The 54,272-nt window shown below is 48.3% G+C and overlaps 2 protein-coding genes across 3 annotated transcripts; both read left to right on the forward strand.

The window, feature by feature from the left end:
• Positions 1 to 559: 559 nt before the first annotated feature.
• On the forward strand, positions 560 to 6,694 carry zgc:63972 (protein CutA homolog). Of its 2 annotated transcripts, XM_037485063.2 has the most exons (6): positions 560 to 864; positions 2,043 to 2,191; positions 3,103 to 3,162; positions 3,841 to 3,886; positions 3,967 to 4,016; positions 5,728 to 6,694. In XM_037485063.2, exons 1-6 carry the CDS (start codon positions 760 to 762, stop codon positions 5,828 to 5,830), a joined length of 513 nt encoding a protein of 170 aa, XP_037340960.2. In that variant the 5' UTR covers positions 560 to 759; the 3' UTR covers positions 5,831 to 6,694. The 2 variants fall into 2 exon arrangements, with proteins under 2 accessions (XP_037340960.2, XP_037340961.2); XM_037485064.2 differs by lacking the exon at positions 3,103 to 3,162.
• An 11,601-nt stretch (positions 6,695 to 18,295) lies between these two features.
• Positions 18,296 to 28,901, forward strand: si:dkeyp-72a4.1 (uncharacterized protein LOC100148058 homolog). Its single transcript, XM_062558742.1, has 3 exons — positions 18,296 to 18,596; positions 25,809 to 25,933; positions 28,385 to 28,901. Exons 1-3 carry the CDS (start codon positions 18,557 to 18,559, stop codon positions 28,544 to 28,546), a joined length of 327 nt encoding a protein of 108 aa, XP_062414726.1. The 5' UTR covers positions 18,296 to 18,556; the 3' UTR covers positions 28,547 to 28,901.
• The last annotated feature ends 25,371 nt before the right edge of the window (positions 28,902 to 54,272 follow it).

Below are 54,272 nucleotides of genomic sequence, written 5' to 3' on the forward strand. Positions count from 1 at the left end.
ACCTTTTTCAGTGAACAGGAGAACATTGAGCCTCTTCTCTCTGGCTCGGCGCCTCTGTGCCGTTTATCTGCACATGGAATAATGACACACATCTGTCTTGTTGAAGCCTCTTGCTCTCCAGCTTGGGAGAGGGATCGCAGTCAGGAGAGTTTGCAGCAAGTTGCAACGTTATCTTTCGCAGAAAATGATACCCTTTTGAAGCTTTACCATCTGGGTACAGTTTGCGGTTTAGTCAATGATTGTGTCATTTGTTGCTTTCCCGCTTAATTAATTAGTGATATATTTGAGTTAGTTAGTTGCATTGATCGTTTGTAAGTTGTAATCATTGTCAGAGTAAACCACACCAAATGGAGGCTCAGCTGGAGAGAATATTGCAATGTTTAACTTCATTATTTTTTACTTCCTCGTATTGTGTTCCTCTTGTTTGGTGACGTCACGGCTCTGAAATGAGCGTTCCGAGCCTGCAGCGTTTACTCAGTAAAGGCACGAACCAAAGCCGATTATGACCCGAGGGGGGGGGGGTTTAAGGCTGGGCCAGGTGACCCGGCGATCTCATTGGTCACCGGCCTGTCGGGAAACGTCCAGCAACCAATCGAAGCGCGCCGGGGATTTATCTGTGCTCGTCCGACTCTGAAGACACTGTCCACACAAACAAACCAAAAAGTGCAAACACCTGCTGAGGGAGACGCGTCACTGACCATCACTCGATCGTCCCCGGAGTGCCGCCGCCGCCGCCGCGCGTGCACCGGGACCCCGGCGATGACGCGCGCGGCCGCTCACGCGTCGCAGTGGCCGTTCCAGCGGTGCCACATAGCGGCGGCGTCCGTCCCCGCCTGGCGCTCCGTGCTGCTCGCGTCATGCTTGGTAAGAAGAGGGATCGCACCGTGCAAAGTGTCATCCACAAGTGCGTTGAACTGGCTGAATTGGTATAGATTGGATTGATTCCTACGAGGGGCTCGTTTAGGAGTTAAATAATGAGACACTGGGACTTTGTTGAAGCGACATTTCTTGGCGGAAAAAACGGAAAGGCCTACTGCTGACACACCATGCTGCTGAAACAACTTTATAGCATATTAGGGATTTAAAAACCTGCACCGCCTTCCGGTGTCACTGAGAGCGTGTGGAAGAGTGTCTCAATAGTTAAGTCCTAAACGGCCCCTCATACTGAGAAGCCTTCCGTATGACATTTTATTCATACACACCAGTGAGATTACTCACACATGCATGCACACCTATAACTTACAAAACGTATACATACTAGTATTTGAAACATTTCTACAAATATATGTGAAACACTTGAATATGTATTTCAACTTTTTATATCTTTGTAATCAAATGCATGGATTCAGTCATGAATGTATAAGTGTTCAATAATGTCTACAACCTTTTCATCAGTGCATGCATGAGTGTTTTAAATAGATACTTCACTTGTATGCATGTAAGCATTTCATACTGTGTGAATGTAAGTATATATGCGCATGCACAGCTTAATGGAGCATGTATGGGTAAGTGTGTCAGTAGTGTGTGTGTGTGTGTGTGTGTGTGTGTGTGTGTGAGAGCATTTCAATGGTGAACGTAAGAGTGTTTCATTAGTACGTGTAAGAGTGTCTCACTAGTTGAGTCCTAAACGGCCAGATTTGCAAACAGGGGCCGTTCAGTTGTGTTGGATGAACGTCCAGCCGTCTCCGGCTGCGATGCTGTGTGCGGAGAAGTAGGACGGATTATGGATTGCTCACTGTATCCGAATGCCAGGGCCTCGACTCATTTATCTGTGAGAGACAGCGCCAAATAATAAGAGGATAAATACTGAACCCAATCCAATCCAAACATGGCAATCCTTTCAGAGCCCAGCGCATAATTAAAATGAGATTATACATTTGCCTCATCCAAAAGATTTTTAAAAAAAAGCATAATGTCCAAAAATTCATGACATAATCAATCAAACGTGCTCCTTATTGGTGCCTGTCGCCATGGCAGCACATTGAGATGTGGTTGTTGCACCCACGACCCCCCCCCCCCCCCCCCCCCACCCCCTCCCACAGGTCATGGTCCTGTCCGTGTCCATGTACCCCGGGCTGTGGTCCATCGGGGTCCGCCTGTGCTCAGTCTTCACGGGCAGCTACGTGCACGGCCACCACTCGGTTGTTCTCATCAACAGTCCCAACGCGCAGGCGGCCAAGGACATCGGCAGGTACAGAAGGGCCTCCACCTTTGACGCGTTCATATGCACACACGTAGACATGTCGGGAGCTCTAAAGCTCACGAATGACCGTTTCCTCTTGTGTCTTGTGTTTGTTTGATCCGTTGGAATAAGCCCCATGACATGTGTCGTTTTCACACTTCAGTTAAAAAAAAAACGAGATCCGGCATGTTAATGAGAGAGAAATCTTTGGACGAAGCCAAGCCACCTGTTGCCGCTGCCTCAATTCTCTAAGCTATGCTAAGCTAAGCTAAGCTAACCCCGAAAAGCTGGCTCAAGCTTTGACACGAGAGTGACATCAACCTTCTGGATCCCGCCTGCAAAACGCAACAGCAAAAATTGAAAAATGAAATGAACTCTTCCCCCCCCTCCCCCCCCCCCCCCCCCCCCCGGCAGAGACTTGGAAATGAGTTAAAGTGTTTTTCAAACAATGAGGACTCTTCTATCTGGAGGAGCGACGTGGCGCTGTCAACCCCCAAAGTGGTGCGGCGCCGCGTTCCCACTCTCATCCCCTTTTGTTGGCATTTCAGCAGCATGTAAATGAGCTCCATTTACCGCATGTCAAGACGGGAGGTGGAGGTGCACGGTGCAGGTGCCAGATATGTAAATCCCCTCCTTCAGAGACACCGTCTGGGTGAGGGGGGAGGGCGGGTGGGGGGGGGGGGGGGGGGGGGCGGCTGGGGGCGCGACCGACTCTGTAATAAACTGTAATACCGGCCGCATGCAGCAGTTTGACATTCTTTTCTAAAAGTCCTTCTGTGTGGGCGTTTTGTAAGAGCAACCCGTTCAAATTTTCCATCCAGTCTTTCCATGACCCACCCCCCCCCCCCCTCCGCCCCCCCTCCACACCTCCCCATTCCGCGTCCATCCACGCTCTCCACCATTCTGTCTTTTTCTTGCAGGGCGATCATGGCGAGGCGGCTGGCAGCCAGCGTTAACATCCTCTCCAAGACCTCGACAATGTAAATCAGACCGCCCCCCCCCACACACACACACACACACACACACACACACACTCCCTCACAGTACCGGGCTGGGACACAACGGCTCGCTCAGTCGTTGTGTACCTCGCATTCACATGCAGACACATATGGTCCTCTTTTTTTCCTCTATAGCAAATAGCTGGTTGCCTAGGTAACCACGAGGTGGCTGCGCCGCATCTCGATGCCTCCACCGGTTTCCCCCCCCACCCCCGCTCACCGGACACTGAGCGCGGCAGTTAGCCTTTTCGAAGGCGGTCATACGCGTACACGCGTGGATGAGCTTTCCTGCTAATGCATAAACCGCAACATTGGCGAGAAAATGGAAGAACTCCGAGGAACTGAGTAGAAAAGGAGTTTCCGTTGAATGCAGGTGTATTTTTAGTCTTGGACATTTATTTTGACATTTCAAATATTTAAATTTGGGCTCGTAGTTCGCCGTAATGTTTAAAAGCAGGGAGGCAGTTGTGCGTCTGACGCTGTAAAAGCCTCCCTGGTGCAGTTTGACAGGATTACTCAGAATCACAGCAGCAGTAATAAAGGCTTTAGAAAGAACAGTCACTTATGAAAGCCATTTGGACTTAATTGGTACTTTTCAGTCCATCGTGTACAGCTGCGTTGTGCCGTCCTCACGTCTCCGGGTTCTTTCTGGTCCTTTAGGTACTATTGGAAAGGAGACATCCAGGAGGCCAGTGAAGTGCTGATGGTGAGCTTACTTGAGCACGTTCTTTCGCGTGTCGACAGGAACGCCGAGCTGTGAGAATTGAGGTGTGGCTGTTGTTTCAGCTGGTGAAAACAAAGACCTCCCGGATTCAGCACGTCACGGATTGCGTGAGGTGAGAGGTCGCTGTTATTTCCGATTTCATGCAGTTCTGTTTTACACCTGTGCGTGTGCACGCGTTAACGACGCATCAACGCGTTCACACTGCGCAACTTTTCAAACTGCGAGAGCCTGATCAGTGGCGTTTTGAGGTTTTGCTAAAAGTGTTGAAGCCCTGAGACACACCCCCACCCCCCGCCCCCCCGTCTTTATAGAACTACAGCAGACACCCGGCGTACTTCCTCCGACTCACAAACCACCAAACATTTAAGGCCTGACACCTCTAAAGGACACCAGACCTTTCCCAAGACTCACCGAGAGACAGAAGCAGCTTCTACCGAGAGGCCACCGGGCCTGAAGCCGCTCCGAAATCTTTAGAAAACGCCCTCGTGCAGTGGGGAGATGAGGAAGTCTCATTTCAAGGAAAGGGGAACAATGAATCCAGGAGTTTCCCAACACCACGGTCCGTCCTATCACTCGACACGCAAGGAGAGAAAAAAAAAAAAAAGAAGCAATTCACAGTTTGAACGGTTCGCCTCGGCCCCTCGACGCGTAGACAAGCAGCTCGTGGATCAGTCCTCTATATTAAATTGGCAAAGACGGCTCTTCAGTTTTATGAGTGCGACTAGAAGAAAGGAATCTGTGTTTTATTAGACTTCTTAAACGTCTGCAGGCCAGCCGCCGCCGTATTAAACTTCAATGGTTGACTTTGCTGTCCGTCATCCGTCCTCGCCTCGGGCCGCGAGAATATCGATGATGGGGAAGTTTAACATTCACCACGGCAACCCCCCCCCCCCCCCCCCCCCCCGCAGCCCACACACGATGAGGACTCCATTCCTCCTCATTTTCTTTCACAAACGTGCTCGAGCAGTTAATCACAAAAGTGTATTTCACTCTGAACGGGGATGTCTGTAAAGAGATACCCAACATTTGTCATTTAGAAAAAGAGAATCCAAAGTGAATGCTCCTCCTGCATGATGGCCTCCACAGCGATAATTATGCGGGGGAGGGGGGAGGGGGGGGGCCTTATTTGATGTTGACAACCCTTCCTGTATCGGGAGCCCCGTGACTTCTAAATTATGCAAAGAATGCCTCCTTCTTCGCCCGCAAAACAAAACAAATGAGACGAGCTGTCACTGCGTCCCCCATCAGGTGGCGTTGACCTCGCGCGCCCTGAAAACAAACTCGATTAACACGGAAAAGCAATTCGATCCCATCCAGCCCATCTACACTTCTGACATTGTGCAACATTTGAGATTCTCCTCCACCTGCTGCTGCTGCTGCTGCTGCTGTGTTGTCATTCTGCATCCAGACCCTTCCATTATAGCTATGGGATCAGTTCAGATCTGCACAGAACTCTTATTTATTAAGATATTTAGCTTTGAATCTTGCAATTTTTATATGCATATCAAACCTAAATTTCTTTTTTTGCTGACTTTTCTACATACGTATGCGTAAGTGTATGTGTGCGTCCATCTGTACAAGGTACACCGCGGGGACCCCTGCATCATTCGAAAGGCTGCTTTTCAACTGCTTCATGGAGCAGGAAAAAAAAATGCCCACACGTTTCCTTGTGAGCGTTTTGAGTATTCATGCACCTTGGACACTTTGGATTGCCCCGTTGTTGAAAGGTGCAAAAACAAATACGTTTCTTGTCCAGGACTCTTGTAGTGTTCATCTCTGTGAAAAGAAATCTTCATCTCATCCGACACTTCTGACACTTTAAGGTCCCTCCACCCTTACGCAAACCCAGAGGTCCTCAGCTTCCTGGTGGAGGACGGCAGTCCGCCGTACATGAAGTGGATGGATGAAGCCGTTCCGGAGGACTGATGACCAGTCGGAGACCAGGCCGGTCTCTGCGTGGGCGTCGGCCCAACGAGGAGGCGGAGCCATGCGGGCGGCGCTGATTAGCAGGGCTTCTACGTTTGATTTCAGTCCTTCGAAGGAGCTTTTGAACCACAGTTAGAATTTACTCGATGGACTGGCAGGTGACAGTCTGCATTTTATGACCGGATGCTTCTAACAAAGTCTCTCTTTCGACTCGTCAGTTTTAAGGCAAAGTATATTTATCTGTAGCTGACATGTGTAAACTGACACATGCACAATTCATTTAAATAGAAGACGATGGAGCCATGATGTTACAATCCAACGTGATCCTGTTTAAGAGATAATGGCTTTAGTAAGTGAGTTGAATTAGTGTTTAAATATAACCATCACAAACCTTTACAAAGGAATAAAAAAGGGTTTGGTCCAATACAAGCATTCAAATTAATAAACATAGCACAAAGATGCTGTGACTCACCACTCTGTCAGGCATTTACTGCTTGCACCTTAATGCTACATTCACATTGCTCCATCTCTTTTATAGATAACCCTCTATCCTCTATTTAATCCTGTAATAGCAAGAATCTTCACGTATTTGCATTTGATTGAACAAGCCCTCTCGCTCTGCTTTACTTTCATTTAAGATGGTATCACTTATGTATGCAACACTAAGATGAAAATAGGTTCTGCTTTTTGATGGCATGACTATACAACCCTGATGAATATCGGAATAAAGTAATTGGTACAACAGTCATGTCACTACTGAGGATGAATTAAAAAAATGGATGCGACTGGCTGCACTTGAAGAAGTGATGCTGATCTCAGCACGTCTGCCCTTGAATAAAACATCCCTGATCTCCACAGGACGGGTCTCGCCAAATAAATCTTAAAGAACAAAGCTATTTGTTTATCGGCTTTTGGCTTGAGGGCATCTCCGGTCTTATTATCTGGATTTTCTCTTTCACGAATAAACGTGAGAGTTACAGTACAAGACCGGAGGTTTCCTTCATTGCATTTCAAAAATACTGTAATATACTTTGCCACCGTGCCTTATTTGTGGTGATAGGTCAGCATGCTCTCGGCCTGCAGAAGGCGTTTTCGGCATGAGGCCCCCAACGAAGGAAATGCAGACCCTGTTGAGTCGGGTGTTGTGTCGGTGAAGCCAATATTATCCTCCCTATCGGCACCGGAGATCAGGCCATTTGTTACTTCAATGTGTGATGTAACCATCGTGTGTGTGTGTGTGTGTGTGTGTGTGTGTGTGTGTGTGTGTGTGTGTGTGTGTGTGTGTGTGTGTGTGTGTGTGTGTGTGTGTGTGTGTGTGTGTGTGTGTTTGTGTGTGTGTGTGTGTGTGTGTGTGTGTGCGTGTGTCTGTACATGTCATACTTACGCACAGACGCCTTTGTGAGTACTGAGGGCCGGCTGTGTGACACCAATATTGCAAAAAGTGATTGATGCCATTTGGTTAAATGTCCACTAGATGGGAGTGTTTCATTACACATGAAAACATGACATCGTCAGCAGCCATTGAGATGTGGATCTTACGGTGATAATGCAGGTAGCTTTTTGACAGAAACCATTATAAAAACACAATTCGCTCATTTTCCCGCCACATTTAAATATTTGGCCCCACTAAGATAATAATTTTTGTTATTTATTATATCAAAAATACATTTAACAAATAAGCAATATTTAGTGTCTAGTCGTAGAGGAACCTATTGTATTTCAAGGAATTATTATTATTTCTTATTATTCTCACAAACCGCGGGCCTTTTTGGGGCCTTTATCATATTCAAAAAGTTATTAAATTTGTCTTACGTTTGGGTATAAAGAAATGTCTCTATAGCACCCTCTAGAAATTTAAAAAAGACCACACTAGGTCCTGAATGTCCTGGTTATATGTTGACAGAAAAGGCCTAAGGCCATGAAAATGTTAAAGATAAAGTTTGCAAAGCGGCAACCCTGGCGTTGCTCCACATGATTAACAACCACTGACTTGCGAAGTGTTAGTTTTAACACTGAAGCTATGCATCAGATTTAATCCTCATATCCAATTTAGAATCCTTATCCAACCAGGGTTCACATTAGCATTGAGGGGACAGCATTTAATGTTGCTGTCCATTCACTCCACACTAGCAGCAGCTGCAGCGTTCACCCCTACAGTACATTCTCAAACACATGCTGCTTGAATGGTCTTTTTTAAATAAGGAATAAAAACACGACAGTTATCATTAAGGTGCAAATGTTTGCAAAGAAAGGTCAGATTCCTCCCATCCTCACCGACCTTGTCAGTAACTTCATAAAACTCATTTAAATGATTATACGCCGCCTCTTTGCTACACGCTGCTGTCGCCTCCATGCATTTCTTCTTTTTTTTTATGACGCATGCGCGGTGCGACACTGGTGGCTGGTGTTGCCAGATCGGGTGTTTTTTCCGCTACTTATAAAGGCGCGTTTACGGTGTGTTTTCTATAGAAATCTGGCACCCCATTAAACGACTTGAAAGAACGTGCCGTTCATAGACACCAGAATGAACGAGTTCACAGTAACGTTCATCGGGCATTAATACAGTACGTTCAGTTCACGTTCGCCCCAAATATGAACGCGTTCATGAACTATCGTTCATGAACTATCGTTCAATGAACGCGTTCAGGCACAACACTGAGTGTCCCAACGTGCAAGGAGTAGCGAGGACCCGGCAGCTTTAATTGTATTTGTGTTTTTGAAATGTGAATTATATACCCGGTAATATTTGTAAATTAAGATATCTGCGCAAAATATATGCTTTTCCTGCACATCCTTTCCGCTTGTCTGCATGTCTCAGCTGGGCTTGGGCCCCAATGCGGGTCTATGAAGAAGTTAGCCAATCACTGATCAAGTTAATGAGTGACATTATAATTTTACCGTCCTAATACATTGAGATTTGGGCTTACCCTTCACCGCCCTACGCCGGGGCTCTCGTCAGGGAGTGTCTCCGACGCGCCGTTTAACAACACAACAAGAGCGACCACCGGCAGTGTCCTTCCAAGAAGACCCGACTCGAACACGGTACGAGAAAAGTATTCTAATTCGAACCGCTAACCTTTCGGCTCCCAGCGCACCACGCTACTCCATGCGCCACCACATGATATTTATTGTAGATATTTATAATAGTTACAATATGGTAGTTATATGAATGTTGTTTTATATGTATATAGTTATGTTATAAAGACATACACTGCAAATTGTATTCTATTTGAAATTGTTTAACGTCTTTTTTATCCTTTTAATGACTGTTTTTCTTTTATGTTTCAATATATCAATGTTCTTGTTTGTAAATCTCTGCTTTATGTATTATGGATGTTTTTAATGGTTTTATGTGAAGTACTTAAAATTGCCTTGTTTAAAACTGCTATACAAATACAATTGCCTTGCCTTGCATTATGCAGTGGGCTTATGAAGATATATACCACTTAGTATTATGTTTCATCCCAACATATTGGTATCATTATTAAGGGCAATGTCCAATGAGCACTGGTTGCTGTGAGCACTGGTTGCTGTGCCTGTATTATCAAATTCTCCATGGGCTGCAGGATGATTAAGAATAAGCTGTAAAAAGCAGATGCTGATAACAAGCTCCCACTGAGAAATTCAATAAAAAGAGGAAAGCACACATGCAAGGCAAGGCGGCAATGCTAGTCTTTATGAACTTTGGTGCATGAATGACAAATTGCTGTATGACAATTTACTGTATATTAATTTGTGTTGTGTGTCAATATCTCTTCATTTTTCCATGAATTCTTTTGACCTAATATATTGGGTCTTTTAAAAAAAAATTCAACCTAATATATTGTGACGGGGGCGAAGAAACACACGGCACAAGGGTCACGGTGAGTGCCCCGAAGGGCGGATTTTATTTGAGTGCGTGAGGGATTTTTTCCCTGGTGCTCGCTCCTCTCTCAGTCGCCTTCCCGGGGCGCGGTGCTGCGTGCGTCCGCGGCGTCCGTGGAGTCCAAGGGAACGGAGGGATCGCGGTCACCCACTGCTCTCTGGGGGAAAATAACATAAGACTTGTTACTCGGGTCCTGCGGGACATCTTCCTCCCCCCCGGTGTGTGCCACTGAGGCTTATCAAGCCCGCGCCTGATGGCACGCAGGTGTGGCCGCTCAGCCCGTGATGAGCAGGTGCAGGTGTGTCTGCTCTGTTTCCAGGGCGACGATGACAACGGCTCAGGACCTTGTGTCACATTCCCCCCCCCTAAGCGTCGTCCTATCTTGTGGAGAACCGGGGAGATTGGGGCAGGGTGGGGGGTGGAGCCTGACCGGTCCGCAAACGCTGACCATAACCTTGATAGGCCATCTGCGTTGGCGTTTTCCTTCCCCGCTCGGTGTTGTACCGTGAAGCGGAAATCCTGAAGGGCGAGGAACCACCGCGTCACCCTGGCGTTGGTATCCTTGACCCGGGCCATCCACTGTAGAGGGGCGTGGTCCGTGATCAGGGTGAAGTGGTGGCCGAGGAGGTAGTAGCGGAGCTCCAGGACTGCCCACTTGGCTGCCAACGCCTCTCTTTCGACGGTCGCGTACCGTTGCTCGGCAGGGGTCAGCTTCCGGCTGATATAGACCACCGGGTGTTCCTCGCCGTTGAGGACCTGGGAGAGGACTGCTCCCAACCCGGTATCTGATGCATCCGTCTGTACCAGGAAGGGGCTGTTGAAGTCGGGGGCTCGGAGCACCGGGGCCGACGTGAGGGCTGTTTTTATCCGCCGGAACGAGTTTTCTGTCTCCGGGTTCCACGGAACCTTCTCCGGTTGCCCCTTCCTGGTCAGGTCTGTCAGGGGAGAGGCTAAGGAGGAGAAGTTAGGGATAAAACAGCGGTAGTATCCCGCCAACCCCAAAAAGGCCCGTACCTGTGTCTTTGTAGTGGGCTGCGTTGCCGAGAGGATAGCCGACACCTTCTTCTCCTGGGGCCGGATAAGGCCCCGGCCAACCTGATACCCCAGGTACTTGGCTTCGGCGAGGGCCAGGTGACACTTACGGGGGTTGGCGGTCAGCCCAGCCCGGCGTAGCTCCGACAGAACCTTCCGCAGACGCTCTAGGTGGTCCTCCCAGGTCTCTGAGTGAACAACCACATCGTCCAGATAAGCCGCCGCATAACTTTGGTGAGGCCGCAGGAGGACGTCCATGAGGCGTTGGAAGGTGGCGGGGGCCCCGTGCAGGCCAAAGGGAAGGACCCGGTACTGCCAGTGTCCGCTCGGGGTGGAGAACGCGGTCTTCGGCTTGGCCTGCTCGGTTAATGGGACCTGCCAGTACCCCTTGGTGAGGTCCAGGGTTGAGATGAACCGGGCCCTTCCTAGGCGATCCAACAGCTCATCGACCCGCGGCATCGGGTAGCTGTCGAACTCAGAGACCTCATTTAGGCGGCGAAAGTCGTTGCAAAAACGGAAGGTGCCATCGGGCTTTGGTACCAGGACGATCGGGCTGGACCACGGGCTGCGTGAAGGCTCAATGGTCCCCAACCTCAGCATCTCCTGTACCTCTTCCTCGATAGCGTGTCGTCGAGCCTCCGGGACGCGATAGGGCCGCTGCCGGATGATGACTCCGGGAGCTGTGCGGATATCGTGCTTGAGGACTTGGGTCCGCCCTGGCTGGGAAAAGAACACATCGGTGAACTGACTCACCAGGTGTTGCAGCTCCAATTTTTGGGCCGCCGATAGCTGGGGGTCCATGTCGACAGCCACGGGGGGTAGGTGGGCGAGGGCCGCCAGCTGGGGTCCGGTCCCAACCCAGCGCTTCAGGAGGTTTATGTGGTAGATTTGGTCCTCCTTCCGTCTCCCCGGCTGCCGGACTCGGTAGGTAACCGGGCCCATCTTTTCGGTGACTGTGTAGGGGCCCTGCCAGTTGGCCAGGAACTTGCAGGCGGCGGTGGGGACTAGCACCATGACGTGGTCGCCAGGCTGGAACTCCCGTGGCTGGGCCGCCCGGTTGTAGTGCCGTTGCTGGGATTGTTGGGCCTTGGCCAGGTGTTCCCGGACGAGGGGCATGACCCTGTCGATCCGCTCCCGCATCTCCCGGACATGCTCCACCGTGGTTCGGTGGGGCGCAGGCTGCTGCTCCCAAGCTTCTCTGGCGACGTCGAGTAGACCGCGGGGCTGTCGGCCGAAGAGGAGCTCGAATGGGGTGAAGCCGGTGGAAGCCTGGGGTACTTCTCGGATCCCAAACAGGATGTACGGCAGCATCTTGTCCCAGTCCCGCCTGTCCTCTGCCGCCACTCGACGCAGCATCTGCTTTAGCGTCTGGTTAAACCGCTCAACCAGGCCATCCGTCTGCGGGTGGTACACGGTGGTGCGGAGCCGCTTAATCTGGAGGAGCTTGCAGAGGTCAGCCATCACCCGGGACATAAATGGGGTGCCTTGGTCAGTCAGGATCTGGGAGGGTAGACCGACCCGACTACTCAGCAGGAACAGCTCCTGGGCAATGGCTTTGGCGGTGGCTTTACGGAGGGGGATGGCCTCCGGGTAGCGGGTGGCGTAGTCTAGGATGACCAGGACGTGTTCGTGTCCCCGGGCAGACTTCGGCAGCGGCCCCACCAGGTCCATCCCGATTCGCTCGAAGGGCACCTCGATGATGGGCAGTGGAATCAGTGGGCTCGGGGCCGGGGTGCGTGGCGACGTCAGTTGGCAAGTGGGACAGGCTTGACAGAAGCGCTTGACCTCAGCATCCAGACCCGGCCAGTGGAACCGGTCGCGTATGCGTTGGGCGGTGTTCTGGGCCCCCAGGTGGCCGGCCATGGGGTGCGCATGCGCTAGTTCGATCACTGCCTCCGTCTTTGTCCGGGGGACCACCAGCAGGGTTTTTTCTTCCCCCCTTCGTTGTGCGACACAGAAAAGCAGGCCGTTCTTTATCACGAAGTGGGGCGTGGGGTGAGGTGCCGGTTGGAGTTCCTTCCCATCGGCAACCCTCACCTGGGACCAGCAGTGCTTTAGGCGATCATCCTCATGCTGCTCCCTGGCGAACCCCCCAGCCCCAGACACCTGCTGGAAGAGGTCAAAGTACAGATTAGGGTTATGGTGGGATGACTCACCCTCCCTGGGGCTATCCGAGGCCAGCAGCGCGGGGAGTCGTCTGGGCCTTCTCGGCGTGGGGCGCGGTGGGCGGTTCCGGGCGGGGCTAGCCGGCTGGCTGGTGGTGGCTAGGAGGCGGTCGAAGCCCGGCCAATCTCTCCCTAGCAGGACCGGCACCGGTAGATGCCTGACAATCCCCACTTCCACCGGCCATGCCCCGGGCAGCGCCGCGATGGTGATGCGCCGCGATGGCACCTCCCTGGTATCGCCGTGGATGCAGGTGATGGGCAGGCGGGCTTTGGGTTCGGGTCGAGGAGGAAGGACGGTGGGCCGGACGAGGGTGACTGCGCTGCCCGAGTCCAGGAGGGCGAGGAATGGTCGACCACATATCCTCACTTCCGCCTGCGGGGCCTGTTTCGGAGCCTCCGCGTGCCCGGCACAGTTAGTCAGCCAAGCCCGTCCAGGGGTCGGTGGCGCTTCGGTCGGCATAGATTCGTCCTGCGGGCCAGAAACCGCCGGCTTGCTTACTGGTCGCTGGACGCGTTCTGGCATGCGTTGCTCCCGGGTTTCCCGGCGGGGAAAGAACAGCTCTCTCTCCCCAACCTCCCGGCGTTGGGTGGCCTCCGCCAGCTCGATAGCCTCTACCAACTCGTCGACGTTGGTGGGGTGCCGCATGCCGGCTGCCTGGCGGAGCGGGCGAGGAAGTGCCCGTAACAGGCGATCGACCACCACCCGCTCCGCTACCTGGTGTGCGGTGGGGCCCCCGGCCAGTAGCCAGTGCTGGACCAGGCGTGAGAGGTCCGTGACTTGAGCACGGGCCGGCCGCCGTGTGTTATATGCCCAGTCGTGGAAGAGTTGAGCGGCGCTAAGGGGCGATAACCCCAGTCGCCCCAGGATTTCCTTCTTCAGCTCCTCATATGAGCCGCCCCGCTCCGGGGGAAGCATGAAGTACGCTCGTTGTGCTTCTCCGGTCAGCAACGGCGTCACGATACGCGTCCACTCGTCCCTGGGCCAGGCCTCCCGGGTGGCGATTGCCTCAAACATCTGGAGGAAGGTCTCGACGTCATCCTGCGCAGTCATCTTCGGAATCAGCTGTGCGGCCTGGGCACGGGGATCCGGTGGCGGAGTCCGCGGGGTCGCGCCCAGGCGCAGGGCGGCAAGCTCCCGCTCCGTGTTGCTTTGTCGGGAGGCCATATGCTCGGCGAGTTGTTGCTGGCGCACGCTCACCTCTGTGAGATGTTTGAGTAGGTCCTCCATCTTCCGGGGGTGGACGCCACGGGAGGAAAACAGACGGGGACGTGAATGAACTCACCGTGAATAAAAAAATTAAAAAAACGTCCGGAGCAATCCGAATGGGGTGAAACCCTGGTCGGTGCTTCTTCAGCGCTGTGCCCGCATTCTCCACCAGTGTGACGGGGGCGAAGAAACACACGGCACAAGGGTCACGGTGAGTGCCCCGAAGGGCGGATTTTATTTGAGTGCGTGAGGGATTTTTTCCCTGGTGCTCGCTCCTCTCAGTCGCCTTCCCGGGGCGCGGTGCTGCGTGCGTCCGCGGCGTCCGTGGAGTCCAAGGGAACGGAGGGATCGCGGTCACCCACTGCTCTCTGGGGGAAAATAACATAAGACTTGTTACTCGGGTCCTGCGGGACATCTTCCTCCCCCCCGGTGTGTGCCACTGAGGCTTATCAAGCCCGCGCCTGATGGCACGCAGGTGTGGCCGCTCAGCCCGTGATGAGCAGGTGCAGGTGTGTCTGCTCTGTTTCCAGGGCGACGCTGACAACGGCTCAGGACCTTGTGTCACAATATATATGTTTTGTTTCTATTTTTTTCCGACCAAACCTATTTTGACTTGTTTTTAACATATTTCTCGACATAACATATTTTCTATTTTTTTAAACATATTTCAAACTAATCATTTTTCCATTACATTTTTTGATCAACATATTTGGGCTTACTCTTTCTAAATGTTCTACAAACTAATATATTTTCTTTAATATTTAATATATTTTTGACCTAATATATTTTTAAAGATTTTTTTCAACCTAATATTATTTTTCGACCAAACCTATTTTGACTTTTTTTCAAAATATTTCTCGACATAACATGTTTTTAATTTATTTTCCAAAACATTTTTCAGATGAACATTTCTTTACTTTTTTCCAATGACATTTTTTGACCAAAGAAATTTGGGCTTTTTTTCATGACATTTTTTTGACATAACATATTTTGGCCTTTTTTCATGACATTTTTTGAACAACATATTTGGGCTAAATGTTTTACACACTAATAATATACATGTTTTCCATGATTTTTTTTCATATTGGGTCTTTTTTGTAAAATATTTTTGAACCTAATATTTTTCCATTTTTTTTCCGACCAAACAAAATTTTGACTTTTTTTCAACATATTTCTCGACATAACATGTTTTCATTTTTTTTCTGAAACATTTTTAAAATTAATATTTCTTCACATTTTTACAATGACATTTTTTGACCAAACAAATTTTTGACCTAACATTTTTTTCATGACATTTTTTTGACATAACATTTTCTTTTCTTTTTTCAAACAAATATTTTTTCCATAAAATGTTTTTGATCAACATATTTGGGCTTACTCTTTCTAAATGTTTTACACACTACTATTTTTTCTTCAATATTTAATATATTCTTTAATGTTCTTTTCTATGATTTTTTTGAACTAATATATTGGGACCTTATAAAAAATACATTTTTCTAAAGATTTTTTCGACCAAACCAATTTTGACTTTTTTTCAACATATTTCTCAACACAACATGTTTTCCTTTTTTTTCCAAAATATTTTTCAAATGAATATTTCTTCACATTTTTTCATGACATTTTTTTGACATAACATATTTTAGCCTTTTTTAATGAACTTTTTTGACATAACATTTTCTATTTTCTTTTTTCAAACTAATATTTTTTCCATAAAAATTTTTTGATCAACATATTTGGGCTTACTCTTTCTAAATATTTTACAAACTAATATTTTTTCTTTAATATTTAATATAGTTTTGACCTAATATATTTTTAAAGATTTTTTTCAACCTAATATTATTTTTCGACCAAACCTATTTTGACTTTTTTTCAAAATATTTCTCGACATAACATGTTTTTAATTTATTTTTTCCAAAACATTTTTCAGATGAACATTTCTTTACTTTTTTCCAATGACATTTTTTGACCAAAGAAATTTGGGCTTTTTTTCATGACATTTTTTTGACATAACATATTTTGGCCTTTTTTCATGACATTTTTTGAACAACATATTTGGGCTAAATGTTTTACACACTAATAATATACATGTTTTCCATGATTTTTTTTCATATTGGGTCTTTTTTGTAAAATATTTTTGAACCTAATATTTTTCCATTTTTTTTCCGACCAAACAAAATTTTGACTTTTTTTCAACATATTTCTCGACATAACATGTTTTCATTTTTTTTCCGAAACATTTTTAAAATTAATATTTCTTCACATTTTTACAATGACATTTTTTGACCAAACAAATTTTTGACCTAACATTTTTCTCATGACATTTTTTTGACATAACATTTTCTTTTCTTTTTTCAAACAAATATTTTTTCCATAAAATTTTTTTGATCAACATATTTGGGCTTACTCTTTCTAAATGTTTTACACACTACTATTTTTTCTTTAATATTTAATATATTCTTTAATGTTCTTTTCTATGATTTTTTTGAACTAATATATTGGGACCTTATAAAAATACATTTTTCTAAAGATTTTTTCGACCAAACCAATTTTGACTTTTTTTCAACATATTTCTCAACACAACATGTTTTCATTTTTTTTCCAAAATATTTTTCAAATGAATATTTCTTCACATTTTTTCATGACATTTTTTTGACATAACATATTTTAGCCTTTTTTAATGAACTTTTTTGACATAACATTTTCTATTTTCTTTTTTTCAAACTAATATTTTTTCCATAAATTTTTTTTGATCAACATATTTGGGCTTACTCTTTCTAAATATTTTACAAACTAATATTTTTTCTTTAATATTTAATATATTCCTTAATGTTCTTTTCTATGATTTTTTCAAACTAATATATTGGGACCTTTTAAAAAATATATTTTTCTAAAGATTTTTTCGACCAAACCTATTTTGACTTTTTCTCAAAAGATTTTTCAACATAACACATTTTTCAAATTAATATTTTTTTTCAATGACATTTAAAAAAACATTTTTTTTACTTCTTTTCAAAATGTATTTCGACAAAATATTTTTTGATCAAGGTGAAAAGAATGAAGCAGGGAGGAATATTTTAGCAGCTAACAGTTTACTAATGGGCTGGGCGGAGCACGAAAACGGCTCTCTCCCGGGGAGGTGAAATGTAATTATACAGCATCCCAGATGCACTTCCAAGGACAGCTAGTGTAGTTTTTTTTATTTGAATGCACATTATAGAAATCAAATCACATATTTTGGCTTTCTTAAGAGTCTTATTTTGTTTTTTGAAAAATGTAATGAATATTGAATAATATCCCGCAACCGTAAACTCAGATGAGATTGAAGATGAGCTTTCCTATTTAACGTAGTATGAATCCACTGGCCACAGTGGAGCCAAAGCTCAGGAAATGGACATGAGGCAGTAAAGAGATGCCAAAGGGTTAATCTCTTCCTTCATGTATGTCACACATCCTTGAGGATGAATAGGGACCTATATGCTGACAGATGTACTGTATAAGGATGCATAATTACGCTGTTTAGAAAAAGATATGCATTCCAGAGGATGACACCAGTAACAAACCTTGAGTCAATGCAGAATGCAAATTGAAGTCAATGCAGAAATTCCTTACACTTGTATTTATTCCAACAGTCATAAGAGCCTGAATTAAGTCTGATTGCATTGAGGACAATGAGGGAAAAACTTACAAAACATTTAGTAAATGATGTACTGTATATGCTACCGGCCTTTTCCAGTGTAAGTGTGAGTTGTAAACACCTCCACCCCTCCCAAAAATGACTTCTATCAAGGCTTCACGGTGACTACTTCCACTTCTTACACGCAATCTGACCATCTGATGTCTTCTTAATCCCGTGGAGGAAAATGAAGCCTCATTCATCTTACAGCCAGCCAAGGACAACATCACTGAGAAGACTAGTGTTTGAATTTCTGGCCTGACATGTTGGCATCTTGCCACTGGCTGCAAATCCACTAGAGAGAAGATCCCTGACACAGCCGAGCCGATGTTGTGGTACATGTAAGCTTGGAATTGGCTTAGCCGACGCGAGGTTACGTGCGAGGCGGCGGCTCAGTGACCGATATACACTCTCCGCGGTGATTGCTTCCTCCCTCTCCTCAACACCTCCTCTCCTTCAAACTCTGCGGATCCCTCCCACCTCCAGGCTCCTCCCCCATCCCCCTGCCCCCTGTGCACCTCATAAATCACCGTCTGCGGTAGATGTGTTTTGTGAGAGACGTTCACGCCGGCAGCAAACGAGGAGGAGAAGGAGAGCCGCCGAGGATGAGATTGGAGACACTTGGGGAGGTAATGAAGAAGCCAATTTCTTCTCGCCGTACCTTGCTCCTGGCTGTGTAGCTCGCTCGCTCACTCCCTCCCTCACTCACCCGAGCTGCTGCGCGGACTCCGTCATCAAAACACTCACACTCACACTCAGTCTCACACTGGAGGAAACATTCAAGATGCAGCAGCAAGAGAGAATGTCTTCTGATTCCCTGTCAGGTAAATGCAAAACTAGACCTGTGTGTGTGTGTGTGTGTGTTGTTCCTGCATCATTATCCATCTTGTTTACCCTTCTTTCTCTGGTACAATAAGTGACACATTATTATTAGTTTCCCTGGCTTCTCTCTCTCTCTCTCTCTCTCTCTCCTCATTCTCCCTCTCTGTACCCGCCTGTGCATGTTCCTGTTTGGTTTTGCTTCCTCCCCCCTCTCGCGTTAAAGTACCCGTGTTTGTGCTGTGAGAGTTGATGGCCGTGATGATTGTTATTGTAGCGAAACAGAAGGTGTACCTTTTTTTTACCCCCCCCCCCCATATGGCAGAGCTGGAGGGAGTACGTTTAGGGTGGAACAGCTCCTGCTACTACGACTGCCACCCTCACACCCCACAGGACAGCTGTGCGAGTACATATGTGCTGGAGAATGTTGCCTTCTTCTGACCCAGATACGCTGGCAAAGCTTCTGCCCCCCTCCCGCCCCTTCGTTTTCCTTCAAACGATCACACCGTGGTCGCGTTTGAGGTGTTTGCCATAATGTTGAGTGTTCTTTTGAGAGTCCCTCCCACAGAGACGGAGTGCACAGAGGCGCACGCTGGGATGCTCGGGTTCGGGTGGGACAACATTCCGAGGGCGAGGGGATGAAAGCGAGCGGCTGTGCTGTGTTGATCGGTGGGGGAGACTGTTTGGCCCGTCGGAGGCTCCTAGACGTCCTTGGTGATGAGGACGATCCTGCTGTGGGGAAGCCAGAGTGGGCTCCTGTTTTCATTGCTTATGTAACTCATTTAATTGGAGCCTGTGAAGTTGTCCTGGAAGGGGGTGGGGGGGAGAGGAGGGGAGAGGAGGGGAGGGGAGGGAGGGAGGCGGGAATCATTGCTGTTGCTCAGGTGTGTTTGCCCGTGAGGATTATAGCATTTCAAATCAGGATTATAACAAGAAGGTGTTTTATTGTTTGCCATCGCGGCACCAAAACTCATCAGGACTTCTCCACGTGAACAGAATAATTACAGAAACCTGAGAGACGCAAATAATGAGTCGAGAAATTTGACTCCATTTCAACTGACATCCTGTTCCCGGCTTCTCGTTAGCAAGCTTTTTTTTTTTATATCAGCCAATTCATAAAGTAGAACACCCACCTGACTTTCTGCTGGGCTGATTTATTCATTTATGGATATATGTTGGGGAGGGTCAGCAGAATAATATATCCCAACATGCTTTGTGCGGTAGACAAGAGATTTAGATCATTCTAAAATAAATAGAAAGGTGCACAATATTCATTCTTTTTTGGGATTGTTACAGAGAAATGCTGACTCATATGAATCCACACACATCTGCACAAGCCACAGTAATACCAATGAGGGGAGGGGGGGGGGGGGGGGGTTATACTGCTCAACCTAACCCTGACCATTGACTTGACTCTGTAACCTGGAGGAGTTCTGCACTCGGTGCACCTTTCTAAAGTCTCGCAGGTCACAGCGCGATAGCAGAGTTGTTATAAAAAGCTCAACATAATTAACAAAAAAACAAATCTTCCTTTTAGCTCGACTTGCGCGAGGCATCCTTTACCCCCCTCGAATCCAAGAAAAGATTCAAATAAATAGACGTCACTGATTGAAATGTAGACATTTCTCCAGCTCTCACATCGGTTCAGCTCTGCTGCACTTAAGTGTTAAAATAAAGGCGTAATCGTATCCTTATAAGTGTGCTGCATTGCCCCACAGTGACAATAGCGGATTACATCAAGGGTGCGAGTGAGAAATGTGAAGAATCGCTGTTGAGATCTTCCTTGTGCACGCCACTCCGGTCACACGCATGATGGCAATACAATTTAACTTATTGCCTTGGCACAGTTTGTACAACAGTTTGAATTTGTAAAAAACACACAACATCTCTGTTTCCGCAGAAATCCCAACAACGCCACTACAAATCTAGTTGTGAAAGACTAGTGATTCTCATAAATCATGCTTGTGTTACGACGGCAAGGAAATGGATCGGAGTCTACAGGATTTGTGCTTTTCAGCGCCGTGCTCTTCTAAAAAAAAAATCCAGTGCCGCCGTGAAACAAGAACGTGGTTGTGATTCACTGGGGCTGCTCAGCCGTGCCTCGTTCTCCTCGTGCATGTACTGTGGATCGTCACACTGGATTGGGTTTTGCTTTTGATGCATCACAAACAGGTTTGAATTGATTCCTGGGAAAATTGAAAGGAGGTCCCTGCGGGTGGATGAAAAAAAAAAAAAAAACACAGAACAGCGTGTGCTCTGACAACAGTTATGTTGCAAAAAAAAGTTATTTTGTTGCCTTTTGGTTTGGTTTCGTTCAGTCCTTCATTTTAATCTCTAGGCTCATAGTGTGTTTTCTGTTTTTGTGCAATCAGGCCTTTTCATCCCACAAGCACAAGCACACAATGTCACTCGCCGTCTTTTTTCACATTTAGCTTTCACAGTCTAGCTGTCAGCGGGAGGAGTTAACAGACCACTTGTCCCTGTGTGTGTGTGTGTGTGTGTGTGTGTGAGACAATGAGCTCGCCAACGAGCCATCACACCCGACTGGAAACCAAGACCATCACCAGCGTTCACGCCACTCCCATCTACTTTAAATCATTAACATTTGGGATTGGGGTCTTTTTTTTTTTTTCGACTCGTGTGACCTTTTAATTTCTTGCAGTCTTGTTGCTGAAGTCTAACCTTTAAATTATAATATATCCCGTCTCACGTGGGGGGGGGGGGTTGTGTGCACCACCTTATTTATTAAATCCCTGAGAGGCAGCTGTGCCGTCTCCATCAGTGTGTATGAGACCTTCCACATTGATTCTTGACCGGAGTGTCACATCTCCTCCTACAGCTACCAAATAACGTGTGTGCCGTGTCGTTTAGAGGCGCACACACACACACACACACACACACACACACACACAGAGCGTAATGATTGCTCAGAGGAACTCCCGTAGGTTGTCGTTTCCTCACCCGACTGAGGCCTGCGACCCGCAGATTGCATTTCAATCGTGTCGCTCTCTCCGTTGTCAGCTGCACTGACTGTGCTCACTGGGCGGTGTCTCCACGCTCCCGGGACCCTATTTAATGCCGCCCGACAACGATGGTTCAGTGACACCGTCACGCAAGCCCTTTTTTTTGTGCTGCCGACATCCTCTGCGTCTCTCCGGGTCGCCCCCCGCCCCCCCCCCCCCCGCGACCCCTTCAGCCCTCATCGGCGTGCCGGTGCCTGGCGTGGTATTTCTGCAGAGCTCTGAGAGGAGGTTCAATCACCCCGCGTGTGGGCTTATACCTCCGTGGCGGCTTTGACCCGAGCAGGAAACAAGATGGAGCTTTTCATCAGCAGCGCCACGCGATCCCGGGGGCCCTAAATCTCTCAAAGCTGCTTGAGAGCACGCTGGTGTAGCCGGCAGCATGTACACCGGCTGGATTTATAAGTTACTAGTTAAACAGATTTATCTCTTCCTGAGAGCTTATTCAACGGGTAATGGTTTGTGCGACTCGTGGACATTAAACCGAAGACTCTAGCCGCGTCCAAATTGGTGTCATCATTTGCGACATAGGACACTCACTGGCACGAGGACATCGGCGCAATTTGAATTTCAGGGAAACAGTGTGAAGATGCGCTGTAACAGTGCAAAACATCCCAGATCAGTTAATCTGTTGGGAGCTAAACAGGTCTCAAAAAACAGTTATTTTATATCAAATATGTAAATTGTATCACATGGGGTATTATGTTAAGACAAGTTTAGAACACAATTGCATTTTACATTACAAACTGCTGCAGAAGTCTAGGTGAGGTGGGAAGGCAGCAGTCCATTGTAGATAGAGGGAGTTGTAGATGCAAAGACAGCGATGTGGTGCAAAGTCTCTTTGTTTTCATAGCACTTGTTGCCATGAAGAAAAACCCAAAATAACCGGAGGGTTATCCAATTCATAACCTCACTTACATCCATACGCTTTCATAACAGGCTCCAAACGCAGTAGTCTTCGCGATCCTCTCCCTCTTTCTTTTCCCCTCCCTCGTTCACTATATTTTCCTCTGCTGCTTGAACAGGAGAGCTGCAACTATTGACAAAATGTCCCTCCTAAGAACTTAAAATATTGATGCAATACCATTAAAGCCTTTTCATGTGAGCACCGAGAGAAGGACTCCGTAGCAACGGTGGAAGGTGATGTTTATTGTCATATTGTTTAGGCCCCCTAATGGGGGATGAAATGCTAATATTGTGCAGCTATCGATCGGCCACTGGAAGGTGAAAACACAGGAGCAGCACGGCGCGGCCATGAGGAAACGCGGCCATGCTTGTCATCCAGGGGGGGGGGGGGGGGGGGGAACATCTATCTGCTTCTGGAACACTGCTTATCTTTTACGCACACAGTGAAAGGCGGCGACCCATGACGCCGGGCTCTCTCTCGCTCTCTCGCAGGTCGCAGGTCCAATGAGCACATGAGGCGTGGTGTCTTTCCAAGGCTATTCATTTGAGCCTCATTAAAATCACATAACCGCCCTCTTTGTAACAATGCCAAGAGAGAAGTTTAATGAAGACTAATTATCCCCGCCTGTTAAATTGTAATTTAACAGGTGGTTTCTTCAAGATAGAAAAAACGTATTATTCACATTGCCATTTTAATCAAATCACTCGTCTGTTTGCTGGAAAACAGTTGCGTAACAGTCTTAACACAATAAAAAGACTCCTTATTTAACTCTGGGGTTCACACAGTGGCCACAGGCTAGCCAGTTGACTTGATTAATCATTCACGAGTTTAGCACCAATCCTGTGGTTCATTAAGGAACCCATTTTATGGTTAATATCCCCAATGAGGGCTTTGTGGAACTGGCATGGCAAAAAATAACCGTTCCATCTCCTAGTTTCTGTGGTTTGTAGTTTGAACCAATGTGGCAACAGTTTAAAACGTCCCAGAATTCTACGTGCCTGTGTGTGTACGGATTAAATCTATTTAACCTGTGAGTTTGGCTTCTGGCCTTTTAACTGTCACGTTAAAATATGGAGGAAATAAGGAGCTTTACAATTACAATGCAAATTGCATACTTACAATACTTACACATACATACAAAGTGCAGATGCCCTTACAAAGGACACACTGTTGCACACGGTGTACATTCTACTGGGATATAATTAATATAATGGCTGATAACATTGCCCCTCCGACTTCACCCACTGTTCAGAGGACTGTTGCTATAGTTTATGTCACAGATACAATATCAATTATAACAGCAAGGTTTAACGCCATGTTTTAAACGTATAGTCAATGATGTTAACATGTTAGAAACATATTGTCTGTGATTTAAACATATCGTCTATGGTGTAAAAATATAGTCTATAATGTAACCTCAAACGTTTAAGTACTGGCTGATGAGTCAAAGCAGTTTAACAATAGTATATAATTAATATATAATATAATAATACCGTACCGTGGGTACAGAAATGTTTGCATAAAGTTGAATAAAACGGTGGTGTGCATAACTCCAGCCAGCAGGATAGTACGTGACACAAATCCAACACACCCTGACCCCCAAACACGTGTCGGCGGCAACTAGCTAACATGCTAAATGCTAACAGGGGCCTCCGGTGGATCGTCCCGCGGAGATTCCTCGACTGTCTCCTCCACGGAGGCGTGAGACGCTTTCATCGCGTTCGTGGCCGTTAACCCACGTCACGTTTGTACCTTTTCGTAAACCGTCGCCTCAAACTGCGTGGGAGGCTTTGAAGTGCGCGTGAGTGTGTGTGTGTGTGTGTGTGTGGGGGGGGGGGGGGCACAGAGGCGGGCTGGCGCTGTTTCGGTGCGACAATGAACCTGCAGTTAATGTAATACTGTAATTAATCGTCATAAAGTCGTGGGTCGTGGGGGGTTCGCACAGGTGAGTCGCACGAAACACGCGATGTGAAACGGGTAAAAAAAAAAGATCCGCGTCGCCCTTGGCAACGCGTTTTTTGCGCAATGCAATTCCTCCTCGAGGGAGACTGACGCATAGTTGACCAACCCCCCCCCCCCCCCTATGATACTGCGTAGCCGTGGATGGAGAACGGTGTGGGCTTGGACTTTTTTTGGGGGGGGGTTACGTTCACTACCTCCAGCCTGCAACACATAGGGAGACTACAGACAGCTGCACCTGTCATAAGGCTCCACGTGACATTCGAGTGGCCCTTTTTGGTTTCTGTCTCAACCAGCGTCCACGCGTGTCCTGCTGAGGACGGAGGACATGGCTTGAAGTGAGTAGTTTGTATCATGGCATTGGTCTTCCCTGTGAGCTTTGTAGTTTTCTTTTGTTTGTTTTTTTGTCTTTACTTTCTATTGTTGTAGATCCCGCACAGCTTTGTTGGTTGAGAGATCGACGTTTCGAGAGGCTGTCTGCGGAGCAGATGGACCTCTGAAAAACCAAGTCACACATTCACAAGAGAGGCCCGTGCCGCTCGAAAGACTTCCTGCTCCTCTCCTCCGCCTCGCTCTCATAATTCCATCGCATGATTAAATCAACGGCAAGACGAGGGAGGAAAAAACCTGTCTTTGAAGGAGCTCTTCCAAATGAGAACCCCCCTCCCTCCCCCCCCACCCCGTGTGCTCGACCTGCCCCTGTCCACCGTAAGCACGCAGGCAGCGTGCAGGAGGCGGCCCGCGCCGTGAAGCTTGTGCTTCACTAAGGCGACGTGATCCCGAGCTGACGGGGGTGGTGACAAACTCGATATCTGCGTGGTGCACTACCCGGTGCCCGGTGCACCCGGAGCTCCGACACCCCGCAATGTCGTTACATTACATCACCCCCCCCCCCCCCCCCCCCCCCCCCCAAAAAAAAATCCACGTCTCGTTAAAAGGAAAAGCCGCGACTGCCAAGTGATGGATGGCTGCATGGAGTCAGCGTATTGCTTTTTTCTGAGATGTGTGTAACCTCATCACTGGAGATGTGAGGGAACGCACTGTCAACGCCTGCCTTTAGTCGAGTTATGTTTTATCCTCCCTTTACTGACGTGTGCAGAACGACTGACGCAAAGAAGAAGAAGCGGAGAGCACGAGGTAGTCATTAACCTCCGTGGCATCTCTGATTTGGGGCGGGGGGGGGGAGTCGAAAAGCAGTACTCTCGTAGATTGAAGGGCCTGTGTGTCTTTCTCTTCCTCCCTGGGGTGATAAACAAACTTCTATTCCTGGCCAAAATCACCGCTGACGTGTTCGTCTTTGTTTTTCGACCCCCCCCCCCCCCTCTCTCCAGATGTGCCGTGTCCATCGAGACCGTGGATGTCCCGAGGACACCCCTGCGAGGAGCAGACGGCGAGGAACCCCAAGTGGCGGGTGGCGGGCGACTGTCAGATGCTGCTGCTGAGCGAGGAGGAGGTGGTGAGAGCCTTCCTCCCGTCTGTCCCTGTCCTCCGTCGCATTTGTCCCCGTCAAATTTCATTTCTTTTACTTCTTTTTTTTTTTTTTTTCTTCGCCTCATTCCCTCCCACAACATTCTCTCGAGTTTGTTTTTGTGAGTTGGGGCTGCTTTTCCTCTGTGACATCAAAAAATACACATTTCTACATTGTTCATTTTTACTGATATTGAGGTTTTTATGACGTTTTCAGGATTTACCTTTTTTTAAATTGGCCTCGCTGTAACTGGGGGGGGGGGAGGCGTCAGTTTGTCTTTTTCTGCTGAAGGAGAGCAACGATTGCGGGGATGGATTCGTTCCAATTGACCCGCTGGCAGCCTTCCCACCGCAGTGCTTCTTGTTTCAAAGAGCAGCGAAGGCTTCGATCGCCGCCGATGTCTCTGCAAACTCGCAGGTTCTGTGAAGGCGTTCGCGATGCCGTTTTTTGGACAGCAGAATTGGGCAGAGCGTCACCTGGTGTGAAACGAGCGTCGCAGAGTGGAGGCCACAACAGTATTTCAACAGTATTTCAGCGGCTCCTCGTTCCACAAAACAATAATTGGACGAAGTGACAGATTTTGCGTGGGACCTCGGGTTCAGGGAAGAAGTTGCCTCTGCTAGTGCCGTAGTATGGATGCACTCGTTTATGGTACATAATGCAAATGATGGTTTTGGCGGCCCCTCTGGACGGATACGGTACAGTCTGACCCCCCGAAGTTGCAGATTAATTCAGTGATGGACATCACAACGTGTCCGTGAGCGCTCACATAAGCACATGTCATATTTAGTTTGACAGGAGAAAAAGATTGTTGGATTTTTATACAGATATATAAAGAAATTGAAATTGTTTTTGTTGTGAAATTAATTTCACAATATTTAATAGGTGCACAATATGACTTGTGCCAATATGATACATGAAATGCATGTATTCCCCATTGAGGTAATACGGACTAATAATTGTGTATTCCTCAGTTCTATACCAACATGTATAGAAAGTGGAGAAAAGAAAAATTGCAGCTTATTATACAACTTTTTTTTTTAATGTTTGCTGTTAAGGGGTTTTTACTGAAGGGGATTTTGGAACACAGTAGTTCCATAGTTTTAATTATTTTTTGGTTTCCATCTTTTGTTACATTTCTTTACCTTGATCTATCGTTGGATTGTTTTACTTATATTTCCTCCTGCTTACATTCCCCGGGTTCGCTTTCGGTTCCGAGACATTATGAGAAACGCTGAACTAAAGCGCACCGAACAGCTGACGCTCAGAGAACGTTTGCTCAACAAATGAGTTTGGCCTTGTTTGCCAAAGGCGACTCGGGCCCTCGGTTATTTGTACAGCCAACGTGGCGTCTCCCCCAATGTGATGAGACTGGATTCCAAAGGCCTTACTGCAGTCTGGACCCTCCCTCTGACCCATGAAGGGCACCGCGTGTGCAATACGGGATCGAGCTCATTACTCCTGCACATGACAAGGGGGGCCTCGGGAATAAAGACAAACAACCCTTTTTTAAGTCATTTTTATGTCTAAATTGCCACTGATTTGAACGGACTTCAAGGGACCAGTGTTTAGGTTTATCTTCAGTTCATCCGGGCTTTGGCATTTACTTTACTTTATGTTGTAATCTAATCTTTGACGATAGCAATTATCTTCATTGAGGCATCTGATCGCGTAAATGTACCGATGTGACTTTCTAATGAAATATTTCATCTTTTTAGTTGATTTTTGCTTAGATTTTTTGCTTTTGCTTTTTAAAAAACTTTTGCTTTGTATGAATTACACATTTATTTGAATTCTTGGGCACGTTTTAGAATAAAAGTAACGAGCTCGTGGGAAAACCTTTAGTGTTCAACCCCATCTCGTGGCCGTCGTCCCCTCATCCCGCGCAACGTCTCAGTTGTTGCAGTGAATGTCGGGACTCCAGTGACCTGCTTTGTGGTTGTCACGCAGACCCACCCGTCCTTAGGCCCGCGTCCCACGAGGCCAGCAGAGAGGATCTGAGGGAGCGAGGGATAAACAGAGAGAGAGAGAGCAGGAGTTAGGAGGTGTGAGGGTGTCCGATAAGCCATTATCGCTCCTTTTTGGAGGAGGGAAGGCCCTGCTTTCTTTCTTTCTTTCTTTCTTCGCTTTGTCTGTTTTAATCTCCTGGAGCCAAACGTGTGGCCGTGCGAGCTCCAGGAAGAAAGCAGCGGAAGCAGCAGCTGACCGATATGCTGCTAATACCCGCTTTGTTTTGGTTTCTTTTTTTTTCATAGATGTTTCCTCATCTAGCAGCCTCCTCTCGTCTTTCTTTCATTCCATCTCTGCAGCATCCTTATCTCCTCGTTCGTATCCTTTTATACTCTGCCTTTTGTCCACCTTGAATTACGAGCCCTGCGCCCTCGTTTCTCCCCCCCCCCCCCCCGCACCCTCCCTCCCTCCCTTCCTCTGTTTCTGCAGATCCGGTCCTTGTTTTTGCAGGAGAGGCGCTCTGCGTCGTGCAAGGGCCACCTGCTGCGACGCACCATCAGCGTTCCGGTGGAAACGCAGTTCCCAGAGTTCCACAGCCAGCTGTCCACCGAGAGCGGTGAGAAGCCCGAGGGCATTCCTCCTCTGCAGTGACCCCACACACACACACACACACACACATGCAGACACAAAATTACAACGATGAGCAACCACTCATTCCACATGATTATTGACATATAAAAGGTTTATTATTTAGACTTTTTTTAAAGGCCACTCAATAGAAAGTTGAGACATTGAGGCACTTATGTGCAAATACTCGCTCCGCACAAAGGTCACATGTAACTCAACTCCGGGCTCTTCTTTCTGCTCCTCGGTGACACTCGCATTACTCTCGTGCCCGGGGTGATAAGCCTTTTGATATATCGGATCCTCTTGTTAAATCCGCCGCACGACCACTAGATGGAGAGCTTGCCGCTCCAATCGGGCCTCAAGACGCCCACTGAGAACGTTTGGTTCTGTTTTCTAACAGCAGGTGGCGCGTTGAACTTTCCTTGGGGCTCTTTTGAAAAAGTAGTGCTTGTTATGTAATGGGTGGTGGAGGGGTACTGCAATGTAAGGGACCTAAATTTGCAAAGTAACTACAGCTGTCAATTGCATGAAGTGTAGCTGAGTAAAAAGTAGAACATTTGCCTTCAAACTGTAGCATGGAATGTAAATAGTCAACTTTAAGTACAAGTGGTTCAACTATTTACTTGAGTAAATGTACTTAGTTACATTCCTTGAGTATCTTAACACCATATTTGTCTGGATGTGGCAGTAGACGCACGGCGTGTAGTGGAAGGGAGCAAAGTACGAGCCGCTGAGACCTGTGGATGTGCCGGTCGGGATGAGACACTGAGGTTTGACATTTAACAATTGGTTCCCACGGTTACTGTTGCTGGGTTGTCGGCTGGCACGCAAGCTAATACAACCCAACTTTAAATCAGTGTCAGAAGTGTCTATTTGGTTTTGGGGGCTTTTTCGTGATGTCATTACATTGTTTAACAGCACATTGAATTAAGCTTTATTAAGTTAAATCATTTCCTGAAGTGTTGGTGCCTCTTATCTCTGAGACGGTGTTTTCAGACTGCATGAAGATTGTGTCATTCCTGGTTAAGCAACGCTGTGTGAACATGTTTATTCTAGTCTTTTGAATCAGATTCAGAATCCTACATTCTGCAGAATTTACCCAGAACCTTTGGATGAAAACCATTCGGCATGAGCAATCCCGTGCCGTATCATTTATTCATTTTGGGGGCAATTAATAGTATTTTCACGTGCATCATGGATACAATGTTGAGATGACAAAATATATTTGGAGGGAATATTGACTCTTGAGTTGATTTGATTTGACACGGCGTTTTAATGCGCCTTGAGTCTAGAAAAGCGCTAAACAAGCACAGTTCATTTGACGAGATTTGATTGACCATGTGTGATGAGCAAAAGGTTGAAAGTATTCCCACTTTATTTTGGACTCTAGTATCTTTCCGTATCCCACGTCTAGCTCCCAAATGAGGTGAGTGAGTGAGTGAGTGAGTGAGCATGAGTATGCTGGGGGCCAAGGTGGCGAGACGAGCGGAGATGTCCTTCTTTTTCCTCAAAGTTATGGCCGTTACCCAGCATTCCCTGCATAGCACATATTTGACTTTAAAACGCAAGGACAGCGCTCTGCTGCAACTGCGCGGTGCTAAATCTCTCTCACACACACACACACACACACACACACACACACACACACACACACACACACTGCAGAGTTTGGTAACCGGTGACGACATGTAGCCGAGAGGAGGGCACTCAGACGCGTTTTACTGGAGCTGTGATTATGTCGTGTTTATCTGAGAAGAGACGGCGGCTAAACGAATAAACACCGCCTGCCACGGAGTTGACTAATTACAGAGCGCCTTTGCAACTGCGTTCCCTCAAACCTTTTTGCACAACGCCGATGATGCGATTTCAAAATCGCTGACTCGGGGTTCGCGGCCGTCGAGCCACACCTTTTCTGCGCGTGAAGGTCCCGCTCGTTTCATTCCAACTGATCCCTTCAGGTACCTGACGTAATATGTCACGGATGAATAGTCGCAGGGCGTGAGGCTCTTCATCGGGAGCTTTGTGGAAACCCACTCTGCAAAATGATATTTCACAGGAACAGAGGCAAGTGTTTGCCTCTTTTTAATATCGTATTGACAGAAGGGTGGAAATGTACCCATAAAAACCAAAGTGTAATACATGTAGTTCCCTCTTCAGTGTTTAACCTTTAAGGCTGTGTGTGTGTGTGTGTGTGTGTGTGCGCACACACAATACAAACACTGCTTCAGTAAACGGCTCTTGTCCTCGTGTGACAGCACGGTGAATTTAAACCCTGCGGCTGGATGAGCAGAGCGACGCTGCCTCCTCTTGTTCCTCTGAACCCTTCGAGGTTTCGGGCCCCAAACGCGCTTGAGACGGCGAGCGTTGACTGCTAAGCTTGATTTTATTTATTTATCCGGGACGCCGCCGTTGGAGAAGTTCTCCACTCCCCCGGATCTTTTTGAAGATGCTGGGGCATACGCTGCCCTATTTTCTATTCCCCCCCCCCCCCCCCCCTCTATGAATATTTTCACCTCAGCTGCAACGCTTGAGATAGGATTAAATAGAACTGGGTAACTGACCAAAGGCTGTTGAATCATTTGCAAATGCCTTGTGGCCCAAACTCTGCCTCGCGTGTATTTAAAGCGTCGTAACATTCCCTCTGATCTCCATTTCAACAAAGTCCTGCCTGCCTCTGTCGCTCTCCTTTAGATGTAACAATTAGCTCTCATTAGCCTGAATGGTATTTATTCACTCGGTGTGCAGGTCCAAGTATACCACTGTTATAGATGTATGTTTGCAATGTGTAACAATATTTACGGTTTCATTCAACTGATTCTTTCCACCTTTCTCACTTTGCACATCCAAATATTGGAGTGGAAATAGTGAATTTATGAAAGATATATATTTTGGGGGATGGAAACATTTCTTTTACGTTTTGCAGAGGCGGAAAAGTTTAAATATAAAAACATGAACCAAACGGAAATATAATTGAGTTGGACCATGAGTCCCATCAATCAAATATTCCTTTTAGCCAAAGCAAAAAAATAATGAAATATATTGAAATATAAAAAAAAAATCAATTAATTTGCACATTGACTGAATTTCTGGATATGACATAAAAAAAGTTTGAAAAAGTTGAAAAAGTTTTTATTTATTTATTTATTACTAAAATCAGGCCACACACACTAAATAACTCCCTAAATTCTTCTGGCTTGATAATTTTTTCATTCCGGGTTGTCTTTGTCGTGTAAAGTTGATCAAAGTGGAAAGATTCAGCGATGCCACACAACCCTCTCCACCCAAATCCCCCCCTCCCCCCGCCCTCTGCCTCTCCCTCCCTCTCCTCCCGCCCATCCTGTGCTCCGCTACACTCCCTCGCTCTCTCGCTCCGCTTCGCTCTCCAGAGAGAGGCTCAGTCAGACAGATGTAACGCAGCGGTAGAAGCCTTTCAGAGCTGAGGTGGCAGCGGCTGCGTGGGACGGCAGCGGCAGCGGCAGGAACCAAAACAGAGGGGGTGGCTGTGGCTGTGGCAACAGTTTAGTCACAGAGAGCGACAGTTCAGTCACGGAGCCCGCTTCGCCTCTGGGGGGGTGGGGGGGGGGTGGTACACGGTCGTGCCGGTCTGGGGCGCTGTGAATTTATCATGGACCCCGACTCCGGCACCCATCCAGAAGCACAGCAGGGTGAGTGAGATCGGGATCGGGATCGGGGGGGGGGGGGGGGGGGGGGTGACGGGAGCCTGGCTCACCGCTATGACTGAAGTCTCTCCATTTGGCTGTGGGGGCCTCTGTGGTCAGATGAATGGGACTTCAGTCTGCTCTGTTGGGAAAGGGGTCGAGGGGGTGCCACATTTTGCTCTATTGACCTTTTTTTCTCTCGCCACTACAAAGTTTTCTTCTTGCAGCTCAGAAAGTAAAAAAAAAAAAAAAGAAAACGGGTGGCGGGGAGCCTTCCTCTTGCTCTTCGAAGGGAATGATTAAACCGCGGGTTACACACACGTGAGGGCCGTGGGTGTCGTATTTGTGCGAGATAATTCGATGCGAATCTGCATATTTGGTCCGCTGCGTAGTGGTTGCGGCCATGTGGGTGTTTGTGTGGAGCGGCACAAAGGAATGAAAGTGGGAGAGTGAAATAGAAGGGGACAGACAGACAGAGAGAGAGAGAGTTATGTACACGGATAAATCCAGTTCTGTAGGCCATCTCACTCTTTCTCTCCCCCCTCATTTTCCGCTGCCTCGTTTTTTTTTTTTTTTTTACTCTCCTCTGCTCCAAATGCTAAGAGGCCTAAACTATGAGAGAAACAAAAAAAAAAGTGTACTGGGCCAAGAAAAGGCGATGTTTTGTCTTCATGGCCGAAGGGAAGGACTCCGCTGCGCCACCGATGAATGCGCTTCTGAGTCAACAGGGGAAGATGTTTCCAAGAGGCCGAGAGCGTCGGAGCCAGAAAACCTCCCCGAGACCCTGGAGCTTCTCCTTAAACATTCTGTCCCCAAGCGACCGAGAACGTAGAGTTTTTTTTTTTGTTGTTGTTTTTTTGTCCACGCAGTGACCGGCTGACTACTTTCTGTCCTTTAAGCCCCGCCCCCCTCTCAGTGGATCCCTTCTAAAGGCTTAATATAAACAGAAAAGTCAGAGCGGAAAGGGGCAATCATCTCATCTGATTACATTTCAGGAAGAGTTATACGCTTTCTCGGGATCGAAGGCGTCCTTTCACACCCACACATCCACCCCCATGACCCCCGCCTCCATCCCTCATTTATATGTGCATGTTTGTTTGCCTTTTTCTCCCCCCTCTACATCCGCGACCACATTCGGACATCCAACCAAAATGTGACGGCTACAAAGCAGAGGAGTCTGGACGTATGAAGTCAACCTGCATCGATCGATCGGATCTCATAGGACCACACGGGGGACAGGAGGAGGGTAAAGAAGAGGTGGGGGGGGGGAGGCAGTAGAATGTCCTTATCCGTGGCGTTCATTGACATTAGTCCTACAGGAAAAACACCCAAGGACATGTTCTTTGTAAGCGTGTGTTTTTGTGCAGAGCTTCCATTAGGCAGCAGTTGGGTCCGGTGAGATTTCTGTTCCTTTCGCCCTTGAAGCAACTTTGTGGATAAAGAAGAGGCTCTCCTCCCGTTTTCCATCTGGAGGGCGAAATGAGGGTTTTTCAACCATACTTCTAAAATTCCCCATTTCTATCCAGATGAAACTGCGGTCTTGTGGGGGGGGGGGAGTGGTACGAGGGCTTTGTCTTGGAGAATGTTCAGATCTCAATGAAATATTTAGCCTCGCTGGTGTTGCCTTGTGCGAAAATGTAGCTTGAGCTCAGTTTGTACATTTTATTCTACTTCTTTAGTGGAAACACTGTCTTACACCTGGCTTAACGGTCAAGGGCAGTGTATTTTGTCTTCTCTTAAGGTTTGCAGGGAGTAATTCCGACTTCTTGTGTCCAGCCGTTAGCCTGTTCTCCTATAACAACATTTCTTCAATTCAAGCCAGAACAACAACAAAAAAAACCTTTTATTGTGAAAATTCTGTTTTTGTCCATCCTTTTCACAGCTGTAACCGCGGTTACAGCCTCTCGTCTCAGCCCTTTTCTAAATACACTAGTTGCAACTAACCCATCTCTGGATTAAACCTGTTGTCGTACCCAGGGAGCAAGTTAGTGGCGTGGCCATGTTCTGTTGAAGAGCACTGGGGAGCAGCACAGGCAGTGCATTATTCTCTACACCAGCAACATCACCACCATTTACATCACAGTGTGGCATTGCCAGTAGCTTGACTGGTTCTCCAGGTACTGGACCGCCATCTGAATGCCGCTCCTAAACCTAAAATCTCGCAATCCCTGTGTTTGCATAACCGCATTCACGCTGTGTCGACACCCGGTGGAGCCTGCGTGCATTTTCACACTTTAAAAGTATTTTCAAATGTAATATCCGCGGATTCTGCCTCTTTGCTCATATTTTTAACCTTCGCTGTGAGAACACCACAAAATGTTCCTTAAGACCGAGCATTAAAAGCAAACACGAGAGGACTCTTCGCATAATGGATGCTACCACGGTGAAGAAGAAAAAAAAAAAAAAAATCACCCTGAAAGGAAACAGCTGGGTACAAAAGCGCCTTGAAAGACCTCAGTGGTGAATGTTTGGTTGCTTTGCTGAGCTATTTATATTAACTGCAAACTTGACTAGGTGGTCCTTCCAGGAAGGCCGAGGATGCATCGGTGTTGACGCTTACATATTTTAGATGATCCCCCTACTTGTCCTAATGGGTCCAAATGTGGCTGCAGCAGTCGGGTTGTTAAGGGGTGCATTTTTGGGGGTGCTTTTACTCCTGTGAGCATTTTCCCCTGTAACTTAAAAGCCCGCCGCTCCTTGTAATTCTCTCATAACACGGGATGGAAATGAGTGAGAAAACCTTCATGATACAGTTCGCCATTTAGCCGCATTGTCACGAAACTCACACCAATCTCCGATAGAGTGCTTGGAGACCATTTTACCGTTTTATACAGTGGTGTCATTGTGTTGTACTTTTTAAATTAAGATTGAGTGCTTTTTTTTTAATAGATGTCACCAGAGGAACAATCTGCTGACGATGATGTTAGTACGTGGTTTTGTCTTTGGTTGGTTGGTAACTAAAGTGAGAATAGTTCAGCCCTCGTCTCTCTTCATCTTGCTCTGTTTTGAAAACCACGTTTTTAGCAGTTATTCTTACTGTGACCTCAGTAGCATTGCAGGATCTCACAGTCCCGATAGTGAAACCAGGGCCAGTACTTGTGAATATTGGCTCGCGTCTGACGCTCAGTACGACATAGTGTCTGAAACATCTAAAAAGCGCAAAACCAGCGCAAACTCCTAATTCCAATACTCAAATGCACAGTTCCTGACCAATTTGGATATAAAAAGTAAATGAAAAAACTAATAACAAAGGGGTTTAACCCTAATAGCGCATGAACACCTCTTCATACTTAAAAAGTAATTCATCTTTTTCCATTTGTATTTTAATGCTCCTGAAATCTCACTGTGGGCAGAATGCTAAACCGAACACCTCCATGTTTACAACAGCATATAAAGTATAAATCACAGCGTAGGATCAACTCCATTTGGCCCATTTGTCAGAGAGTACTGCCTAGGAGGGAGGGAGGGAGGAAGGAAGGGAGGGAGGGAGGACGAGGTGCCGACAACGAGACAAACGCATGACCTCGTGACAACACGCGCACGAAAAGTTCACGTGTGCCATTGTGCTTTTTTTCACGGGTCCTAATCATGGCTCCGTTTATCCTTCCTTTCTTGTATTTGAGTTTTTATTTCAGCGTCCACAACGCCGATGGGGAAAAGGCAACAACTTGATACATTTTATCCCAATTAAATTAAAGGTTTGTTTCCTGCTGAAGGCTGCTATGAGGCCCTAATCCTCTCGCCACAACAATGACGTCCATGACCACATCGTGGAGAGCCAACAATAGCTCGCACTGAGCCGAGTTTCCGGGGGGGAGGGGAGGGGGGCATGGATACAGTACGTCAGCAAACAACTTTGGGTGAGGGCCGGGGGGGAGGGACAGCTCGTATGGGGAGCGCTTCCTTTCCCCAGTGACGTCTTTGACCCCACACACTGCGAGGCCCCCGCACTTTCAATTTTTGGATTTGGCGCTTTAAACACCTGTGCTTGGACTTGACGGGCAGGAGGTTCCACGCGGAGGCCGCTACGCGTGCTGTTGAATCTCACGCGCTCTTAAAGCGTAAAACACACACACACACACACACACACACACACAAATGGACTCAGGCAAATAGAAGGGGGGGGGGGGCGCGAGACAAACTGTGGGGTAGATGAAAGCAGAGGCGCGTCTCTATAGTCCATATACACAAAGTGCTCGCTCATTATGTCACTTTGGGCTTTTGGGTTCGAGTCCCATCCCGGTTTTACTTTCACTCCCTGATTTCCAATGTTTTTTTTTTCTTTTCTTCTTGTGCTGGCGTGTTAAAAGGCGGACTCAGACACCAGCGAAACCTTGCACTGGAACACTTATTGCAGACTTACTGGCTTAACCTCAATCGGCTCCGAAAGCAGCAGGCCACCACACGCTAATGTAGCCCGTTGCTACTGAGCGGCGTGATGAGTGATGAGCAATGCGCCGTTGAGCCCAATCCAGAAGACTTCCAAGGAACCACGCGAGTAAAAGATGGCGATTAACCACGAGGAAGAGGAGCGGCACATGGCGGCGGGTTTAAAGGCGTGCATTAGCGATTAAGGAGGTGTAAGTGTATTATCTAAATTCCATTTAATCCTTTTTTTAGCATGATGAAAACCCTTTTCAAGAAGTTTCCATAGAACTTGGTGGCTATTCATGTCAAAACTGTACTAACGTGGTTCAGTTTCACACATTAATGTGGAGTTTTTTATGCAAACGGCACTTTAGATGGAGATGGGTGTGTGTCAGGTGTGTCTCGGAAATTAGGGTTCTGCCTTTAGCCTTCATACAGATTCCCAATGACGATTATCCTACATACTGGTGTACTAAGCACTGTAAACTGGTGCGTAAAGCGCTTGAATTTGAGCCACCTGGGGCGGGGGGGGTGCAGGGGGGTGTAAGCTTATTAATTGTCATAAACCGTTTGGGAAGTTTGCAAGTGATCAGGGCCAAAAAAAAAAAAAGCAACTCTTCTTCTCCAGGAGCTTTACAGCCGGGAAGACAGAGACGCGCGAAAGTCGTATATCGACGCGTCGATGTCGCAGACCGGAACAGTTCGTATCGTTTTCTAGTTCCCTGGAGGGTTTTCTTTTGGGAAGCCAGAGGACTCGTTGAGTGGAGGAAACTCCGTTTCAACTCTGTTGATTACTGGATGAACACTTTAATCGCTTGAATTGCAAATATTCCCGCTCATTCCAAATAGAACCTCACACGCGCTCGGTTTGAAAACACGCCGCCTGCATTCCCTTTTTTTTGCGCGCTGAGCGGAGACGCGGAGGAGCTTGGTTTCCATTCGACCCGGGTTGACACCAGCGCGTCAACGCCGCTGATGATAACGTCTGCGGCTCGGTTCTCCCCCTCAGACACCAAGGCAACGTCACGGCAGCAGCTAATCACACGGTCCCTGTTCTAATTACAGAGCTCTAATGCCTTTTTCAACGTTGAGTGAGGAGTAAGCTGGTGTGAAAGGCAGGAGGTGGGGCTGACAGGAGGGGGGGAGGGGAGGAGGGGGGGGGGGGAGAATCGGGTTGTCACCTCTCTGGACAAATGCCCCGCTTGACAAATGTCTGGCCAACGACGCCGGCCCCCGGGACCCGATAGGCCTGTCCGTCGGCAGCAAGGTGGGAGGGGCCACCCCCTCTCCCCCCTCCCCCGCCCCCCTGCGGCTTCCTTCTGCTGTGACCTACCTGTTGCCATTTGTCGCGTTGACGTAGCGGCTCACGTCAACTGGCCTGGGTAGATTCTTGCAAATTAAGCTGTTCATATTCTAGAGGGGAGAAGAAGATAAAGTGGTATAGATACCCCCCCCCACTCCCCCTTTGAATTAGTTTAAAAAAAAGATAAAATCAGGACCGGTCATCCACCACAGAGCTGCAGAATGTGGGCCGAGTGCACGGCAAACTCCGGCTAATGCTCTAAAGCTGCAGTGTGGTAGTGAGGCCCGGCCCGGCGGTTTCTGGTCAACCACAACAAGGCCTCCGATTGGTCGGATGCGAGGTAGAGGAATTCAGCTCTCTGAGGTCTTGGCTACGCCTCCTTTCTCCTCCTCCTCCTCCTCCAGGCCCCGGGCGCTAGAGCACGGCAGCATTCCCTGCACACACACACACACACACACACACTGGTTTTCCCGTATGTAAGGGGCTGTGGAGCTGGGAGTTACAAGTGAGAGAAAGCAACAGAAGACAAATAGAAAACTCTCCTTCCCGCTGCTTGAGTGTGAGCTTTCTCTCTCTCTCTCTCTCTGTCTGTGATCCTAAAAAGGGGGCGGGCCTTAACCCTGCTAAGAGTCAATACCCCTGCAGGAGTCCACAGGATTTCACACACACACACACACACGCATACTTACTCAGTGCACTGCAGCTACTGCAGCCTGAATGAGTGTGGAGCAGAAGGAGGAACAGAGCGAGAGGGAGGGGGAGAGAGAGAGAGAGGGGGGGGGGAGAGGAGGAAGAGGGGGAGGACCTGGAGTTGCGACTTGTTGCTCTCGCAGCGCGTCGAGGATGATGTTCCTTGTGCTTTCCCCGCGGCAGTGGGACCTTCTCTGAGGTGAGCGCTGGCTTCCCACTCTGTTCACTTTTTGTTTAAATCGTCTTTCCTTTTGCCGCTTCTGTTAGAGGGGGGGGACATTTAAAGCGAGGGGGGGGGGGGTGTTCTGAGTTCTTAAGTGTTGTGTTGTGTCCTCTTGTTGGAGTGCTCTCTCGGCGGAATGGCGGAGGAGGCGTGGAGGTGAAGCTCTTCACGTGCCGGGGGGGAGGGGAGAGGGGGGGGCGACGTTACCGCACGGATCTCTCTCTCTCTCTCTCTCTCTCTCTCTCTCTCTCTTGGAGGGGGGGGGGGGGGGAGGAACAAAGCAAAGGGTAGAAAGAAAAGAAGAAGGAATGTCAGGCTCAAAGGCACAAAAGGCTGCAACATGTGATCCGGAGCCCTGCTGCCTCCACCGGTGGGATAGAGATGAGGAAAGAAAGCTCTGCGTCTGTGCAACATGAGTCTGACATCTACTCATAATGGTGTGTGTGTGTGTGTGTGTGTGTGTGTGTGTGCGCGTGTGTGTGTGTGCGCTCTCTCTAGGTGTAGTCCCATTCCTACAGGCGAGGGCACGAGGCAGTGGTTAGCTGCTTTAGCGCCGCGTTGCCCTCGGTTACCAGCGCCTGCACGCTCACAGGGTTACATGTGTTCACACGCTGCAGTCCGTTACCCACACAGACAGACACACACACACACACACACACACACACACAGCGGCGCAAGTTGGTCCCACGGTGATCTTTTGGAGATTTTGGACCTCGGTGACTATAACATTTGTGTTGAATTAACACTTTCTGACCTTTTTCAGAAGTCAATTTCTCAGTGTTCCTGTACATTTAAAGCTTTCTGATTCCAAACAGAGTCTTTTTAATGTGTGGATCTGGTTCAGCAGTCGTTTAGTGGTTCTGTGTGTGTGTGTGTGTGTGGGGTGTTCCGGCCGCGGGGCGGGCATTGTTGTCCTATTATTAGAGAAGGCCGGGGCCCGGCCAGCAGCTGTAGGGAAGGAAGTAGCAGCAGGAGAAGAGGGATTACTGGGAGCGCTGAGCGGGAATTACGCACTGGCTGGAATGGCATTCCTGAGGTGTCCGAGCCGGCGGAGCATCGGTCAGGGATCAGCGTAAGAGAAGACCTTAAGGCCCGGGAGGCCAAAACACCCCGCTTTAAGTGCACAGTGCAGACGCCGAACAGCTGGATAACTTTGATTTACTGGCATGTTTTTCTAAGATATATTTTCTTCCCTACAGTCACGGTATTGTATCGCACAACCAGAGTGTCAGAATGACAGATAGCGGTCTCGGTTTGATTTCGGCCTGTCGATAAGGACCCAACCCATCGCGTTGTCCCTCACGGCTTCCTCTGAGGCAGCGGACCCCGCGCTCCCAGGCGGCGAAAGTGGAACAAGTTCTTTTTGCGGGCAGTGATTACTCGGGGATTGACTGCCGTGATAAACTGCTGCCACACTGGCTGAAGAGATAATGACGTTCCCAAAAGACTCCCGTATCTCTGCCGCTCTGGCCTCGTTGGCACCTGCAGTGTACTCCAGGCCTTTTCCATTCGATGGGCACAGCAGCAAGGCCTTTGTCATCATAACGTACTTCCTTTTTTTTTTTGAAAGTTTGCACGAAAGAGATTGTCGCCTCGAGTGTTCCTGTTGAGGTATTTTGTACTTATTGTGAAGTCAAAAGGTGTGGAAAGAGGGTCAGATGGGCGTTTTTTGTTGGTGTACAGTGTTTTTGGGGTCGATCAATAGATGGATAGATGGATGCTTCGTTAATCCCCAGGGGCAGCTCCTGCAGGTCCACACAGACGGGCGTGCTCTGTGATCAGATGAGCGGTTTCTTTAAGGCTGCACGTTGGGGCGGGCGGCTGCAGCAGCAGCTGAAGCTTCCTGTGTGCGCGCCGGGACTTATTGCTTATTAATATCGGAATCAATTAACATTTCATTCTTTCTTTCTTTTTTTTTTTCCTGCCCTGCAGACACCTAATGAGGGCTGCGGGAAAGAATTGCGTGTCTTTTGTCATCGGAATGAACAAAACAAACTGAATTATAGATTAAAACGCGTTTTGGTTGTTACGGAAATATCTTGAAGCGACTGCTCAGATGTGCTGAATCTCCCCCCCCCAGCTTGGAGAAACAGCCATTTATTTTGGCCCCCTAAAAGAAACTGTACACTATATTTATAATATTTTCATAGGCCTTCCCTCGCCATGACACACAGGCGGGGGGGGGGGGGGGGGCGATGCCGTTAAATCCATCAGCGCTCTCGCCAAAGCCACCAGACTCGGTCGCAGAAGACGAAGCGAAGGCCTTCAATTGCGCCCGCCCGCCCCCCCCCCCCCCCCCCGTGTCAGCGTGCACTGTGCTGGATGCACATGTAGCTGCAGTAGATGGTGCCATGTTCTCCTCGAGACGTGGCAGGACCAATAACTGGTCCCTTTTTTGTTGTTGTTGATATTAAACCATCGGGTGAAGCATGAAATATGATGATATGCTCTGAGATCCCAGTGTTATTGGACAGAGAGCTTTTTGGAAGATCTTTGCGATGGTGCTGATGTACTTGACCATTTGTGTGAAGGTGATTGGGGGCATTGTTGTGTTGATTCACGCAACCCCCCCAATGAGCCCAGAGATAACAGGGGGAGGTATCTCAGGGCTCCAGTCTGGGAATGCTTAGTTTTGATGAACATCTCTTTTCCCTTTACGAGTAGGAATTGAGCGAGTTACCTTTCTGTAGTAATTTCATTACAACGAGGATAACAATCCTGTACATTCAATTGAATTTATGTATATAACACACACGTCATACAGCTTCGCGCTTGTAAAGGGGCTAAAATGTGTGTCTCCTCCCCAGTTTTCACGTTTCCGTCACTGCTGGTCGGACCTGTGGATGTTAGCAGATATAAGTGGTCAAATCAACTTTGACATCGATGTGTAAATGTGCTTTTCATCACAGAGATCCAGATTGACTGGTAACCAATAAAATCTGTGGACAGACTGACATGGTCATCAGGTTTTTTATTCCTCAGCTACAGCGCTGTAGCTCCTCTGTGCCTCCTCAACCGATGAAGAAGATGATGAAACGCTTTTCAGAGCAAAGTCTCGCTGACTTGTCTCGCGTCGCTCCGCTTTCCAGAGACGGCGTGAAACAACTGTCGTGTGAATGAATCCTCTCTCCCAAGGCTGCGGGGGGGGGGGGGGGGGGGGGGCACCGAGGGTCCATCTGAGAGGATCTGAGGCCTGCAGAGTTTTGCGCAGAGCGGCGGAGCAGTGAATTTATTACGTTTTTTTTTTTGCATGTGTTTAGTTGGCAAAAAAAAAAACTCCCCTCCCGACATCCTGACCTTTCTAATCCAGTAAACTCCCGTTTCTCAGAGGCATCGTATCGTTAATGGTCTCCATGGTAACCAGCAAAGGGGATCAGGAGAGGTTCCGCAGAGTCAGATCAGCCCGAAAAGGCTCACTTCCTGACAGAGACGGACCGATATGTGGACTTAAAGTTCATTTCCCATGTAGCCAATGACAAAACAGGTATTCTCCCCATGAGGGAACACAAGCTTACTGTTTATCACTTCTCAGTTGATGCTGTAGTGTTCTCTCTCTCATTCACTCACTCCCTCACTCACTCACACACACAGGGGTAGAAATCATGGCTTCATCATCGCTGATGTAAGAAAGTGGCCCAACCTGCTGAGACAAAACAGAAAACAGGAAAGAGGGGGAAATGTTCTCCCAGAGACTCCCCTCACTTCCTGTCGCACAACTCTCCTCCTCAACCCACCCTCACCAACGAAGTGGAATGTGTGTATTCTGTCACCGTGGGCTGCACCGCTTTGAGAGAACATGCAGACTTCATGGTGTACATCCTTTCGACTCCGTGACCTTTGTCAAAGAAAACTGTCAAGAAAGGGCTTCATCCTTTTTTTTGACCCCCCCCAACCTACAGTGCTTTTAGCTTCATGCCAACATCGGGGTGCTAACATGCCCGCACTGATGCTAGCATGCTAGTAGGAAGCAGGCATAACGCCCACTATGTTAGCAAAGTATTTTGGGAAAACATCGTAAATACTCCCTGCTGAGTTTGCATTAAGCGCCAATCAAAATTCTCTGGGGTCCAATCAGGGGTTAAAGGCCCTGAGCTCCACCTCCTGACGTCTACATCGCCCCCCCCCCCCCCCCCCCCCCTTTGTCAGAGCACAGCTCCGTCAGTGCTACACCCCCGGCTTGTAGTGTCTGTTTACACCGCCTCCCACCCATCAAACCAGTAAAGACTTTATTGCATCCCAGTGAAGTGGCATCAGTGCAAAACATACATTCGCTTTCTACTTTTGGACAGAAATGTCACGGAATCTCAACCAAAAAAGAAACCTGTCCTATTTGTGAAAAGGTATTTATACTTAGGGTGTTTTATTGCCCCACCACACCCCCCCACCCCCTTATTCACAAGATGCAGGCTCTGTGTGTTTGTTCACGTGTGCGTTCATGCACATTAATTAAGCACATTTCACTGCAATTAGAAAGAGAGAAAAAAGTGGGTGCTGGTTTGAAAACTATGAGCATGCGGGGTGGCGGGGGGCTGATAAACACTCGGCACATCTCCGAGGCCAGCAGGTCAATGGACGGAGGACTTTTTTTTACAGTACCGCTTCATGTTCAGTCTGTTCAGAGTGAGGTTTCACACGGGGCATTTAACGAGTTCTGGCTATTGTTGGGACGACAATGGGGCCTCTGTCTAAACGGGGAGCTGTGACCCGTTTTATATATATATATATATATAATATATATGTATATGTGGCCTGGGCCTGGATTCCATAGATTCCCCCGAGTTACAGAACAAAAGGGGGGAAGCGGATCAGATCTTTTGAGGTTTACGTATTAGAGTCACACACTCGCGCTAAATGCCACGTCAGCATATCAGCGTGTGTGTGTGTGTCTGGGGCGTTGTACACAAAAGTTGAGACGAGAACCCTGGCAAGCAAAGAAACGAAAGTGAGCAATTAGTACAAAGAGAGAGGGAGGGGGGGGGGGGGTCTGGGGCGGGTGCAAACAGCGTCAATAAAAAGCTCAGGAATGAACTAAATAGGAGGATGATTGAAGTGCTGGTGACTGAAGGAGACTGGATTTGATCTCGCATGTGTGCCCCCCCCCCCCCCCCCCACAAGTCTCTGTCTGTTGGTCTCAGATGAGTGTCCAGATGTCAGTTTGTGTGTCCAACCACGTTTGTGTGTGTGTGTGTGTGTGTGTGTGTGTGCGCATGTTGTTTTGCTGTTCTCAGTGCGTTTGCATTTGTTTGATCCGGGGGGGGCTTGAATTCCCCGCGTAAGCATTCGCTTGAATGTCAGCAGCAGGAGGCTGAAGCCCCCCCCCCCCCCCCCCCCCCCCCCCTGTAATCCTGGCATTGTCTCTCTGACGGGCATCAGGCTGCCGATCGGCGCCTCGGCCGTTAATCAAAGCCAAAGGAATTTATTTTGACATCATCTTTGCACTGGTGAAGCCCACCAGTGGAGGATAGGATAGAGCGAAGCATTCTGGGGGATCTGTTGGCAGTTCTGTAATACCATTATTGATGAAGTATGTTCTCGTCGCTAAGTAATTAGCTGAATTTCAGAATTGTTTTACGAATACGTTCTCATCTCTTAACACGATCCCATTACACAATCGTTACACAAGTGGCTTGTGACCGAGCACCATGTCGCCCGAGTGTGTGTGTGTGTGTGTCTGCGCCCCTTCGTGGCACATTCGCTCCGTCTGTGCTCATCTCAAGGGGTTGTTTCATTAGCGCCACCCCTCTCATCCCCCTCTGCCATTCTCTCACCACTTATTTACGCCCTTTATTTCTTTAATCATTCAGCCCCCCCCCTTCCCTGCCCCCCCCCCCCCCCCCCCGTATCGCGTGTTTGTCTCTGGCCGACAGTGTCACACTGACACCCTGTGTTCTCTTGTCTTGTATAATGAGTTCTGCTTGGGATAGTACATTCATGCAATGTGGCCTCTACTCCTGGGGGGGGGGAGGGCACGTGGCAGCGTGAATGAGAGGAGGGAGGAAAGACGGCACGGCATCGACGGACGGAGGGATGCGGTCGGTCGCCATGGCAGCGCGGAGCGTTGAGTCATTATGGTGAGACTTTGAGCTCTGACAAGTATTCCTTAATCACCGCCTAGAAGGTAGAAGTGTTCCTTATAGGACACCTCAGATGACTCGGATGTTGTGAAAGAGGTTTGGTGGATTCATTCAGAGTCTCTTTTTGTTTTTGTTTTATAAAGGACTTTTTTCTTCTCTGTCGTGAAATGATCCTTGTTGCATGTGGGGCTTTGCAGTGTCACGGCGGCAGCAGCAGAGCATCGGCTGCACATCACCGTGTTCTCCACCAGGTGTCAGTAGCAACGCAGTGTTGGTCTGCTGCCTGGATGGAAATGTCTGCAGGAAGGTTATTGGCAATATGACATGAAATACTATATGGACCTTTTATGACATTGCCCTGGATATTAAATATATGTATATATATATATATATATATATATATATAATATATTCATGTATATATTCTAGTTCAGTATCAGCTGATACCGTTTCCGTGTTGATATTAAATCGCCTCATGAATTATTAGTGTTTGTATTATTTGGCAAAGAGGGAGAGACAAATCTTTTACGCCAATGCGGCGGTGACTTTATTTCAGACAATAAAGTCAAGCTGTCTTTTAGAGGGTAAAAATATACTCTGCCCAAGGAGATTGGAGCAGCAGCAGCAGCAGCTCTCGCTCTCGTCTCCCCCCCCCCCCGCTGCTTGAAATCCATACAAATACGCGCGTTGTCGTCTGCAGGAGGACGAGCTCGCCGCCCCCGGCTCTCACTCCGCCAGTCTTAATGGTTTCTTACCGCCTGCTGGTCTGCTGCGTGACTCATTGCGATGTGTTTCTGTGCTAATGGCTGTCGGTGTTTTAAGGTGTAATAGCCGCCGCTCTCTCTGTGTGTGAGGCCGTCCGTTTCGAGGCAACGGGGCCGAGGATCGATTCGGGTTTCTTTTTTTTTTCTTTCGCCAAAACAAAGAATTAGATCACCGCGATTCTAAAAAGTTCTGCCTCGCTCTTGGTTTAGGGGACATTTCACTTGACGTCCATATGTGATTGATGTTGAGTTCAGGGGTCGTGGGTGAAACCAGAGAGAAGCTGGAGGAATAAAGGGGAGACTGTTCCTTTGCGGCTCAGTCGATGTCGTCGCTCTTAAAACTACCGCTGACGAGTGTTGCTTTGGTTTCATCACGCATTGAACCCCTTTTTAAAAAGCAACATTAGACACGAATAAATCTTGAGAAAACCAACCTTTTCCCTTCTTGTTTGACTCCGGCGTTTTCCTCAGGTAACACGTGTTCTCTCCCCCCCTGTTATTCCTCATCTAAAGGCTTTCTCTCCGGTCCGGTGGGCGCCGACAGACGGCATTTCATGCAGGAACCTTTCGGGGAACCTTGGGGAACGTCAGACATGAAGGGACAGGCTGCCCATGGTCAAGATGTTTCATTGTCTCGATGTTGTGCTTAAATTAAACGGTACTTTACCCTTTTCAGCAGTGGATTTATACACATTTAATAAGATTATTAATGACTCCATGGTCAACAATGTGTTTATTAGGCCTTGGCTGCAAATAAAATGCATTTTTTGTTGATCCACTGATTGATGGTGTGGTCCAACCCACTGATTATTTGGCTTCCTCTTAATAGCCAAAGTTGAACATCGCAGGTCGTCCCGTGCTGCAGGGGTCCACGGCTTGCATTCACGCTGTGGTTTGCTTGACCTCTTGCCTTTGACCTGTTACTGGCCCCTCCCCCCCCACCCCCCCTGGAGGAGGCCAGCGGGCAGCGCACAAACTCTGCGTGACCCCGAGGCGCCGGCGTGCCGGTCTCTGGTACAGGAGCTCGTTGTCCGCACCTATTCCCGCGAGGACGGCTGCGCTGGCAAGACGAATAAATCACATTTGTAATAAAAATAAAATAATAATGTATTCGCCAGCGTTTCACGAGCCTCGAGGCTCCACTCGGCGTGGCCGGGACCGCGTCGACAGTCGGGCTCCGTGTTCGAGACGCGCATTCTGTCACGGAGGAGTTTACGGGGGGGGGCGGAGCTAATGGCCCCCGAAAAGGCGACAACGTGCCTCTTTGTGAGGAGCTGAACAGGCCAAAGAAAAGGTGGAGCGGTTTATCCTCGGTTTGCTGTGACTGCAGCCTTGAATTTTCCATCTTGTTCGGCTCTCCGACCGGTTTCACGTGGGTTTAATCTTTTTATTTATCTCTTTTTGACTCGATTATGGACCGCGCACACATACCCGGTTGTTTGCCGTACCGGGGCAATGAGGTTCTGTAAGGCCCACTGGAACCAGCGTCGGGCCGTGAAGCATTTCATCGCAGTTTCCTAATTCATTAATTCACAGCGAGGAGTTTAAACACCGTACAACAAATTAACGCGTTGGCTTCACTCTGCCACCAAGTGGACTTCTGTCACTTTTAAGTGGCCCGACAAATGGGAAATGTGACAAATGATGTCCGGCAGATGTTCCAAGTGTAAAATGAATGACCCGATTCCCACACACACACACACATCCACAGCCATTTCCACAGGCCATCGTGCATGTGACTGCGGCGCGTCTGCCTGACCCCCCGCTCCTTTAGGAGCACGCTGCGATTGGCCGTTGGGGGCGGTTCAAACTCCCGATTGGCCGACATGTCCCCTCTTGTGCGGGGAGGCAGATTGCAGTGGTTGTAAAAACAAGTGGTAAAACCAGGAAAAAAGGCCCGGCGTGTCACTGGATCAGGAATCCCACATCCAGCGGGGGGGGGGTTCTTTTGTTTGGTTTTTGGTGTCCTGCACCAGGCGTCTTATCTGTGAGTCGGTGACCCCCCCCCCTCAGTCCCAGTAACCCGCCCAGTGTTTTCTATGCTGCCGAAAACTTTTCTCCTGTCACACACACACACACACACACAGTCACAGGATCAGCATATTGTTGGCTGGGTGTGTGTTGGACTCCTTTTTTGAGACGTAGCCACTTTCTCTCTAAAATTCCTTTGCTGCACCGGGAACGGCAGCAGCTTTCCTGTCATTCAGGATGCACACTCACACAGTATTCCGGACATCGCGCCTCTGGGGTCTCGCTGTGGGAAAAACTTTGAGGGAGGGCGGGGGGGGGAGGGGGAAGTGTTCAAAGGCGGAGCCTAAAGTCTGAGCTTGTGGGACAGGACACCAGTCCCAGGCAGAGGCGGATGTTTGACGTTCTAATCCTCTCTCTCTCTCTCTCTCTCTCTCTCAAACGTCTCGGCGATGGAGAGGACTTGATCACGAGGACCCTCTGGTTGTTTGATGGTTTAATCTCCTCCGTCTGCAATGGGCAGCGGCTTTTCAGCTTGATTAGATCAGTGCAGCGAGGACTTCACCTTGAGTAGCTGCGATCATCCCGCTGAGTGGGCTCCTCGCTGAGGTTTGCGATACAGAGGACTTTGCCTGGAGTTTTAAAAAACATTTTTTTTTTATCTCATTGGAGAGGACTTTGTTGGTGTCAGAGGGCCTCGGCGGGTGAACTACCACCATGGCCGGCGTCACTAGGAAGGGATCGGGGAGACCCTCGTACTACTACAGGTTCCTGGGCAAGTCGCGACTGCAGCGCCAGCGAAGCCGGTCCCGCAGCCGCACCAGGCCTCCTGCCAGCAGGGGTAATAAATACTACTACTGATTACTACTATTACTACTACTACTACTACTATTACTACTACTCCCCGTGCAGCAGTCGTGACCTTTTGTTCCCCTCAAAAGATAAAGAGGATGAAGCGTGACCCACTCAGTTTATCTAGTCAATGCCTCTGTGATTAGATCACCTGAAGCGGTGTTTTCACCTCGCAGGACGCACTTTGCTTCTGCCACGCAAAAACAAAAAAAAATCCACAGATCTGCTGATTTCGCACGCAGCCGGGCGTCACTCTTTTCACGCGAGGTGATGGTTCTCTGAAATCGCTAGCTCACGGGCCAGGTTGTCGCCTGGGCCGGGTTCACCTGTTCAGTGCAACGCAAAAAAACAAGCACTTTAAGTTAGTTTTGCGCACCGAATGACTTTGGCTCTTTAACTGTCTCGGGACTCTTGTACTCGCTGCTGGAGGCACAAGGTAACAGCAATCAGTCTGTCCCCCCCCCCCCTCCCTCCCTCCCCGAGGCTTGGCTCAAGTAGCTCAGAAAAGGAACTATCTGTGAAGTCTCCCCCCCCCCGGCGATTGATTTTTTTTTTTTTTTTTTTACTGCCGTGACTCGACAAACGGGATGTGAAGTGAAACACAGCTGAGGCCCGCTTCTGTTTGTCTGGTGCTTTTGTGTAACTGTAGATTGTCTCTCTGTCCCCCCCCCCCCAGTCTAAGACTGACAAAAGGGACGTTCGTGGCGATGACAAAGAGACAAACTGAGTTTGCAGGTGCCTGATTTGTTTGCTTCCCCCCCCCCGTCTGATGAAAGAGTGGCTTTGAAGCCTCCCCTCTGTCATTCAGTTAGCAAAGGGGAACCAAAATGTACACACACACACACACACACGGCCTTGATCTCTGCGAGCTGCCCTCGCAAAACCTTCTTTAGGAGCCACACACGAACACGGGGGTGAGTGGAGGCCGCCCCCAGATGATGAAGATGAAGAAGAAGAAGAAGAAGAAGTAGAAAGAAGACCACAGCAGAGAGCGTTGCGCGCTCGTGATTTCTGTGGTCGCAGTAGATGAAGGAAGTCGTGGTCGGCCGTGTGTGTGTGTGTGTGTGTGTGTGTGTGTGTGTGTGTGTGTGTGTGGTTGTGCATCAGAGCCTTAAAGAGGCTTTCATGTGGATCACTTTTACCTTTACTTAGTGTTTGATCATTCCTTTATGTGTTAAATATATATGTTTAGTGTTCCCAGAGGCAGCTCTTTCTCGTGCTATAAAAATCCAATTTGATTCACACTTCAAAAATAGCATTTTATTCAGGGGGAAATGAAGATTTTTTTTTTCTCACCTATTTCCATGAACATGGAGATCAGGTGTTTTTTGTTTCCCAACCATAGAAGTGTCATTGTCTGCGAATGGAAAACTCGTATCAGTTGGGTTTCGACTCTCCGTAACGCTCAGGATCCGTTTCCCCTTTGTTTCGCCGAGGTTTAAAAGAAACAACAGTGCTTATCTCAGAGAGGGAGGGAGGGAGGAAGAGCACACTGTCTTTTTTTTTTTTTTAAACTCGTCACACTCCCGGGTTTCAGAACTCTCGATGCATCAAACTCTTGTGCTTAATGCTGCCATTTCTTGCAACAGAATTCATTCAACGCGTCACAGGGGGCGGATTTCTTTGCTCTCGCTGTCACATGGTTTCGGGATGCTATCGGATAGACTGGCGTCCGGGGCGGGGCTCCCCGACAGGAAAAACTAGTTTTGGTGTTTTCCAGCCGACCCGTGTTTACACTTAGGATGATCTTCTAGGAAGAACAGGCCAGCTGGTGACTGCGTAAACATCAACAAGTGCGTCACGTGCTCTGCTCTGTGTGGTGTGTGAAGACCTCATTTCTGAAGCTTTATTTGCACATAAATAGTCTGTCAGCTGTTGGCAGTCTGTAGCGCTTCTTCTGATGATGTAGTGAGGTTTTTTGTAAGCAATATTTCTCCATTTAATTTGGCAAATTCATCGGGGGGGGAAATAAACCTGCGATGCACAATTCAAGGTGGGCAAAAGGTCCAGTGAAAAATCACATGTTGGGGGTCTCAGCGAGTTGCCTGGCAACCCTTACATAAACACTGTGTGTGTGTGTGTGTGTGTGTGTGACACAGCCTGGCTGCCTGTTTCCCCCTGTAACCAGACTTTATGCTAAGCTAACCGCTTACTGGCTGGCCGGGAGGAGGGTTCGGGTTAGTCTGTACTGGTGTGGTCACTCCCAGCACCATATGACCTCTGAGGTGAGCGCTACGAACGGTCTGCGCTCGGCGCCGCTTCCCCGGTGAGGACACGCAGCTCGGCGGGAACGAGAGGCCAAGCAGCAACCGCAAAAAAAAAAAAAAAAAAATGGAATATCACAACAGCGAAGCGCTGCAGCCTGCGCGCAGCTCGCCAGAAAGAGCGTTTGAACTCCTCAACAACAACAACAACTCAATTATGCATCACCGCTGACGGTTACTGCGCCGAGTCGTACTCTCAGCGGGTCGTTATCAAGAAACACTTTGGATCTGTGCCGCCGCGGCGTGTTTAGTTTTTGTCCAGTTGTTTATGATGTCGGCAGAGTTTGTTTGTGTGTGTGTGTGTGTGTGTGTGTGCGCGCTGATGGGAACTGAGGTCGGACATAAGCAGGCTGCATGGTAAACATGACCTCAAGTCACCTTCAAGTGCACAGGAAGTCCAAAATGAACGACGTGTGTCTCAGAAGTCCATCTGATTTTAAACACCAGAAGTCAAGAGAAAAGTTTGTGACTTTGATCTGTTTGGCCGTGTGCAGCCGAGCATCCATCCACTGAGATTAAGGTCCTGCTTTAGTGAAACAAAGACTTCCTCAATCAGCACAGGCAGAGCTCACTCTTTGACTTTTCAGCACATACAATCGGGCCGAGGGGCAGGAGAACCTACACAAAGTACTTCCCAGCTACTGTGTCAGTTCTGTGTTACAGGATCCATCTCCCCTTAGGCCTCATGCTGAGAGACAGATATATATATATATATAACTCATCACCCCCCACACACACACACACACTTCTCCCTCTCAGCCCGGCTTGTTATGGAGCTGACTCGCTGCTTCTGAGCACCCAAAACACTCCAATAACAGGAGGACAGGTGCAGGCTAATCCCCCCCCCCCCTCTCAATCTCAATGCAGATCACAAGAGCCAGACCCCGGGAGGGGCGGGCGGGGGGGGCAGAACTCGGTGCCATCGCTCATCCTGAAAACAGCTTGTTGACGTGCGAGTGGAGCTGCGGTATTTTTGTCGTTTGCTGGCTCGTTGCATCACTGAGTCCTCGCTAGGTTATTTAAACGAGACCATTGACTCTGCAACATCGTCCAGTCCGTGTTTCGGGTTCTTGATCTAATGCCACAACATCCAACCAGAAAACACACACACGCAACAACAACAACAACGACGTGTGTTTGTGCCCCTCTCCGCGGTGGAGGAATGCGGCCGCGTCGCCCCCCCCTCTGCACAAACACAAACTTCCTCCTCCTCTTCCTCATCTGCAGACAGAGGCGCGCTTGTGCCGAAACCAAACATGAAGCAGAGCCCCTCTCGCTGCAGCCTGAGTCCGACGTAGGATCCCTGAATATGAATGCAGCTCAGATTCAATGCTCCCGATACCTGAACTTTTGCTCTGTTGAATGTGTGACTCACAAACTTTTATTGGGTGGTTTATTCTGAGCTCCGGTGTACATTCACGGTTGCAGCGATACGAGCATAACGTGTTTCTGCCATGGCGGTCGTTTTGAAATGGTTTTCCTCTTAAAACCCCACTCTTTATCGCCCCATCATCTCTGCGCCGTGTAAATAGCACATCTGGACAGGGTCAAAAGTCCAGCCCCGTCCTCGCGGTGGGGTGTTGGTACATTAGAGTCTCTGTGTGGACCATCTCCCTCCTGTCTCCTCCTCCAGCAGTCACAGACATACCAGCAATTAGACTGTGCCTTCTGACGAGAAAAAATACACAAAGAGATGAATCCCTCCGGCAGATTGCGCGTTGATTGACGTTAATTCACAGTTTATATTCCAGGGAGAGACTGCGTGTTTCTTTTCTTTTTTTTTTCTCTTTTTTTTTTACGAGCACTATAAGCCAGTCAATACCAGTTCTATTTGTCTTGTACTGGAGGGGGGGGGGGGGTGGTGGTGATGTGTTTGTGAAGGAGGGAGGATGAGAGGTGGGACAGGAGAAGAAAGTCCTCCAGGTAGACAGAACACAGTAAACACGCCTTTGACAGCCTGTGATTTCTGGTGTGTGTGTGTGAGTGTGAGTGTGTGTGTGTGAGTGTGTGTGTGTGTGTGTGTGTGTGTGTGAGTGTGAGTGAGAGAGAGAGAACTCTCCTCTGATTTCTCCTCCTGTCACAACACAAGAACTCTGCATTCTCTTTACTCTGCATTCTCTTTGGAGGCTTTTTTTAAAATGTTCTTTCTCCCAGCACTACTGTTCTGCAGGCGCGTTGAACCGGTCCTCAAGCTGTCGTCAGGCTCACACGAGCTCCGGTTTGGATCGCTTTGAAGCTGCAGCGATGGACCACCGCGCTATTAGTCGTCAATCAAATGTGAAAGCTGATCGCTCATTAAGTAACATCCTGAATCGATGGTTGGTATTGTCTGTGCCGGAGTGCGCGATGAATGCTCCTTGCAACTTACAGCTTGTTTACAAAAGCCATTTGTGACGTATAGCAACAATCAGGAGAGAAAAAAATGGATATTTTCCCAAATAGTCAAACTATTCCCGTCACACCATCGACATTTCATTTTACAAGGAGATATTTTCACTCCCGGGTTTTGTGCCGCAGCTATCTGACCGGTCCAGACGCGCCTCACGCACATTCTCTGTGGGTGCTGGTGGAGAAATGCAGCTGACTATTATCTGTGCGGTCTTTGAAGCTTCCACCCCCCCCCCCCCCCCCCCCCCCCCCCCCCTCTCTCACTGCATTTCAGGGTTGCATTAAATAACTGTGAGGGGGAATGGAGCAGGAGAGATGGCTCCATCTGTGGGGATGTGTTACGATGGATGGAAGGAGGGGGAGGTGGGTCGACTTTCGGGGGGAGTGTGCAGGCGCAGGGAACGGCAGCAAGGGGGGGGTGCAACGAGGAGGAGAGAATTGCGCCGGCTGAGGAGTTGATTTAATAAAGGCGAGGACGTTAAGATGTTTTTTGATATGGAGGATTGAGGATCACTGCGGTGTGAGTTGCAGAGCGAAAGAAAGTGATTTGTGAGAGAGTGACGCAGGAAGGATGAGGGAAAATGATAGAGAACGATAAACTATGGGAAATAGATGGGAAATGAAGTCGATATAAATAAACAACAGGTGGCCTTGAAGGCCACTAGACGCGGTGGATCAAAGACATCTGACCTTTTGACCCCTCACCTCTCCCCCGGGTGCCCTCTGGACCCTCCGAGGCTCGGTAAGCCAGACACAAACCCCTCACCAGCTGCAGTTCCACAGCCCTTCAGAAAGTGTTAGCAGAATGAAGTCAAGCGGCTCTTTGATGGCTCACTTCTGTCCGGAAGTTGTCTTTTAAGTGGAAGTTTCACGGGGCCCGTTTACCATCGGCGTGTGTTTTTTTTTCTTTTTTTTCTGTGCATTTGTAAAGAGGCATTGCACACAGATGGCGACAACATGTGGAAGCCAATTACTGCAATTTCACACAGCAATTAGCTCCAGACTAAATGATGTGTGCTTGTGTGCTTGTGTGTTTGTGTGCTTGTGTGTTTGTGTGCGTGAGCTCGGAGCAGCCAGCTGCCTACAAACGGGGGAGAAATCCGTTGAGGAATGAAGAAGACTAGAAGGGGGGGGGGGGAATCAAGGGAGGTTGAGCAAAGAAACTATTTGTAACGAGAGAAAACTGACTTAATTCAG

Source organism: Pungitius pungitius, chromosome 18 (genome assembly GCF_949316345.1).
Source record: "Pungitius pungitius chromosome 18, fPunPun2.1, whole genome shotgun sequence".
NCBI classification, from domain to species: domain Eukaryota; kingdom Metazoa; phylum Chordata; class Actinopteri; order Perciformes; family Gasterosteidae; genus Pungitius; species Pungitius pungitius.

Excerpts from the sequence above, each read along its gene's own strand:
- zgc:63972 (XM_037485063.2), top strand. The coding sequence starts at position 760 with ATGACGCGCGCGGCCGCTCACGCGTCGCAGTGGCCGTTCCAGCGGTGC. Across the intron at positions 2,192-3,102 it reads GCGGCCAAGGACATCGGCAG|GGCGATCATGGCGAGGCGGC; the intron begins GTACAGAAGGGC and ends TTTTTCTTGCAG. Across the intron at positions 3,163-3,840 it reads CTCTCCAAGACCTCGACAAT|GTACTATTGGAAAGGAGACA; the intron begins GTAAATCAGACC and ends CTGGTCCTTTAG.
- si:dkeyp-72a4.1 (XM_062558742.1), top strand. The coding sequence starts at position 18,557 with ATGCAGCAGCAAGAGAGAATGTCTTCTGATTCCCTGTCAG. Across the intron at positions 18,597-25,808 it reads GTCTTCTGATTCCCTGTCAG|ATGTGCCGTGTCCATCGAGA; the intron begins GTAAATGCAAAA and ends CCCTCTCTCCAG. Across the intron at positions 25,934-28,384 it reads TGCTGAGCGAGGAGGAGGTG|ATCCGGTCCTTGTTTTTGCA; the intron begins GTGAGAGCCTTC and ends CTGTTTCTGCAG.